A 72089-nucleotide genomic window follows, 5' to 3' on the forward strand; every position below is an offset into this window, starting at 1 on the left:
TATCTGCAGATTTTATCCACATATTTATTGTCCAATCTGTACTCAACACTGCAGTCCTGAGCAGAGCAGATGAAAAGTGCTATCCCTAAGATAATGTCAGAGAACTCTGAGGAGCAGAGAGGGGAAACTGTTTGTTGCATCAAATAACCATAGTGATAACCATTTCACTGTTCAGCTGGCCACATACAACACATATATTTTTAAAAGACAATCTTGTGGCAAGATCTTGATGACAAAAGGTTACCAAAATATACCACCAATCCAAATGTATTTTTCTCCTCATTCGGTGGGTTCCACCTACACTGAAATAAATTATTTTCATTTTCCTTTTTCTTTTCATTTTGGTAAACTGAGGATAGCTCATTTTTAGTTTTCACTGTCTGTGAATTGCTTCTCTTCACCACTTGGTAAGCCCCAAGCACACAGGCACACTTAGTGATTTTACTGCCACTTTTCTTCTGTACCTCTTCAAGGCCTCCTGTAATGTTCCCAGTTCCAGTCTAAGGATGAGCTCCTCAAAGACAAAAAACATGGCATTTAAGCAGGTTCCAATCCATCAGTCTCATGAGCTGTTTGGCATCCATGATGTCTGGCAAAATCAGAGATTATTGCATCCACAGGTAAAACATACAAAAGGAAGCATTCAGCAGAGAATTCACTTAACTTCCAAAAAAAAGCTGCCAGATAGTCTTCAGTAAACTGTCCCAATGTCTCATCAAAGATTTGAATACTGGCAAGCTTAAATACATGAAGCATAGTGTGTGCATTCACATACACACTCATGCATCTCTTCATACAGAGACATGAGAACACTTCCACACAGAAATGTTACTTTTCATTTCATTCTGATTTTTTAATAGACCAGTTCACTTGGTCTATTCAATAACAGACTTTTTGACTGTGTTTCCTTTCAGAAGCAGAAATTAAATGTTAACAGAGAAGAGTCATGGCATGAAAACAAAATTAATTCAGTGTTCCCTAAGTCCAAGGCTGTTCTTTCATGCAGAAATAAAGACATCCTGGTTGTTAAGGGTTAATCAAAATCTGGATGGGAAAGAGAAGAAACTATTTAGTGGGGTTTTCCTCTGCCAACCCATTTCTATTCCCATTGCTCAGCACCAACAGCTGACTCAGCACCAACAGCTTTTACAGTGGTATCCCATGCCTTCTGATGCTCCTTGTATTCTAGCTCTTGGAGTCATAAGATTACCTGAGAATCTCATTTAACGTTACAATATAAGTAGAAACGTAAGAGAAAACATAACATTCTAAAAAGACTATTTTAGTTTGGTAAAGCCACTCTCCTTAAGATTGCTTCAGAGACTTACAGAGATAAAAGACTAATTTTAGCTGCAATAAATTTGGATCAGCAGCACATTTTGGAAACTGTCAGCAAGATATTGCCATAAGTTTGGCACTTCTAGGAGTAATATACCAGACTTTGCCTTACTGGGATGGGATAAAGATGTGCAGATATGGGAAACAGCTGTTCTGTTTGCAATAGGAAAACTTTATCATTTGGGGTTTTTTTCATATGTCTGATGTACAGAACAGACAAAATGGGGGTAAAGGAAAGAAAAGAAAAAAATGCTTTCTATACAATTATCTCCCACAATAAACAACAAATTGTTATTTATTTCTATAGCATTTCTATCAGATGCCAATCACCAAGTATTTAAAATCAGTATCTTATTTTAAAACTCATTATAGTAGCAAACCGTAATTCTTGCAGACATATCTTTCTGTTTAAAAGTAAATAATAATGGCATTTCTGCTTCAACAGTACAATATTTTTAGTGTTTTAGAGACATGTCAACAAGCAAAAGCTGCACTTAAATATTTCAGCTCAATGCCATAACTGGTGCTAGATACATTTGTCACTGCTTCAGAAAAATGCATGTGTATAGAGTGTTCATAAATACATATGTTAGTACTTGCTGTGTGCTACCTAAAAGACACATAATAATTTTTGCTATGGAAAGGGTGAAAAAACCCAAACCAATTACTTTAAATTTTATGTTTTAACTGAAGAGACTAAAAATGAAGACCCAAGCAAAAGCCACAAGGTTTGCAGGAGAAAAAGAAAGATTAACAGCAGGACATAACCTTCAAGTGGAAATTCAGATCTGCAAGTTTTTATGCAATGCCCGTTTCCCTTAACTAGATCTCCTGGGGTCTGTTTTCCATAGTAAATCCCAGGGACTGCCTGGATACCGTGCTGGTAGACACTTTGTAGAGAACCACAGCTCCATAGGCAGATAGGCCTTTTTGCCCACTACACCAGATTCTCAACTCTGCTGAAAACCATAAAACTGATTATAGAGCAGACACAACTCCACCTTATGATGTACATCAAAACCTTTTTACATTGCTTTGTCAGCATAACATACTCATGAAATGGATGTCATTTCCTCTCATTTGATGATTGCATTACTATGCAAGTGGAAGGCAAATGCCACAAGTAAATGAGCATTTGTCTATTAAAAGAGGAAAGGATCTGGATTTATCCATAAAATAGGGCCATTCTGGTCTGAATTAAAGGTGGGAAGCTGACCAAACTCCATTAGGTGACATTTCAGTGACAGTTCTTGTACAGAAAGCAGTCTGCTGTCTAAACAATATTTACAAGGTCATACTGCAAATGGTGTTGTAGATGACAACGAGGTATGAGTCAACAAGGAGAAGAAAAAAGTGTGGGGAAAACAAGTGGAAAATAGCTGTAAGGTAGGACGGATAATGAAAGCAAAATGAGCTTCCAGCAGATCACCAAAACTACCCAGTGCCATCTTTGGAAAACTGAGTAGGAGTGCATAGAGCAGCGTATTACTGAAGCTAGCATCAGTTTGCCTCTGCTGGAATGGCCCGATTTGTAATCACGATTCAAGGAGTGGTTCCCAGAAAAAGGATGAGAACCACTTAAAAGGTGAAAAACACATCTTAAAAGTGAGAATCTCCATCTAAAGGGGGCTTTAATGTGCCTTCCTGAACAAGGTGCAACTCATATGGACTTCAAAAGTAGCAGTGACCAAGCTGCAGGTTTTGTGTGTGAAAATGAAGGGAAAAGGTCTCCTCTGGCAAATTGTCCTTCAGTTATCTGCAGTATTTAAGGGAAAAAAAGTACAAAACTGATGAGTACCAGCACAGGTATTCAGAGAGAGAAAAGGAAAATGCATTTGTTCTTATCCTCCCTAGTACCTTTTTTTAGTTAACAGCACAATTGGATGGCTCCTGTGGGAGCTGCTGAGCCAGGCCATGGGATTTCTGTGGCCAGGCCATGGACACGTGCACACGTGAGGAGAGAATGAGCTTTCTAGCTGAAGACACTGCTGGGTGAGACAGCAGTGGGAGGGGGGGCATATTACAGTCACTTTAGTCTCTTGGCTGGTTGCCAGCAGTACAGAAGTTGAGAAATCATTTGTCACAAGGATAAAAGCCAAATACATTGCTCTGGGTGAGATGTAACCTGACAAACAGTCTCCTGTGACTGATGCATTTGAACTACTAATACACTCTATATAATGACTTTTTTTTCTGACAGCTAGCAGTCATATTTTTTGCTTAGTTTTTCTGCTTGTTCATGCTGAGCTTTCTGAGTTCCTATATATCAGATTTCATGGCAAGGAACACAGGGCAGGAGGATAGTTTTCTGTCATGCTAGTTTCATGCTACAAGTTCAGGAGGAAACAAGCTACAAAATAATTAAAAAACATTTTTTTTTAAATTACTATTTTCTAATAGCTCTCTCTTTTTTTTTTCTTTTTTTTTTTTTTCAAAAAGCCACAAAGTCAGCTGGTCAGCGGGAACTTCATTTATAACTGTCAATTTAACAGTTCATTTATTTCACTGAAGCAGTGAGACACAACAGGGGTGTGGTAACCATGAGATAATCACACCTCTGGGGTCTTATGAGGCAAGGAGAAACAGCCAATTCCTTCTAATCCCACAGTGGTGCGATTAGTGCTCCTGATAGCTACAGCCAAGGAGGTTATGAGATAAATTGAGCATTTCATGTTCCCGGAAAAGAATTAAATGTTTAACCAGCCTCATTCAAGTTCTGCAATTCATCTTGATTATAGATATGTATGCTCATGAACACTGACCCACATACATTTGTCTGCTTTGAAATGTTTGACAGACAACAGGAATAGCCATTTGGTTTGAGAACTATACTATACATAGGAGCTGTAGCCTATTAGCTGCCTGTCTTGTCTACAAGCCCTACAGGCAGGGATCCATCATCATGCTATCCAAAAGCTCCTCTGGGTATGCAATCCTTACCTGCAGAACTATAAAAAATAAAAGGAACTCAGTTGCAAAGAAACTGCCTTTTTTCCTAGTCATTATTGGGATGGCAGCCCTGCTAATCAGTTTCAATACTCCTCTAATATCTCTGTCTGCTATGGGAGGTCCATTCATCTCTTATGATGGTTCCACTAGAAAACATATAATGGGTATTTGGCAGACAGAAAATGACATCATGGAGGGCTGGGGAATGAGAGGCTGGAGAGCAGTGCCATGGAAAGGAACCTGGAGGTCCTGGTCAGTGGCAAGTTGAACATGAGCCAGCAGAGCCCTGGCAGCCAGGAGGGCCAACCCTGTCCTGGGGGGCATCAGGGACAGCATCACCAGCCAGGCAAGGGAGGGGATTGTCCTGCTCTGCTCTGAGCTGGGGAAGCCTCACATCAAGTGCTGGGGGCAATTTTGGGTGCCACAATAAAAGAAAGACACTGAACTGTTAGAGAGTGTCCAAAGGAGGGCACAAAGATGGTGAAGGGCATTGAGGGGAAGGCGTGTGAGGAGCAGCTGAGGTCACTTGGTCTGTTCAGTGCAGAGAAGAGGAGACTGAGGGGACACCTCATTGCAGTTACAGATTCCTCATGAGGTGAAGAGGAGGGGCAGACACTCATCTCTTCTCTGTGGTGACCATTGGCATGAAATTGTGTCAGGGGAGGTTTAGGTTGGATATTAGAAAAAGATTCTTCACCCAAAGGGCGATTGGGCACTGGAACAGGCTCCCCAGGGAAGTGGTCACAACACCAAGCCTGAGAGAGTTCAAGAAGTGTTAGGACAATGCTCTCAGGCATGGGGTGTGGTTCTTGGGGATGGCCCTGTGCCGGGCCGGGAGTTGGACTCAACGATCCTTTTGGGTTCTTTCCAGCTCAGCATATTCTGTGATTCTGTGACAGAAATTACAGAATTAATGATCTCATCTATTAGGTCATATTGCTCATTTTACATTCTTCAGTGTTGTGGTCTGCATTCTAAAATGTTCACAGAAGCACATCAATCTATTTTAAAGAACACTTTTTATGATTGTTCTGAAGACCTAATTCCTTTATTGTAGGCACTGGCATATGCAAGAATGTGTCAATTTATGACTGATTCCTCTCACTGCTTCTTTCTCCTGAAATCTAGACTGAATAAATGATGGCACACCTCTTGCCACTTCTCCAAGAGTATTCATTGCCCTAGGGAGTTGTTGTGGGTTTACCTTGGTTGAATGCCAAGTTCCCAGCAAGCTGCTACATTAGTCCCCTTAATCAGCAGGACAAGGGAGAAAATAAAATAGAGGGGAAATAAAACACACACCAACAAAAAAAAAAAAAAAAAATCCCAAATAAACCAAACCAAAAACAAACAAAAATACAAACATGTCGGTTGAGATAAAGGCAATTCAGAAACAAAAAGCATTTTGGAGATGACTGGACTATCTCTGACATCGGGACAGTTCCTGGTGTCTTCTCACAGTAGTCAGTCATCTCTGTGCCCCCCCACTCCAACACAGAAACCTAATAAAGAGTCTAATAAAGACTTGAGTGCTAGTATCAGCCATGGTACAGGTGTCTGGTACTAGCCCATGCTAGAGCTGACAGTCAAATAGTTCAACTTGCCTTCCTGGGCAGCTAGGATGTGGCAACATCCAACAGGCAGCTCTATCAAAACTTTGAGGATCTTCAAGGTTTGCTATTTCTGTGCAGTGACATAGGTGCTTGCAGGCAGACAGTGTGCATTTCTGACTCAGGCTGTTGTGCTGCAGACGTCCTAAGGATAGGGAAATAGATATGTATTGGGTTTGCATAGCAAGGTAGAGGGTGGGCTACAGGGGTGGCTTCTGTAAGGAGCTGCTTGAAACTTCCTCATGTCCAAAAGAGCCAATTTCAGCTATCTCTAAGTCAGGCCTGGCACTGGCTAAGGCCAAGCCCATCAGCAACAGTGGAAGCATATCTGAAACAAATTTAAGACAAAAAGTTGTTGTGCAGCTGCAGCTGGAGAGAGAAGCAAGGATATGTGAGAGCAACAATTCTGTACACAACAAGGTCAGTGGAGAAGGAAGGGGAAGGAGGTGTTCCAGGCACTGGAGCAGAGATTCCCCTTCAGTCTGTAGTGAAGACCATGGTGAGGCAGGCTGCGTGCCTGCAAGCTCACAGAGGTTCATATTGGAGCAGAGATCCACTGGCAGTCTGTGAAGGACTCCACACCAGAGCAGGTAGATGCACAAAGAAGGCTGTAACCCTATGAGAAGCCCTTGCTGGAGCAGGCTCCTGGCAGGACGTGTGGACCCGTGGAGAGAAGAGCCCGTACTGAGCAGGTTTGATGGCAGGACCTATGACCCCATGGAGCACCTAGACTGGAACAGTCTGTTCCTAAGGACTGTGCCCCATGGGAAGGACCACACTGGAACAATTTGAAGAACTGCAGTCCATGGGAAGGAGTCACATTGGAGAAGGTTGTGGAGGGACCCCACAATGGAGTAGGGGAAAGATGAAGAGGAAGGAGTAGCAGAGACAAGGTGTGATGAACTAACCACAGCCCCAATTCCCCATCCTCCTGCACTGCTGGAGCTAGAAGGTAGAGAATTGTGAGCAAAGTTAAGCCCAGGAAACAGGCAGAGGTGGGAGGAAAGTGTTTTTAAGATTTTGGTTTATTTCTCATTATCCTACTCTGATTTGATTTGTAATAAATTCAATTAACTTCCCCAAGTCGAGTCTGTTTTGCCAATGACAGTAACTGGTGGGTGACTCTCCCTCTCGATCCATGAGCCTTTTGTTATATTTTCTTTCCTATCCAGGTTAGGAGGGGAGTGATAGAGAGTCTTGGGTGGTACCTGGCATCCAGCCAGAGTCAACCCGCCACAAGATATTAAAATTCCTTCAGCAATTTCAGTTGTCAAAGTCTGATATAACATCCTTAAAATCTTTTTAGCAAGTGCACTTGAACAGGAAAGGGGAAGTGTGATCTGTGTACCCTTAGTAATCTTTGAACATTTTGACTAGTTTTTCCTGGTCTTCCTTTTTTATTAATAGACCTACTTGTATAAGAGAGAAGAATGAATAATGGCTTACTTCACAGAATTTTCTTTAACACATACAAAATGCCACATAGGTTTCTCCCAGGGTACTGAACCTAACTCCAGCTACACTCTTGTTTTACAGAACAGCATAAAATCAGAGTTCTACATCAAAAGAAGGCTACAGTCAACTGAGGCATTTCCTAGTTAACCCTCTTTTAGATGCAAGAGGTCTGTTTTCTCTGCTGATGATAGTACAAACTGTGCAATCTCAAAAATAAAAATAACACAACAAAAAAAAAATAAAAAAAAAACCACACACAACCAAATTATCTATTTTAGAATTTATTTTAGTGTCATTATTCACCAAGCAGGAAGTTAGCTATTGTTAAAATTATCCAAAATTATGGTTGTTAGTTTAAGTGACTGCTAAAAGCCCTCAGTAACTGCTTTCAATGGTCTTGGAGTCAGCTTTTCATGGCTGTGAACAAATGGGATGCAGATATATTATTTTCACCATCTCATCATAACTGCAGTCCAGTCCTTGGCCTTCTTGCAAAGGAGATGGTAAGCTAACAGGATGAAATTTCTTAAACCTCAGCGAGAAATACCAAGCACGCCATCCTCGCTGGATCTGCGGTCCTAACTCTGGTTTTCCCCCCACTCAGCTCAACAGTGCTGCCACCTCTTCACAGAGCAGAGCCGCTGCAGAAATGTGAAACAAACAGCAGTCTATGTAAGTCACCTGGAGTGCTATAATGAAAATGTATGTGAAACATGTGGGTCCCCCTTCAAACAGTATTTTGGTGATTATTTGGATACTTCTGGGCTAATCTTAATAGTCAGGCTGAGCCTGACTGGAAGAACATTTGCCTGCTCTAACAATGATGGAAACCCCAGCTGCAGTATTTCTGCAAGAGGGAATGCTTTTGAGCAATGCTGGCGTATTTCTATTGAAGGCAGGTTTGGAAGACCAACACTTTGATACCTGGGGCACTCAGCAAAAAATTAAAAGACTTTTTAAAAAATTATTCTTCTTTTAAAATGCAAGAGAATTATAACCCTTTTGTCCTAATGATAGGGAAAGGGTTTTAAATTCCTGAGTGTTCCCTCCCCCTAGCCCCAAAATTTTTGTAGCTGCGGCACTGAATGCAGTCCCATTATTTTTAATGATATATCAGGACTGCGTAGAAGAATAGCATACCATATATCAAAAGCTACACCCTTGGAAATCACAGAGCTCTTCAAGAAGCCACCAACGGGTTAAATGGTGACCTGACCAATTTGCTATGGTTCATTTGGTCTATGCTAATTGTTTTAAATGCTCACTTTGTGGCATATTCTTTACTGTGCTGATGGGAAGTGAGGCATATTTCTTTAGAGTAGGGATTCAAGTATTCATTTATATTGGAGAGACTTTTTCAGAAAGGTACAGGCACACCTCAGTAGTGCTATGTAAATAGAAATTAGCTTCATCTTTTATCCAGTTTAAAGAAATACATGAAATAAATATTTTTCAAATCCTTTTGCTTTGCTTGATTTTTCAATATCACACTTTTTTTCTCTATTCTTCTGCAATGCTTAAAATCAGATTGTCTCTTTCCCATTACCAGGCTCTTCTGTCTGCTTGTGTGGTGAGTGGTTATTTGGTTTTTTTTATTCCTCTGGACCCTGACCTGGTAGTCATTGTTTTGTCTTTTCATCTTTGGTTTTTTTTTTTTGTTTGTTTTGTTTTGTTTTTTTTGTTTTTTTTTTTATTAGACTAGTCAGCCTTGATATTAGTCTTCCCAAAGCTACTATCCATTACACTGTCAGGAAAGCAAGCTGCCTTACAGTAGGCCAAGTGTCAACAGAAGGTGAGGCAGAAAATCAGCCACAATCTAAAGCTAATTACCCTGCCTAGAAGTTAATTAAATACTTGTTAGGAGCAGCAGGGTAGATCCTAATTAAACTTGTCTAATAACAGTATGCTGACATACTCTGACACTGGGAATTCCTACAGGGTTTAAATAATTGTACAAAGGGCAATAATACCTGTCACATCATGGTGTGCAGGCAAACCCTGAAGATGCACATTTCTCAGTATTTTCTGTATTAATTTGCCACATATTGTGCACTTCACATGTGTTTAATTTACACATGTTTTAATTTTGGTGCCCTGGTTCTTTTTAAATGACTTTGCTGTTGCTGATCTAAGTGTAACCACTGCAAAGGGAGATGGTCATTAGTATTTCATTGTATCATTTAATACACTAAACCTGATAAAATCCTGCTGATTTTGACATCTCCAGGGTTACTTAAATACAGCTGGGGCCCCTTTATTCAGATTTTAAGACAGTAGTGATTTTAGCTGGAAATGAAGAGTAGCGGAGAACACGGCACACCTTGCTAGCCTTCCCACATCTGGGAAGGACCAAACTCTGACCAGCTACAGGCCGGTAATTTTACCAGCTTCAATTTCCACTCACAAGAGTGCCACTGACAGAGACTTTTACCTCCACCGATAAGTGTGTCTTTAAGCAACATCTCTTTAAGCCATCAGATCTTCATTTTCATTCAAAACAAAAGGAAGGGGAAACAGCTAATAGGTGTGACTGCCAGACAAATTTAAGGGAAGAGGAGAGGAGAGGTGAAAGACAGAAGGGGCTGATAACAGAAACGAATCTCTGTCTTCTGATTATTTCCAGACTTTTGACGGGCTGGAAATATTTTTGTTCCCAAACAGAAAAACACAATTTGCCATCATTTAAAATAAATGAGGGTTCCCCACAAACCACAGCAGGGCTTTTGTCTAGTTGTTTTTAAGGGATTGTCTATGCCAGCGGTTTTAATACTGATTTAAAAGCTGCCGTTTGACCAGGTTCTGTTTTTCAACTGATGAGTTGTCACACTGCCTCGCGTGAGGGTTAATCCCCCATTGTGTTGCCAATGCCACCGCAAAGAAGGACTGTGACAGCAATTGCTGATAAAGCTTGTCTCTTCTCGAAAAGCCCGGAGAGGCTGTGTCGCATGCTGATGTTTGTTTACCGCAGCAAAATGCTGAATGCCCATTTTAGGAGAGCGATGTTTCAAAACTTTTTGCCTTTTCTCCCAGTAAATTCAAATTTTCACTGTTCCTTTCCTACCTTTGACTCAAGCATCCCTTTTAATAGGGGGTTAGGGCTCTTGGGTTGTAACCAGCAATGGATACTTGACAGTAGATTTGCTGTTCCCATCATTAGAACCCTACTTGAAATGCCATGTCAGCAAAACTAATGAAATGGAGTGCCATGATGTGAAACTAATCAGACATGATAAAACTTTAGGGAGGGGGGAAATAAGAAACCTGCAAAGAATTAAGCCAATAGTAGTACTCTCATTTTGCACCCTCTCCCTGAACAGCAAGGATTAATGGAAAGATGTAAGAGCTCTGATCTTTTCTGGCAAGACTGTTGTAGAAATAATCAATTAACCTTGGGAGATCAAATTGACAGAGCTTAAGAGTGAAGTTATTTAAAATGCCAGATTATCTAGGCAGATGAATACATTTGTTGCAATACTAAAAGGAAAATGAAAGTCTTTTTCCAAACTTCGTTTTTCCGAACTGATTTAACATTATTTCCCCAGGAGTCAACTCTGCCTTTTTCAGTGTGCACTTTAACACATTAGAACAAAATGAGATTTGATGTACTCTATAAAGAGACTAGTGATTTTTCTCTCTTTTTTTCAAGGAGTGGGAGGGTTATTATAGAAAATAGCTTATAGTAACCTCATGCTTTTAGCTCTTTACTTTTGTTTATTTGACAATTTGATTATTTGGGTTCCTGTCCTCAGTGGTGATTTTGGTTGGTTTGCATTGTGGCTAAATCATCTGCTGCTTCTTCCATGGAGTAAGAATTCCTTCTTGCCTTAAAAATATAAAGAATGTAAAATATTTTATAATATCAGTTATTTTTAAGGAATAAAAGAATCCCATTACATGTTCTTTTAACAATCAATTTAACTTCATTTGGTTTGAAGACATTAATTTTTTTTTTTTTTTTAATGCTTTGGGCTGTGTTATTCAGACTGATAACCTCTCTACGATTTTATTGTATTAAGAAGAGGACAACATAAAGTTATAGCAGTATCAGGTTGTGAATAGACTTAGTGCTGCATGCTGCAGCTGTGTTCCAGCATATAAGAATATGCCCAATGTAAGCATTCAAGCAACAACAATGCTGGTATGCTTGAAGGTAAGCATTCATTCACACAGTCTTAAGTCTTTCCTTCAAAGAGTATTTGTGATCAACTTCATTGATTAAATTGGTACATAATCTATAATTTCAAGAGTAGCACATATTTGCCCTCATGAATTTTAAATCAATTGTTTTGTTAAATTGGAAAAGTTGTCTTCATTTCATTCCTTCATTCATACTTTCATGCATTTAATCTCTGTTACTTTTTCTTTCTTCATTTATTTACTGTGCTGTAGGAGTTTATATCAAATACAGCAATTCAATTTGAGAATATACTAGAACTTAACCTTATTTTTTTTAGCTGAATATATATACTTAACTCCAAACTAGACCAAAAAATACAAATACTTTTAAACCAGTAAAAAACCATTTGCACACAAAAACATCCAGGCTGAATTGTAAAGGTATAATGTGCAAACTAGTTCAGATTGACCAAATTCATCCAGATGCCCTTTGCCAGCAGCCACACCAGTTTCAGAAGCTGCCATCCCCAAAGTTTTGTTTCCACACCAGCACCAGAGGTGACATAGTGAAATCAGGTAAAGTATGTGCATCCTAATCCCAGGCAAACTGAGACAGGTTATTTTAGTCAGCGCTAGCTGACTAGATCTTGAACTAACTACATTCTTTCTGCCTGAGGCAGGGACATCCACTGAGCTCTTCTGAGCTGCAATTCAACTGGCAGACAAGCAGTTGAGAGTGCTGTGATCAATCACTTCAGCTGGCTCCAGAAGAGCATCTCTCCAAGCTCTCCTTCTTCCATTCCTTGACTATGTGGCCTCTCCTAACTCAGTCTTCCTCCAGACCATGATGCTCTCAGACTAAGAAGGGAAGTGAGGAAAGGAAGCTCTTTTGGGGACTGGAACAGAAGACAAAAGGAATGGGGAACAGATAGAAACAAAAACAATGTATGAAGAAGGGGCTAGTTATGAAATAGATGTTTGGGGAAATTATTCTTTGGACTCAGGAGAACTGAGAGAAAAAGTCCTTTGAAAGGTCTTGAGCTTTTACATTTGGACAGAAGGGCTAGAAACTGTCAGAGAAAGGATAGCTTTTATGGACAAGGAGTCATTAAAAAGGATGACTAGACATCGCAGAAGTCCCAAACTATTGGTTAATCCCTCATTAAAGATACTCAAGACTCAGCCAAATGCTTTCTTAATATATTTCACAGTGAATGCAGGTCCTTTCTCAAAGTTCAAGACAGTGCATCAAACATGAATGACACTTTTTGAAGTCTTTCAAATAGCAGGATTCTTTTACAACATAGTCTGGACAGGACAGTTCATGGCAGCATAAAATTAGTGAGTGTCTTAAAATTGTAAACATCTGCCCTGAAGATGAAAATGGGTTAGTAGCAAATGACAGTTCCTCCATAAGATAGAGCTGGAAGATCATTTGAAGATTAGAATTCTCCATACTTGGAAAAACTATCCTGGAAAAGACTTAAGGGTCATGATGGGTAGCAAACTGAACAGAAACTCTCAATCCACTACTAAATTTAAGTACTAGTACATACCTTCAACTCATAAAGAAATTAAAGTAGAAAGTAGGACTGCTGGATTGCTTTTCATGTCCTCTGCTTGGTTGCCATGTCCTCGATTCAAGAAAACTGAGAACAAATTAGAGGGAATTTAAGGAACTACAAGAATATTTTAAAACTTGGAAACATGATTTAGAGTAAGAGAAATTCAACTAGTTTAATCGAAAAAAAGGAGGTTAAGAATTGATTTGATGACAGTTTGAAAGCATAAACACAAGAAGATAAAATATGCTAGTGGAAAACTCTTCCAACTACAATACCAGGGTACAAAGTTAAAGGGTGACAAATAGATTAGGAACAGCATATTTGTCCTCAACAGTAAACATAGCTAGTGCCTCAAACACAAAAAAATGGCTGATTCTCTGGTGCTGGATATTTTTACTTATTTTTACTTACACTTTATGAAATATTATCTATCACACCAAATAAAACTTACTCTATAAAGAATGACCTCCTGTGCTACACCAGCTCTCATAACACCTGATTGCAATAGCTCTTTCTGGGTTTAAAATGTATGATGTTTCTAATCCATGACTGTAGCAAAGGTAAACTTAATAGAACACATTCTAGGAAAAAAAAAAAGCAATGACATGACCTTTTTTTAAAAAAGTCTTATATTGCCATCATTTGCCCCTGATTTTTAAAATTCACTTCTCCACCAGCCACAGCCACTTGTGTATTGAAGCCCCATTGCTTAGCAGTTGGCACTATTACAGGTTTTTTTCTTTTCAAACTCCAGCTTTAAGATAATACAACAGAAACGATGGTTCTTGTGCCTCTTCTGGATAATCTGTATTAAACAATCTCCAGTCACTGCCAATATGGCTGCAGAAGGGAAGAGAACTGCTGCAAATCCACGGGGTGTCAGTAGCACAGAGTGCTCTGGGTGATCTGTCCACTGGTCCTTACTCAGCAAAACAGCTGTTTCACAGCCCACTTTTACATGAATTCTTGGCCTTCACTATTCTTGACAAATAGCCACTAGAGGCAGGTGCCACGGGGTGTCCCAGAAAGGACAGTAATGACTCAGGGCACTCTGCAAATTTTTAAAGCAAGAAGGTACATCTCTAGCATGTACCAGTCTTAGAGAGGGAATTCCAAATAGTATACATAGCAGAGTTTGAAGCCCCACAACCTGAAGGACTGAGTTTCTTCTATGCACATAAGAGGAAAACCAATGTCCAGAAAACATACCCACGATTTGAAAGGGCTGCTTGCTGTTTGCTTCCTTTCTTTTCTGTGCAAAGATGAGACAAGATAGACCATGGAAGCCAAACTGTGTTTTCTGTGCAAGAATCCACTCTCAATGCACCACAGCAGACCTTAAACTGTATGCACAGTTATCTCAGCCTAATGAGTAGTAGCCTTACTAAAACCATCAACATTACATTGCTGCTTCAGTGTATACACTGATTAATTGCAGTCAAATCCTGAGATGCATCCTCAGCTGCCTACCTTTCTTTGACTACTACCATCTACTACAGCCCCAGGGAAGTGCAACCTGCCATCACATTTGCCCAGTGCAAGACTAATGGGTTTTGCCCCAGTAGATTCCTTTGGGATTGTATTAAACAATTTAGTATTTCTAATGATGCAAAGTGGTTATTTTCCCCAAAGTAAATATAGTTTAAGGAGATGGGGAATTATACAGTTGTTCTGTTTTCCCAAGAAAATAACTTTTAGTGTTTTTACCTTTGATTTTCTGTTATGTAACACCAGAGCAGGTGATGTGTAAGAGAGAAAATTCTCATTCTAGAAAAGACAACTAACATAAAAAGCAAAGGAATCAATGGGGAAAAAAACTGCAACAGCATGGTGAAATAGATAGATGCAAACATCTGCCCTCAGACACTGAAGAACAATCTGTACAAGTCCAATCTGTTTAGAAATGACTGCCATTCCAAATTTCAGGTCTAGGGACATCTCCCATAAATCCTCATCTTTAACTCACTTGTGACTGCATTTAAAACCAGTAAAATTACTCAGAAGTACATCAGGATAGGCAGCTGCTACCTGTGGCAGATTTGGTTTTTTTTTTTTTTTTTTAAGACCAGTGTGGGGTCAAACAGTTAGAATAGGAATTTAGGACAGAAAATTTCCTCCTGCTAGGCTCTTATATAATCTGAGTTCTCATGTCAAGAAAGGTAATACTTGTTGCACTTACTTTTATCCATCTACATAAAAATACCTGGGAGAAAAGTATCTTGTAAGTGAAAAATGTTATAATCCTCAGTTTCATTTACAGTTACTAATTTGCTTTACTTTTGTATTATAGGAAGTAAGGAATCAGTCTTCTTGTGGAAGAGAGAACTTTGAAAACTTGCTCACATTAGTTCAGCAGCCGGTTACATTCAGACATTTTGTAAGCAAACATAATGTTTTCTCAAGCAAGAATCTAACAAATAGAGCATACAAGGTAGCATTAATACTTACCTATCAGATTTTTACTACAGGAAATTGGGCTTGGATGATGAGGAAAGAATACAGAAAACTAGAGGATAAGCGAAAGGAATAAAAAAAATGAGGAAAAATTGAGCAGGGGGAGAAAATAGATGGTTAAAATAGGAATTGCAAGGATATAAAATTAAAGTAAGGTAACAGCTACTTATTGAATAAAAGCACAAGAATCCATGTTCTGTAATAAAGAAAGGATGAATTGAAGCAGCAATAGAAAGGATTAGAACAGAGATGCTTTAATATAATGTATCTAGGAAAGAAAGAAAGAACATTATAAAAAACTTTATAAAACAGTGGCAGACAGAAGGGAATTAGGGGAGACAGAAGAGATGAAAACAAAACAAAAAAAACTTGAATGGCATATGTCCATTTACAAGGCAGCTCGGTGAAGGATGGAGGACTGGCCAAGTTTCCTCCATCTATTATTCTGTTTTACTGGAGGTCGAAAAATTATAAAGAGAGAGTTAAAAGGAGGTGAGAAACAAATGGATAGAAGATGGTGCACTTAATAGCCTCAAATTCTCTCTAACTATTAAGCAGATTGGAGCCTGGATTCCTAAAATGAGTAGCCTTATGCATTTTTGCTCTTCAAATATCCATCTCCCTTTCATCTTTACTAGCTTTTGCCAAGTCTAACCAAGAGTGTCTCGGAGATATCTAATTTTTCTTGTTTCAAGGAACGCAGCCACTATGAAGAGGCAAGAAATCCAAATCAATCCCTACCCACCCATGACAGAAGATTGCGGCATATGCACAGATGTTCTCTCTTCAGAAAGCAGTAAATAAACACCGTGAAGTTAATAAGCACAGATGCAGCACAGAAAAACCCACACGATGTGCTGCCTCTTATTCAGCTGGTAGTTGGAGACAGAAGAGGGAACTGCAGAAATTGGTGATCTGTAGAAGGTTTATCAGGGACCTTAAAAAATCTGGGACATTGTGTAGCATTTTAAGAAATGCTAGAGGGAGGTCAATGTACAGTAAAAGTGTGTTTGTGGAGAAGAACTGTATGCAGACAAGGGGAAGGAGATTCCTTGAGGACCTGGGGAGGGGCTAAGGCCACTGTGGAGGGGAACTCACAGGACACAGGAAGGAAAAGCAGACTCCTTACAGCATGGTGCTTTAGGAATATAGGATAGGAATGCATGGGAAGTCAGGTTTTCACCCAGCCACTCCTTCTGAAACTACTTGTTTCCTCAGTATGTATAGTGTCTTCACCTGTGTGCTGATAAAAACTATACAGAATGAAATGTCCTTAGACCATTAAATGCTTACTTAGAACAGTGTTTGAGGAAATTGTTCATGAAGTACAAATTTACAAAGGAAAACAAGCAGAAGCTGTATCAACTCTGAGGTGAAAAGACACTTTTCTAAGCTTAGTTACACTGATATAAATCAGAAATAATACCAGTTTGACATGATGCAAGAAGTTTTATAATCACTGGCAAAAGATAAAACATGCTTTTTCTGTGTAATGATGTCCACATTTTATTATTTTAGCTATGTCAAGAATTCTGGATATTCGTTTATAAAGAATAGCTTCCACTAGCACTGTAAAAAAAACATAACCAGAAGGTCATCAACAAGGGAGCTGAGAGAATAATATATCATGAATAATGTATTAAATTATTTCAGTCTTTATCTATTAATGAATTATTTTCAATCATCTTATAATTTTCTTGAATGTATTTGTAATTCAAAAGTAATCCCCAAGCAATTTCTCCAAAAAATTATTTCTCTAAATTTTTCCTGGTCTTTTTGTAGATAGAAAGTAGCTGAAATTTGAATTAAATTATTTTCACTTTAATCGGACATACAAAGTAGGAGTTTTTGTTTGTGTTCCCTGACAAACATATTTCTAAGAACCAGGTTACCTATACAGCCTTAAAATCTTCACCATGAAATGTCTTCCTCTAGTATTTTCTCCAAACATTACATTTCCACCAGTATCCTAATAAGATGTTCAGTGTGCTAGGGCAGTCACTGAAATTCAGCATCTATAATCTATTGTCTGTTCTCAGCACAATTTTTTCTTCCTAAAAGAACAACTGCTATGGGTTTTCACTTACGTCTTGAAGAATTTAAGTGCTAGAAAGTCATAAAAAGAATGTTGTCTTTCAGAACATATTGAGTGGTAGTGATGTAGTAGCTGATCAGGTATTTTTTTTTCTGTACCAGGTTATAGTTAATTCCTTATACCTTAACAGGAATCTTTGGTGGTCCAAAATAAACAACACAGATTTTCATTCTTCTTTCCAGAACACCAAATAATACCTAGTTCCACTGACAATTTTTAGATATTGTGAGTTGGTTTCATCTTTACTTCTAATATTTTAAGCTATGATAGTGATGACTATATCTGCATTGGAATCCTGCAGTCATAATATAAGTGACTGAAAAAGAAATTATTTTTCATTTTCATAGCATAGCCACAGAAAAAATATATACTGACATGCCAAATAAAAATAACCTATTTGTATAGATACTTAGCTCATACTTATTCCTTCTAGTGTGCAGAAATGTGCAGAGGTCCCTTCTATGTGAAGACTCAGCAGCCTTTTCTGAAATATCTAGGGGTGACAGATTTAGAAAATATTGGCAAAGGCTGTCTTATTTTGAAATTCAATTTTTCATCACTGATTGTGATAAGTGTCTGACAAGTCTGTATTACCTGTCCAAATTCTATGACCTCTAAAGACACACCTGTGTCTTCACCAATAACTTTTTGGCCCTCATTTTGTGGTGTCCAGTTGGCAACTGTTAAGTTTTTAATAATCTCTCAGTGTCCTAGTTTCAACTGGGATAGAGTTCATTTTCTTCCTAGTATCTGTTACAGTGCTGTATTTTGGATTTAGCACAAGAATGATGTTGATAACATGCTGATGTTTTGGTTGTTGCTGAGTAGTTTTCAGTTCCCCGTGCTCTGCACAAGAAGCCAGGAGGAAGCACAGCCCGGACAGCTGACCTGAACTGGCCAAAGGGATATTCCATACCAGAGAATGCCAAGCTCAGTACATAAACTGGACTTAACTGGCTGGGAGCCACTGATCACTGGTTGAAAACAGGCTGGGCATCAGTCAGTGGGTCGTAAGCATTTATATTGTGCATCACTTGTTTGTCTTGAGTTTTAATCCTCTCTTTTTTATCTTCCTTTTCATTACAATTAGTAGTAGTAGTAGTACTAATAGTAGCATATTTTACTTCATTTCAAATTTTAAGCTATTCCTATCTCAACCTATCAGTTTTATGTTTGTTCCAATTCTCTCCTTCCCATCCCACTGCAGGGGGGGCAGTAAACAAGAGGCTGCATGGTACTCAGTTGCCAACTGGTATTAAACCACAACACTCTGGAATGGAAGTGTTTGCCTGCCTGAGGCACTGAGTAAAGAACACTCAAAAATTGTTAATTTCCACACGTATGTCATTGCTCTATGTTTTTAAATGTCATTTAAAGTTGATTTCTAATAGACAAAATTTGTCCATCTGCATCTCTTAATTTACAGCACAAAATTATGTAATTTCCATCAATCTGACAAGAGAACATACCTTCTGAAAGGTAGTGAGTCTGTCCAGGTCTTCTTCAAGTTCCAAGCTATTTTCTTTTGATCAGTCACCCCTCACTCTTTTTTTGGTTGTTTTTTTTTTTTTTTTTTTTGGCACACCCTTTGTTTTTTTCCCACTTCTCCAGCCATATGCAATGCCACTTCCCTGCTGCTGTGCAAGGGAATTCATGAAGCACACTGACAGACTTTGGATCAAGCTCTGACTATGGTACTATATCAGCTGCAAACTCTTTATAACAACTTCAACTGTTGCTAACCTGCTCCTCATGAGAAAAACCCTAGTGGGAGGACACAAACATCTGTAATCAAGGCTGACATCTAAGCACAGTCACTAAAATATTTTGGGTTTCTTGGCATCAGCTCTGGCAGACAGCAGCTCTCAGTGAAAACACAGTATTTCTTGTGATTCTTTCCTGGAAACATCAAACATACTTCAATCCAAGTACTAGTTTCTTGTGAATAGAATCAAAGAATTTAGGAAAGTGCTCAGGGACACAGACTTTCCAGATTCTATTTTAATTAAAGACTATAAATACTCATAAAAAGAGGCTTGCATTCAGCTTTAGGGATCAAGCTGAGTAATCCTCATTGGAAGCCTTCTTGTATTTATATGATCGTGCTAGATCTTCATAAGACAGTGACTTAAGGCAGAAAGTTGTAAAATCTCCATCACATCGTAAGAAAGCACATTCTGCCAGACTTTTTAATTCCAAAACAGGTCAGGCAGGCTCATGTCCAGATGGCTGCCAAACCAACTGGAACCCTCCCTCAGCTCCCAAAGGACACTACTGGAGAATACCAGTGACTTCAAACAGGTGTGAAATCCTGCCTGGCCCCAACTGTATTGAGCACAAAACAGCCATCAGACAAAACCAAATATGCAATTCCTAATCTGGTTGCTGGAACTCAGTCAGTGATCACCCATACTGAGCAATGTGCAAATGCAACAGGACTGACCAAAAAAAAAAAAAAAAGCAAAGGCAGACTGGTCCCTTTGCCCTACTCACACAAATCCCTCCAAATGCAACCAAGGAGTGTGATGTGCAGCAGATACGCTGTATCACACAAACACAGGCTTTGCCTGCATGAATCTGAAAGACTGGATCCTGTGAGTAGTTTCAGCACGTGAGCATTTATGTGACAGCAGAAAACATAAAGGGAGGGAGAGGAGCTAGTGATCATAAAACTTCCTGGCATCAACTGACACAGCAAGGGCAGAAAGGACACATCTAATTTTAATATTTCCTCTACAGGAGTGGTTTTGTCTTCCCCTCAGACAAAGTGAAGAGGCTTTCTCTGACCATAAACTGTTCAGCAGGGACAATGCCTGACTTAGTAAAGGCAATTTATGATCATCTGGCAAAGTTTCCAATTTCCAATCTCCTTTTGCAGGATTAGACACTCTTTGCAGCCTAGCAAACAGGGCACAATGGTGGGAAAAGAAGGATAGACTCCAGTCCATACAAAGAATGCCCCTTCCAGTAACATATCTTTTTCCAGGTAGGTCAGATCCTGAGCCTCGGCCTCCTTATCAGCTTGTGCTATGCTGTTTTAAGCCATTTTGGCTCTGTGCATCAAGCACCCACCTCCACAGCCACCACACAGACCCTCTTTCAGACTGTCTTCTCCAGAGGCTACATAATCCTATTGGGAATGACCTCCAAAACTTGACAGCAATCCCTGTTTTAGATTGCTTTAAAGATCACTTTTCCACAGGAGTATACAAAAGTACAACCAGATCTGTGTTTTATATATATAAATTGTTAGCCTAACCCAAAATGTGTTCACTGGATTTGAAGAGAGAACTCCCATTTTACCTTCACAATGGTGCTGGAATGGTTGAATAAAGTGTTGCCCTGCTGCCCATATGCCATTCAGCTTCTGTCTGTCTTTTTGTTTACACTGGGAATACAATAGGAACTATAGTCCTTCCAATGCATCATTTATAAGTGTATTCTACCTCTGAATGTACAGACAGAACTGGCTCTGTGAATGAGCTCTGTGAATATTGCCAAGACACTGTGCTTTGTTCAGCATTATTCTTCACAATAGATACCACACTTTGGAAGTAATTTTAAAAAGGGAATCAAAATAGTGGTACTTTTAGCCTTTGTTTCTTTTATACCACACTGCATTCTCTGTCTCTCACTCAGCTGCTTCTATTATACTGACAAATTAAATAAACCACTCCATTGCTAAAGAGGCTTGGGCGGGCTGGGCTTCGGTACACTGCCGCACGAGGAAGTCGAAATAAACATTTATACCAGTTTTATTCTTAACAAATTTAAGCTAACTTTAGTCAAGCATCCTTTTTTTGTTGGTTTTTACTTTTTTTTAAAGAATGAACGAAAGAAAGAAAGAAAAAGGGAAAGGGGGAAAAAAAAGGAAGGAGTACTTCAAATTTTTGAGCCGATCTGCAGAATCAAGGGATGTGGCATCTGAAGCAATGAAGTAATGAGGAGCCATGTGTCCAGGTAATGAGCCTGATTTTTTTAGTGCTCCCGTATTTAGAAGCGCTGCAAGTTCATTCCTGCTGTGGGGCCTCTGGGAGAGTGACTTGGTGAGTTATGGGCAAAGTGGTGTGGTACAGACAGGGTCCCTTGCAGAGTCTTGCTGTATGCAGCTCGCAAACTTCCGCAGCAAACTTTCCACTCGATCTGCGATCTACCTCTCCTGCTGCAGGCATAGCTCTGTTTTGGAAGGCGTTTGTTTGCATGCTCTTCAGCACACAGAAATAAGGGCAGGTGGGGGACTGCTGAGGAAAGTGTGTTGGATGGCAAGGGCAGGTTGCGCTGATTACGGGCGTGTATTTGTAGACGGACAGATGGACAGGTAGAAAAAAGTGTTGGTTTGTAATTTGGCTATAGAACTATATTCCCACTGCACCTCTCGTAAAAAAGAGAAATAAGAAAATGCAGAGAGAGTGGCAATGTGGCCTTTACCTGCTTCAAGATGCTTTCTGACTTTTGGCTCTTTTCAGCAGGCAGTAAACAGAGAGGAGAACTGGAGAGCAACTTGTGGTGGTCTGCTTGTGTGTAGATTAAGTGTGAAAGGTCATCTTCCACATTTGCAAGCACTGGTGCAGTGATGGGGATGTACGCTGTTTATAGAGGCTTGTCCGTATAGTCCAGTATTTTTGAAAATACTGTCAAACAAACAGCGTTATTTTCCCAAATGAGATCAGAGTAATGAGCACAATGTTGCCTGGGTTAGGTCTGAAAGCTCCCCCTGTACTCCTGGACTAGCTGTGTGTGAATAATGCAGGACGAGTCTCACTCTGCCAGTGCCTTTCCCCTCCTCTCCTAACAAAGCAGAGAACTTATAGGCAGGAGTCTGAGTTAGAAAGGGAACTCTTTTTTTTTTTTTTTTTTTTTTTTTTTTTTGGCGGGGAGTGTTTGTTTTAAAGGACCTTAGAAGTGGTCAGCTTCCTTCTGAAATCGGCACTAAATGGCAGCCATGGGCTGTGAAAAGCTGAGGTTCCTTTCCGAGGCAGGGAGGCTGCAAAACAAGCTGGGACCGCTCCAGCAGGGATGGCCTTTGGCCGTCAGGTCAGGCAGGGAGCACTTGGCAAGGAGTGATCAGGGCTTATTTTTTATTACTATAGAAAGACTTTTTAAAAGGGGGGAAGGAAAGAAAACCCTTCAGGTGAAATTTCGTTCTATTGTCTAGCAAAATTCCCTTTAATTTGTCCCCAGGGCCATCCAGCCGCCTTGCAATTCCCCACTCCCGCCTCTGTCAACGCCAGCGGCGGGGGGGAGCTCCCTAGAGAAGGGAGCGGGAAAGCTGAAGGTCAGGGTTACCCACTGTGGCATGACTTTTAAGCTAAAGGGGGTTTTATTTCTCTTGTTGCCGTGTCAGGTTTAATTTGGCCTGCATTATTCCAAAAGGGTGGGCCTGCTCATGACAGGAGGGGGTTAAATGGGATTACAAGCTTTAGAGGTTGTCAGCAGCCACTGCTGCCTGGGGATGTAAAATTGCGATTTAATGGTCAGCTCTATCTGTATAGTATCAGTGGAAATCTGCTGTTTTCAGCAACTTAATAGGCACTGTGTTTTCAGGAGGGGCCGGTTTTGGGGGGGAGGGAGGCGGCGGGGAGAGCTGGCGCGGGCAGCCCCTCCAGCGGGCTGCGGTCAGCGGCCGGGCTGCCGGCACACACGAGGGGCTCAGCTTCCCGATGGAAGCGGGCAGCTCCGCGCCTCGGCCCGGGCGAGGGCACACACGGCCAGGGGAGCGCCGGCAGGCGGCTGCGGGGACGGACGGGCCAGGCAGGGAGGGGCGGCGGCCGCCAGAGGAGCCGCGGGCCGGGGGTGTCCGCTTGTGGGTTGTGCGTGTGCCGGGGGCGGGGGGTGAAACATGCCGAGGGCAGGCGGAGGGGCCTGGCCGGCAGACACCGGCATTGTCTGCTCGCGAACGAGGGGTCAGCCCGGAAAGTTCAGGATTAGTAAATCCAATATCCTGTCAAAATTCTCATGGTAATGAGCCCCGGCCGGCGGAGCTGGCGGAGCAGCCCGGCCCGGCGCTCCCCGCCAGCCGTGTGTGAGCGGGAGGTTGTGCTGCGCTGGCCCGGGCCGGGCAGGAGAGCGGTGGGGCCGGCTCCAGGTCCTCTCCGAGGGCTCTTGCTCGTTCCCAAGCCCTCCCTGCAGCAGCTTGGCCGCGGTGACAGGAGTGGTCTGCGTTTGGATTTTCGTCTCCCTTGCAGGATATCCCACTCACTCGGGGTTTTTGGCGTTAAAAGTAAGGGAAGAGAGGGGAAATTATGATTGACCATACACATACTGTGTTATGAGATGCTTTTCGAAGGGCTTTTCTCTCATTTGCAGGGACGGTAAGTTTAAAACGGCAGACAGGAGGAGATGGGAAGAAAAGAAACCACTGTGCAAACCAGTAGGATTGCAATAAATAATAAACTGTGGGCCACAACAGTATTTTTTTGACCTCACAGATAATATAAAAATACAGTTCCTAAGCAAGTAACAAAAAAAGATGGGGGGAGGAGGGAGAGGAGGGGGAAAAAAAGGAGGAGGGGGAGAGAAAGTTCCTGTGCACTTTGTTCAAGGTTCTGCACCTCTCTAAGCAGCTGTCACATCCGTACATTATGGTACATTGAATCTGAATGAGGCTCTCCACATCAAAACCTTGCATCCATTATGATATCATCTCCTGCTCTAAGCTGTAATGCTTATTAATTCTGCACCCATACTCTCCAAGCTTCAGCAAATGTATTCCATCAGCCTAGCATTTAATTTAATTAGTACAGCTGGGCTCTCATTCTCCTTTCTGTGTCAGAGGTATTGTCAGCACGTTCTGCTATAACACAATTACTGATTGCTTTTAGATAGGCAGAAATATGATTAGGGTATTGGGTGACTGTATCATAAGCCTTATTAGATTCATTTGAAATCTGGAGATAAATAGGAAACTTTTATTTGCAGTGTAATGAGATTATGCTTATTAGGCCAAGGCCTCACAACCTTTTGCAAAGAACATAGTGTATCACTAGGATTATACTCTGGAACCACACTTTTTGCTCATAGCATCCAAGCAATTTCTCAGCAGCTTTGAGATTTAACTGTTGTAGTCCTGTACACATTTTAGAATTGTTTTCTGGCTCAGTGGCTTTCTCCCTTCTTAGGTGCATGCACCTTCCACCATGTGTTTTCTTCTGCCTAAACCAAAAAATCAGGACGATGTTTTGCTCAAAAGAGGAAGGGTGTTTCGGTAAGCTTTTAACATGTATGGATAAGTAAACATGCCAATGCACTGGGGAGAAAAGTTTTTGCCAATATCAGTCTTTTCTTTTTTTTTTTTTTTCAACTCCTTTTCCTTCAGTAGAAAGCTACAAAAAACATCTAATGTGCAGCAGTTTTCAGAACGTAAAAAACATTGCTCTTGAGATACTTTGGAGGTTGAATCTTGAGATAGAAATAACGAGTTCATTTTCTTGTGTAAAAACAATGGAAAGGCTGCACATTTCATGTCACTTCCAGAGAGTGCATTTAAATCTTAATGTATACATCACAACCTTTTGTGTTACACTAGCCTGACAAAACATATGACACAGTGTTTGAGAAGCAAGTATTACATTTTTAAAAGTTCATTTATTACATGGATTCAGAATTCTGATCTGGTAATTTCTCTGTAACAATCAAAGGTACAAACAACCTATCACTGACTTGACAGGTTACAGAAAGGAGTCCATCAGTTTTAACATCGGTGTCAAATTTAGGTTTCATTCTCTTTCTGCGTAAGTTTTGCTGCAAACTCCAGTGGGAGCAAGATTAGGCTCTTACTGGATCCCTTTCCTTTCTGAATGGTATTACCCAGCATGGAAGCATTTTGTAACTTGAGTGTCACGAAACCCCGAATCTAGTTTTGTATTCCTTGTTACATCACTTGCTCTGCAATTAAGATAAAATAATTTGTCAGGGCTGTCGGTGTCTCAGGCTAAGATCAGACTTGGAGAGGAAAATGTGGATTTGTGCTATCATGGTATTTTTACTTGCATTTGCCTAGCATTGAAAGCATGTTGCAAAGGCCAGCTTGTTTCTGTCATTAGCAAGTTCCATGTTGCATTGTTTATCCCGAACATTTGTGGTATTGTAAAACTGGCATGGGAATAAGCTTTAAAGAGTCCAGGAGAACGTTCTTAAAGATGACATTTCTGTATTTCTCATCTAGTTACTAAGGGAGCATCCAGAGAGTAGAGCTATTGCCACAGCCCAGTGGACTCCTGAGTGTGATGTTCCCAGCCCTGCCTCCACTAGTACTTCTGCAGGCACATCATTGTGCAGGTCTTTGTGATTCTCTAACTGGAGAATCTCATGCCATAGCTACACTTTTAACTTTCATGGGTAGGAATATGGATCAGTGTGCAATGGCTACTGACTTGCCTCAGGAGCCACAGTATGTGCCTAAGCAACAACAGCAAAAAGTTATTCCAGAGGAATGCTTCTTTAATTGGGAGACCTCAGTGCTTTGCAAAAAGAGAGGGATCATACTCTTCATGTTAGGTACAGGCAAGCTGAGGTACAAAACAGTGAATTGCTTCTAATTACATATCAGCAGCCTTGCTAGTGCCAAGTCTACTAAAAAGTCAAATACTGAAAATCTTGCATTTGCACTACATAGAAGAAACAGTTTTATTATTGTATAGCTCAATAAAGAGAGATGCCACTTTACATCAGGTGTAATTTGGAAAGAGGTCATTTTTCGTGTCATTTTAGAGGACTGAATATCTAGTTTCTTTCTGCCAAACAAAAAAAAAAAAAAAAAAAAACAAAAACAAAACAAAACAAAAAAAAAAAAAAAAAAAAAAAAAAGAATGGCAGCCCTGGTTTATAGTAGCTCCAAAAGGAGCAGAGATGACAAATGCCACAATTTTCCAGTATGTTGCTTCAAGAAAATATTTTAAAGTGTGTTATAATTGCTGTATGTGAGAATGAACTGGTGGTCCTGTTCATTTGTCCCCCGTCACTATCATCCTGATTTGCAGTGAGCAACAAGGTTATTCACATGCTCAGATTACACACATGCTTCGGTGCTCTGCTGGATCAAGGCCTAATTGACACCCTAATTGACAGGCTCAGTTGAGAGACTGAAGACTAAATTGGGCTTGGAAGCTGAAATGTGATGTATGTTTTTACCCTCAGAGGTGGTTTGTCCAGGCTGTGTTTGAGATGTGTTACCAAATAACGTGTTCCACCTTCTGCTGTAGCTTTTGTTGCGTTTCTTTTGTCACCAGATAGAAGACTTCAGCTGCTGGGCAGAAAACCCAAATAAATAAGTTAGACCAAACTAAATGACATGTTGGATGCTAAATCAAAAAAAACAATTTTGTCTTTGGTCTTTCTAAAACAAGTTTGTTAAAAGAAATACTAACAGCTATTTATTTAAAACCAGATGGTTAAATTAGTGTAACTAATTGTTAGATGTTTTTTTCATATAGGCTCAAAGGTAGAATCACAACAGAAGTAATTAGGATAATTATTAAGGTCTTTGTTTTTCAAAGCCTCAGAGAATATTGCATATTCATTCAAGTGATCTATATTTCCTATTTGAAAATATAGCATTTTCTCAAAGCTTTCATTTACAGGTATGTTTTTGGTAGTGCCATTTTATATTGTATCATGTCATCTCGCTCTCTTTCTACTTTGATGGTGTTTGTTATTCACAATGATGGCAATCAAAGGGGAAATGTTACTGGTAATTTCTGTGTGCACTTCTAACCCCCAAATATTTGTAGCAGTCATTTTCCTAAGGCGTTAGAGAATTTGAAGATGGGGCATGAATTTGCCTTGATCTCTTAGCAGAATGAGTTGTGTATGTTGTGTACATTAAGATACCAAAGTTAAGCATATTTATATACTCCTAAAGAAAATGCAGTAAGGCATTATTTATAAGTAACTGAAAAATTGAGGCAGTGCTTGTACCCTTTTAGTGACAAGGAAGGAAGAAAAACCTAGCTCTGTTTCATACTTTTTTCTTTTTAAGAATAGTCTTTATAAAATGCAAAGAAAATCTACAAACAAAATGTGAGCTTTACTGTGGAGAGGTTCTCAAAGGCTGTAAACTGAAAGATGAATTTGTATCAGAGAATTCTGAGGGAAAAAGAAGAACCAGCTTTGTGGACCCAGTTCTTACATGTTACTAATCACACAGGACACAGAGTGGCAGGATGTCTTCCAATATTTGTTGCTGGCACATTACACACACCATCTTTACAGGGCAATTGGACTGGTGTGGTCTCCTCCTGGATGGATTTAATGCTTGGATTTAAATCCAGATTCTTGTCTTGGTAAAGCCAGGTGTTTCTCTTGAATTCCTAAAATGCAAAATTGTGTTGTTCAGACAGAAAATAATGTTGCTTGCTAAATTAGCAAGTACCATTTCTCCTTCTTGTATTTTGATACTGCTGTAGCACTCATAGAATATGCACTGTATGTGTGTTTGATGGAAACAAACATCAATAGGACGAAAATTCTCCCATCCAGATCCCTTACCACTCTAATGATGATCAACTGGAATATTGTTGGTGCCATTGTTTAAATAGATACATTCCACACTAGAATTAAAAATAGCAATTACAACATTTTTTTATTTTCTTCCTTATTACTGCAAAAGTGCACTAGTGATTATAGTAATACCTAATTCTTAATTTACTTGTACAATGGTAGATGCATAATGCATCCAGCTGTTATGGTCTGATGATGGCCTGTCTTTCTAAGTTACAAAAAGTTGGTGCACTATGCAGCTGGCCAAACAACTGAATAGAGAGAAAAAAAAAGTTGATACGGTCATAAAAAATGGAGTGAACACAAGTTATCGCATCACAACTGGAATAATTGCAGCTATGCATTTTAAAGTCACATCTGCATATATGTTGAAATTTACATTTTACCCCCTTGGACATATTTTTTTTCCCCCACAAAATGTTATAGCCCTTCTTATTTTTGACCACTTATTTAAGTGGACATTGATAAAGGAGAAATAATGCAGGCTCATTGCTGAACCACTGGGAGTATTGAGATGATGTAGATGTCTGCTAGAAGACAGAAAACAAAGGGTTACTCGGCTGAAACCTTTTGGCCAAATGACTGCACAAGCACTGTGCTCATGTGTTAGGACTCATCATTTTGTTGCTTGTCCACAATTCCAAAAACTAACTAGAGAAAAGATAAACCTTCCTTTTTTGTCCCTCCTCCAACTGAGTTTGATAAGCCTTGCTCTCTCTGTAGTACTCTTCCATGCTTCTAGCAATGTCCTAGGACAGCTAGGCAGGACTAGCTCTGCTGATGTTGATAGAAATTTTCCTTCTAGATCCTGTTTCTCCCACCCTCCCTTCCAAAAACTGTGCACCTTTTCCACATTTAAAATTACCAGTGGCTTTATGAAAAGGTGCTGTGAGAAGTTGCAATGCAGCAGAATTTAATCCCCTCCTCACCATCTTGCAATACAGTCAGGATCTCATTCAGCTTTAGGGTGGGCATTTCCTAACCTGGTAGTCCATTACTTTACAAATTTGTGTGAAACTGATTTCAGAAGAAAGGGCTCACCTCTTAATAGACTTGGTCTTCTATTACATCATGGCACTGAATTGATATCTTCTGTCACAGAGTCTTAGAGAGTTATCAGATTCATTTCTAAGGGTGAAGGAGTTATTGGTTAGATCCATAATATAAAATGCCTTTGCCTTCAGGCATTTTTGACTTGCATGCACTTTACCATGGGCAAAGAAAATGTGAAAACTTGCATTAAAAATGATGAAATTCTGTAAAATTACTGTTAACACTTACTTGCCTTCAGTTTCTGTTATGTACCAGCTGACATTCAAATAACGCATGACAACTCTTCGTGGGTTTTTTGGTTTTTTTTTTTTTTTCCTTTCAAGATCCTTTTCTAATTATTAGCTTCTCTGCGGTGGTTTTTGGTTTTTTTTGGGTTTTGGTTTTGTTTTTGTTTTTTGGGATGGACTATGCCATTAATATTCTTACAAACCCTCTGCAGGTTAAAGATTAGTATATTTGAGCCCCTACAGATAGACTTTTTTCTTGCCCAATGCAGCAGCAGCAGCCTGAAAATCTATGTTGATGGAGGTTATGTGTTGTGTTACATGCATTTTCTCTGCTCCTTCTCTCCACTTCAGTATTTAAATATATTAATTTCTTTCCTGTTGTCTGCCACAATTTTTTATACTTGCAGAATATTATGGGGGCTGATGGTGAATACTTCTCTTCCCCACTGCTTTCCTGTGTGCTATATGGAAAACAAACAGGAGAGTTAAGACTGTATTTCTCACTTCCAGTAACTGAGTCCTGGATTCTGTTGCTGAGACTGAATAGAATAGGGTACATGGTGAGTTTATTTCTGAGCATAGAGCTGCAGTAACTACATCTTGATTAAGAAATGCCACTAAAAGCCAGACGACTTAGATTTTATTCCAGTCTCTGATTTTTATTTTCCCTTTAACGTGGACAGGAGTTCTGAAATATGACTGCTGATTTGTTTAGAAATCTTATCAACACTTGAATGGGTCTTCTGGGATGGACGTCCTGTCGAGTTGTGTTGCAAAACTACCTGAGTATAGCTGCTGCTTATGTTAGCCAGTGTTCATAAACCAATTCCCCAACAAAGTACACTTTATTAAAGATGGATTTATTGGTATTAATGTGCATGCGCATACTAACAAAATCGTAATCCAGAGCAAAATTTAGTGTCAGCTCTTTACTCTACAATGTCTGGTAGCATCCATCTTCTGGGTAGTCTCTGTCCAATGACCCAATGCAAGCACGTGGGGACCTGTGGGTTTCACTTTGGAAAATGTCAAATGTCTACCACTAAAATACTATCTCTTTCATCAGTCTGTTGCGAGATTAAATTAATTGTTTTTAACATAACATGCAAGTGTTTAAGAGACTCTGTATAGCTACTGGTCAAAATTTCCCCAAATTTACACTTTTCAAAAGTTTGCAATTACAACCCTATTTTTATTACAAACCTTCTAAAATTTGCAATGATAAATACAACGATTTTGTCACACTTGTGATTGGAGAATTTTCATAATGAAAAAGATGGGACACACTGGCATTTTACAAAATAACAAGGTAATAGAAAATTTTCTGTGGCATATTTTTAACATATTTTAGTAATTGTTTTTTCAGGTACCTCATGTTGTTAAATAATATTGTGGCCATTTTTTTTGAATAAAACTGGATTGATGAAAATCAGATTCCAGATAAAATATTAGAAGTTACAGGGAGTCAAATGTTGAGAATAGTGATCAACACGATACATACAGATGTAGGTATGTGGGGCAGTATAGAAGGAATGGATATAGTGAATAGATATGGTAAAAAATTGAACAGATAGAGTAAAAATGTAGAGTTTGGTTGGACTAAAGTCATTGAGAAGAAGAAAATGACTCAGGGAAAGCAAAAAGGGACAGAAAGGATGCTTTGTAAAAATGGTTGGGCAATGGAAAAATGTATGATTGGGACCTGATGGGATGGAAAGAAGATAAAAGATCAGAAAACACTATGCCTTGTGCAAGAGGAAAGAAACAGAAATCTGTATTTCATAGGTTGAATCTCAACCATGTTGCATTTTGTTGTATCACCATAACTCAATCATCTTCATGTAAGTCTGCAACATCAGGAAACTTAATTAATGGAGCATCTGCTGCTTATCTAGGAGGAAAAGTGTTTGACTTGGCATTCCTTGCGGTCTTTTGACACATTAAAAGATGTTGGAGCAAGTCCAGAGGAGGGCCATGAAGATAATTGGAGGGATGGAGCAATTCTTCTGGAGGAAAGGCTGAGTGAATTAGGATTGTTCAGCCTGGAAGAGTGGGTGGCTTCGGAGTGACCTAATTGCAGTCTTCCAGTATCTGAAGGGAGCCTACAAGAAAGATGAAGAGGGACTTTTTATATGGCATGTAGTAACAGGACAAGGGGGAATCAAGTAAAAAATGAAAGAGAACAGATTTAGATTGGATATTAGGAAATAATTCCTTACTGTGAGGGTGGTAAGTCAATGGAACAGGTTGCCCAGAGGAGCTGTGGATACTCCATCCCTGGAAGTGTTCAAGGTCAGGCTGAATGGAGGAACTGAGGAACCTGAAAGGTGTCCCTGCCCATGGCAGGGCTGTTGGAACTGGATGATCTTTAAGTCCCCTTCCAACACAAACCATTTTATGTTCTACAATTTGTAACATAAGGAACTAAAATACAGTTCTCACTGGCATTTGCTTCAGTAGCTGTTCTTGGTCATTGTGAAGAAACCCCAAAAGTCTGAGGAGTTCTTCTGGGACTTCCTGTTGAGACCAAATCTGAATCCTGCTAAGAGGAAGGTAGAACAAGGAAAGGCCATTAAACCTTACAGTGAATTGAGCCATGTCTTCGTTATCAGATTCTGAAGTTTTCTCAAGTTCTTGGATTTCATCTTCATGCTGGCTGTGTCTAGACCCTATCTGGAGGAAAGCCAGGCATGCACCAAACTTAACCTTTACATCTCTGCATCCAGATGTCCATTCATGTATGGAAAACCATAGTCTTTTATAAATGGTAAGACACTGTGATTCCAGGGTTTATGTCAATAGGTCCATCAAATGCAGACTTAAGCAAAGAAAATCAGATCCTTACAACTGTAAGAGCTGCTTAGGTTTTTGTTTTTGTTGGTTTGGGTTTTTTTCTGGCAGGAATCTTAAGTATTAGTGATTTCTAAGAGTTTTCTGATGTCTCTTTGAACATTCTGCTGGTTTCACTGCCATCAGACAATAAATTTAGCTTACTTACATATGTCTAAATTTCAGCTAGTAATGTAGTAGCAAGAGTTTGTGCACTTTTCAAGTTAATATGGACAAGGTCCTGATTTCATTAATTTATGTGAGTACCTTATGACAAAAATTACAGTATGATACCTGTTTTTCCCTGCTTTGTGTATGATTTATATGTAAGACCACTGCAGGGTCTAGGGGTAAACAAATGTAGTTTGGACATTTTTTTAGGTATCAGTAGGACTGGGGTACTGGAACCTTCTGAATGACACCAACCACAAAACCTGTCTAGCAATTGCTGGTTTCATTCTAGTAACATACTGAACCCACTACACACATATTTATATTTGTATTTGTATTTGTATTTCTATTTCTATTTCTATTTCTATTTCTATTTATATTTATATTTATATTTATATTTATATTTATATTTATATTTTTTATGAAGTTACCCAATATTGAATTTCAAACTTCAGACTGTTTCTTAAAGTGAGGTAGCATGTGTAGCATGATCACTGGGTCATATAGTGAATCTCTAACTCAATTACTGATGATAATAATGAGAGTAAATATTATGTTTTATTAGGTGTGTAGGCCTAACAGAAACAAGACCACTCAGCCTCTACTTATGTTTGCCATTTCAGTCCCCAGAAAGAGAAAACGTGAATTAAAACTGATGAGAAATGCATTCACTGGGGTATATGTCACACAGCTGCAATAGGGATAATTGGAAGCTTAAACCCTAATCCTGCAAACATTTAAGTGGTGCTACTTCAGTGCATGCAGGTTGACTCAAATGCAATTACTCATTTTTTCAAAAGTGCACCTGCTAAATCATATGATAGAGAGGGGCAGAAATGCAGCTTTATTTGGCATGAACTGCTGAAACTCTGTGCAAGGAAACAGACCAGTGGAATTACAGTTGACTCATACAACATTTTCACATACCTGTGCATACATTATTCATTTCTCCAATATTCTTCAAGGTGTTGAAATTTTTTGATGGAGTAATATACTTATATTCAAAAAGAACAAAATAAGTAGCAATCCCATCACAAAAATAGGTATGCTTAAATTAATCTATGTGTATCCATGTGTACAGGCATGTGCCTTTGGTATAATGATTTGTCAGTGAAGAATGTTGGATAGATGTAGTTATTAGTGTTTATGCCTGTCATGAACTCACTCTCAGCAAGCTCTGAGGTCTTTAATGTTATGATATTATTTACTTTTTTAATCTGAAAGAGCAGCCTGACACCAGTAAGGGGATGGTTTTATCTTAATCTTCACTCCTTTCTTCATAAACATGCAGATGTTCAGCCTTCTAGTAACACCAGTGATGACTTTTTGATGCATGAGGACAATATAATAAAGTAATTTCACCTTAAACACTATTAAAACTGATAGTCTGGATATATTAATACCAGAAGGAAGTACTGCTTGTGCCTTTTTGGACGTTGGAAAAATATCACAATAGAGTTTGGAGTGAGGTCGCTTTTTCCTCCTTTTACTCCCTAGTGACAGAGTGTGGCATTGACATGTTGCTGGGCTTTTTTAGAGGGATATGTTTGAATTTACTTTTCGTAGCTCAGCTATGATCAATAGAATTGGCAGTTTGAGATATCCTCATTTTGCCTAGTGGGAAGTTCCTAACCAGTACTGCTTCTTCCAGGAAAACACTGATGGAATTTCTTAAGTGTTTATCCTCCATGTATATGAAAGGTTTTCAGTTATGGGTTGCATATGTAATATATGTAAAACATTTTAGTACTCGAAAGACATTCTAATTTAGTAAACTTTTGACTACGCCTGATAGAAAACATGAACCTCTTGGAATATGGGGGAAACTATCTTATATTTGTTTTCTTAATTCTCTTATCTGGGGTGCCAGAGGAGATGAGTATGTCAGCAGTAAGAATAAGCTGCAGAGGAAGCTTGTTGATTGAGGGATGAATAGGTGGCAAAAGCAGTTTTGCCCAGCCTGTATTTGACACATGGAAGAGTTTCTCTGTTTCTGCATCTGGATGCATGTTCTGGCTGTACCTCACTCCTATGGGTAGATGAGAAGGTGCCACGTTTCTTGTCAAGTCACGTGAAATTCTCCTGTTGATCTCAGAGGGCAAAGTGTGACATTGGCAGTAATGTTACAGTTGGTTTGTTTTTTTTTTTTTTAACTGGTATTAACAGAGATTTTTCTTCATCCATATCAGTAACTCATCTCCGTCATGTTCTGGGTTTCACTGGAAGGAAGGACACGCATGCATCTGGCTGGATACCACTGAATAATCTGGCCAGGCCTCCATCTGGGTGATTTGAGGGCACTAAAACTGTATGGTAGAATGTGAGCATACATTCCAACAGCTAGACAAAGCCTGTGCATGCACAGGTGAGACTGCCATTTTAGGATATCCTATACAAAGGCATGTCATTCATTATGTACTGCCATGTAGTCGGGATACAGGCTACCAAAACACTTTCTGAGGTACACATGAGCTAGGCCAAAATAAAGTAATGGCCTTCATAGGCTAAGCAGCATGAAAAAAAGTCACCATTCTTGTCCTTTTTTAATTAAAATGATCCAGACTCTTGTGTTTTGCACTGGCTTCAGCAGTTCTACTGTGCATTGTCTACTATTTCAGACTTACGCAGGTTTTTGACATATCTGTTCCTGCTCCAAAGTCATTCAGAAAGACAGGTAAGAGGTATATGAACCATTTCTAGACCATGAAAGCTTCTCTGTATGTCCAGGGAACTTTGTTGTCCTGAAACACAGGCAGTGCTTGACTTTGCAGTCACCTAGTAGGAGATGTTTGAGGGCAGGCAGAGGGGCAGCATCAGGAATTCTCCTCATCAGTGAGCTCTCCTCATCTCCTCATTCTTTGTACTGCCAGTGGACAGGGATAGGCACGCTTGTAACACACAAGCTGGCCAAACAGATTGAAACATCCAGTCAGGGTCTGAGTATCTCCAAGCAAGTGACAGACTCCATAACTTCTCTGGGCTATCCACCAAGGGTAAGCTAAATTGTGCCCTTAGAAGTATCTGTTCCACTCCAGTGAACATGAAGAAAACCTAGATGATCATTCAGATAGAGGCATCTGATTGAGGTGTAATAAGGCCTGCCCCTATGATCACTTAAACTAAGACTTAGGCAGCATAGAGATGGCATAGATTTGGCTCTCTTTCATCATATTCCTTTCTCTTGCCTGTACTTGTCCTTTATTTGGAGGTAATTTTAAGGATGTGTATAATATTAATTATGCAATTACTGCAATTACATTCTATCCATATGATGCAAAATCAAAAATTGAATTAACCAGTCCAGGTCATCCATGAGCCTTTACCCAAAACACAAAATAACTTCTTTTAAAGTTGAAAATCAGTCTGAACTGCTATTCCTTTTGAGAGAGACTTTTTCAGTTCTTCTATGACAGTATGTGTACAGGTATGCTTTGTTCAGCTTGTTCATCTATGATTGACATATTTGTAAATATTGCATAGAGTAGTTTGAATTACTTGCTGTTTGTGTTGCATTACAAGTAGCTTTGGGCTTCTGAATGATCTTGGCATAGTTTCATGTGATCTAAGATCTAATACCTTTTGTCTTGTAGTTTAAGAGTATAGCAGTGAAATTTGTCATGCTTTTAAATTTAATGGAATAGATTTGTAGCCAAATGGCTAGTAAAGATGTCTGAAAACTTTTAGGAATGTGTGAGCAAAATGTTTGGCACTAGTGTCACTTGTGTGATTTGTATGTGTATACTTTTAAGTATGTATGCACATACACTGTATATGAACACATAGATATCTGCATGACTTGCTGATCTAAAAATCTTTAAGATTAATATAGGGATTTTTTAATCCTGGAATTCTGTCTTGTAGTCAACAGGAAATATGAATACTCTTAACTGGAATTCTTTCCTTGATGAGATTGTATTTGTATCTGAAGGAGTGTATCTAGTACTATTTCAGGTCAAAGCAGACAAAGGTAGTACTCTTATAATTACTTTGTTTTCACTAAAAGGGGGCACAAAGAAGCAAAGATACTTGCCAAACTAATATCAGAAGTCTGTAGAAATTAAATCTGATTCAACCATGAGCACATTATATACTTACCTGATGAAGGAGGGAAATGTTCATACCTGTTGGTCAAGTAGATACATGAGTTTGGGATTTGTTTTCCTTTTTTTTTTTTTTCTATTTTTTACCTAGATTTTAATTTAGATGAAGAGGAATGAGAGTGTCTTTGTGGTGTCTGTGTAGTGTATTGATTTCAATGTTGTAGCTTAAAGGGCTAATTTACCATGTGTATCTTATCTATATGAGTATGTCCTTCATGTCCAGTCTAATAAATGTTAAGTTCCTGGGTGTTTTTAGTGGGACTGGGATAAATCAATCTTTTTTTTATCCCCAGGGCATTCTTCTCTGCATCATAGAGTTGCCCTTTTACCTGTTCAGTGTAATTTAACCTGAGTCAGGAAATCAGTTTAATCTGTGTCTGGAAAACAAACAAATCTAAGAAGTAAATGCTCCTCCAATCCCTGAGGATTTAATATTTTCCATCACAGTCATATAATGCAGTATAATAAAGCTCCAAAAACCAAAGTAAATAAAAGAAGTCATTCTGTCCCAAGTCCTCAGGGACAGCCTAGATTATTAAAATCAGTTTGGTGAAAGTCCGACTGATGAAGTTGACTTTTTTCCTATCTACCTGTGTTTAATCATTCTCCAAAACATTTTTGTTCTCCAGTTACATAAATCCTGGTGAATTTGAGGAGGGAAGTAGAATAAATCCTGAGTTCTCCACTCTCCTGTGAATGAACTCTTAAGCCTCAAAATGTAGCATGGCCAAAGAACAGGCCTTTATCTCTGAACTAGTTTCAGATAAATAAGGAGGAACCTTTGACTCATTCTTCATAGAAGACTTGGTTTCAATCTATGCCAGAAGTCTTCAGAAAAAACACACTTGAAAATGTGATTCTAGCCTTTTATCTTAGCAAATTAGCTGCAAATCCCAATTGCTTTCCTTTAGACTTTAACCTAGTTGTAGTTACTCTTCTGAATTACTCATGCATAATGAAAAAGATGTGTCATCTTAAATCGTCTCCTTGCAAATCATAACCATTGCTAATTTGTAGGGTTAGGAATGGGGAAGAATTACCTATGGATTTCTTTGAATATCAGTCAGGTTTGATATTCAAGTTTATGCTGTTATTTGTAGCAATAGTAACAATAGCAATAAGAGTTCAACAGGTTTCATCCATAGGTGCCACATTTGCATTTCAAGGGCAGTGTGTGGTGAGTGCCTTTAATACAGTCACTCCTCAGTGAAAACAGCAGTGGTGGTGGCAGTATTAAAGTGGTTAGTAAGGATGCCTCAGCCTAGGCCACCACATGGCAACCACTAGGTTTCTAAGGACAAATAGCTCTTGCCTGCCCTAAGCAACTCAGTGAGAACATCAAAACATGCCTTGTAGAGAGACCTCTAATACCCATTAGTGGTAGCAACTGTTACCTCAATCATGAATGACACAGCCCTAATTATTAAGGTAATTAGAAGTTATAACCCGGCAATATTAAAGGGAGAACTTCTAAAGCCCATTAACAATGTTACTTTAAGTGATCTGGCTGTGAACTGTTCAAATCTCTAATTACATTATATGTCTGTCTTAAAGGGTGATGTAATTAAGTGATGGGAGAGGGAATGAATATATAGAGACTACTATACTATACTTTGTAAGTACTATTTTCTCAGAAACAAACCTCAGTAATGTCATTATGTCATTTAGGGGTAGGTTTTTTTGTTTGACTCTATACCACATGTAGCTAAAAAATACTTAGAATATATAAAAATTATATATCATGGTTTGGTATAGTGATATTATCAAAATGAATTTGGATTGGATACATTACTCAGGCATGACAAAACCATCAATGCCGTGGCTTTGTTCATACCACCTCAAACAGCTCTACGTTTCAACATCACCCATGTAAGTGGGCAAATACCCATGTCCTTTATATCCTACACGGAGGAAACCATTTTAAATATTTTAGAAGAAAATACATAAAATGTTATAAAAATGAGTCAAGTTTATTAAAAGTTAACAACAGTTATGCCTGCGTAAGAACTGATGACAGACTTCTGCATTTTGACCTTTAGGTGTTCACAAATTTAAACTGAGGACCAGAGAACAGAGGAAGCTTAGCACCGGTCCCTTCTTTTCAGATTGGAAAGCAAGTTAGGAAAAAAAAGGGAGTATAGTGGAAAACAGAGTTGGATGCATAGAAGATACTGTAATTCTCCAGTTTTTGGTGAGTTTTCAGGTTGCTTTCCATGAATTACATGAAGTAGAGGATTAGTGCTTTCCCATGTTCAGTAAAATATTCATTATCTCAGCAAAGAGAAACAAAATCAAGTAATTCCCTCTTCCTGGTTCCTTTTGTTCAGAAATTGGCTATTTTTTCTGAGCATGAGACCTCCAAGTTCTCAGAAACTGGATCCAAGTGCTTCTGCCTTTGCCAAAAGCTCACCATCTGTATGCATATGCAGTGATAGTAACAAAATTCCATGTTGAGTTAGATGGTTACATTTTTGAAATGTTTCTCTTAAATTCAGTGAAAGTAGAAAAGGTCCGTATACAACAAAGCAAATTAAAATCTATGCTCTTTTATTCTGCTTATCTTTTCGCATTTGATATCCCATCATGAGCTGACAACTCTGATTAATCATCATTTTAGAGATGATTAGCGGATGATCCTTATACCCTTCCTCCAAATTCTATGGGGTGTCTGAAGTGAGGAAAATTTGTCAGCATACTTGGGCATAACATGGTCTGACTGTCACTTTTGTGTGGGGACACTGGCCCACATTCAGCCCTCTGTGAATGCTCCCCTGCTTGTACCACAAGGATCACAGAATACTAGAAGGGTGTGTGTTGAAAGTCCAAGCAGTTTTCGCAAAGACTTGGAACAAGCATTTGTGAACGCGTGATCAAATGTAGTTCCAGGATCTGGCTAGAGTTGGATGTAGAGCCCAATCAGAGCAAGGCAAGTCAAAATCAGGCAATAGAAGGATAAAGATGCACAAGGCAAGCATCTAGGCAAGACCTGGGATCAGAAGCCAAACCAAGGGACAGGAAGCTTGGTACAGTTGTACCAAGTTGAAGGGCAAAACAAGAGAGAGGTCAGAGGCAACAGTCAGAAAGCCAAGGAATTACAATGCAAAGGAGAGCATGGGAAGGAGAGCAAGACAAGAGGAGCCAAAGGCAGATTAAGCAATTAGGATGTGATTATTCCTTTGACACCCTGGGCAAAGAAGCAGCCAGGTTCATCTGGTTGTGTTTATCAGGGCTTCAGGGGTCAACAAAGGCTGGAAAAGAGGGGCCTGGCAGGTCCCTGGAGACAGAACAAGCTAGAAGTTTCTTTCTGCTTTCTAGTACCCAGTCAAACATAAGGTTTAAACATTTCAGCCTGCAAATAGCCATTATTAAACAACTGTTTTGAGATAAGCAAGGAAAGGATTGAAATAAATGTTGTGCATATGTGCCTGATTTAGTCAGGGGCATGTGTGGGGACATGGATATTGAAATAAACAATGACCTGACCTTGGTCCCCAGACTTCACAGGACATGCACTCAAGTTATTTGTGTCACTGGTAAGCATAGGTTAAGTATTTCTATGAAAATATACTACAACAGTCGGGATAAAAGAGAGAAAATGAGGTGTGATACCTTGCTGTGGTTGATTTGATGATTATGAAAGTAGGTTTTTAAGGTTAAAGGAAAGGAGATACCTTCAGCAGATAGTATAACATTACATAGGAAGACGTATATTCATTAAGTCTATTCAAATTTTTCTGTATTTTAGAATACATTTTGAAAGAAAAGTCACTCCATAAAGTTATATTACAGAAATATTATGATGATGCTTAAATTGTACTCAAATTGATGCTGAAAGTCTGGAAATTATATAGTGAAGGATTTTTTCCTTGAGAAAGACATCCAAGCTCCCAGATGTCAGAGGGCAATCAAGCCTTTAATTTTCGGTTGTATCTTAATCCTCACTGTCTTTTCTAATTCTGAGGTGCTGATTCTGAGAGGAGCTCCATGACCTCATAATTTAAGCTTTTTCTTACCTTCCATGCACATTATAGTGCAGCCCTTAACTTCACAATTGCTTACCTAGTCTCAAATCTCATAACATAAACTATATTATTTCTAACACCTTTAATAACAGCTAGAAATGGAAATGTTCCATTTCCATCCTTTTGCTTCCACATGAACATTACTACTGATGTGTGGGGCTTTTTTTAACTGAAGCTTCTCAAAGATTATGAGAACATTGTCTACAAGTTCAAAATGCTCTACTAAAATAAAATACCTACAACACAAGTGATTTTGATCATATGACTAATCAAGAGTTGTGTAATAAATTGAAGTCATACCTCTCTTCTCTTTGAAGAAGAAAGAGGGGAAGAGGGCAGATGAGTGAAGTTCTGGCACAAAGATAAAGCAGAGCTGTTGTTCACCAAATTCCACATTATATGAAGTAGAGGCTACTCAGTGAAAACAGAAGGAAACTGAGTTAAAACAAAAAAGCAGACAATCCTTTTACTTACTGTATAGTGAATTTCCAGAACTTGCTACCACAAGAGATTGCAGATGCGGTCCCTCAGAGGGTCTTCAAAACAGGAATCAGAAAAATTGGTGGACAAGTCCATAAAGTGATTAGAAGGACTAGACGGGGAGGTGCCCTCTGAAATCCCTGGTGTAATTATTTGTGTGCTAAGTGAATACAGAAGAAATGGACTTCAAATAATGACTAGGCTCACATGCTGTCCATGAATGACATCTCCTTTTGCCATTGAGACAAAATACTGGACTACAACACAGTAGCTTCATGTTCTCATGCATTTTGCTTCTTGTGGCTTTGGGTCACCTTGCCAATATACTATCTGCTAATTCATTCCTTTTGAAGCAGTTTCAGCAGCTCTTTTCCATCATACACTAAGATTTTCTCTGTTGACTGGCCATAAGGTATCTCTTGTAAAACAGTTGTTTGGATGTAGGTGATGAGGTGGCTATTTGACTAAGTAATCTGGGAAGACAGAGTGCACATCAAGACTAAATGGTGCTCTGTACAAATTAAGTGTGAACAGCTTGTCAGAGAAATAAAGACATAGAGAGGAAAAGACTATTTACTCCACCTTGGGATAACTACATTAAACCCGATTTTATTCTGTCTTCAAGGGTCTTGATTATTCTTTGTAAATAGAATGTGGTCAAGTTGGAATTTTGTAACAAAAAAAAAAAAAAAAAAAAAAAAAAAAAAAAAAAAAAAAAACTAAAAAAAAGGAAAGAAAATTGTGGTTGTTTCTAGACTAGCCAAACACGCAGTAAGGGTAATATACTGACTAACTGGTACACAGCAAAGCACAACATTCCTAAGGGTGAGATGGTAACAAAAGCTGAAATACTAGAGTATTTCTGAAGTTCCCAGCAATGGGGACCATTTTTTGCACAGGCTGGCTTGAGCACTGATGCTGCCAGCATCTCCCTGACAGAGGCACCTTCCTGAAAATATATTTAGACAGATAAACTCCTTTAGCTGTGGTAGGATAATGGAACTGAGACTTTATGGGGTTTGTAGCAGCAGTGTGCAAAATCAGCACAAGTATGTCAATTCTTAATGTTGCCCTTAACTGACTGCTTGATCCCAGTTCAAATTTTCTCATGTTTTAACATTAATCATACATTCCTAGCTGGGAATTTATATTACATCCATTAACCAAGAGAATTCAGTCACAGGTCTTCTCTAAGCTGAACAAAGTCTATAGGAGTGAGCAGGAAATGCAACTCACTGCAGATGGTGCTTGAGTGGGAATCTGGGACTCTTAATCTTTGTTTTTCTATCAGTCTGGCAAGTCACTTCACTACCCGCTTCAGTCCTGCTTGTTTTCTGCAAACTAGAAGAGGGAGATCATAACATAGGAAGTGTGACTAGATGTTACCTTTTATTCTTTAGAGTTTGGATCAGACCCTTTTCTGATTCAGAATTCAAATTCTTGTGTTAAGATATGTGGTTCACATGCTATGTTTCTGCTTCCTGCTAGGGACAGGGAAGTACTTAGGAAAAGGTGAACTTCTTCTTGCTAAGAACTTATTTTCAGGAATATTTTGCAATATATATTTAATTATATTTTATTTAATTAATTATATTCTTGCTAATAAACTTGATTATTTGGGCATTTTCAGAAGAAAAAGTATATAGGCCTAAAAACATATGAAAAGAAAAGCCACTTAAAATACAAATATTTGTGGGCATCTTCTGTGGCTACAGTGTTTAGTTTTCATTATTATACCATTCCCGGCAAGCATAAAAAATTTGGGGCTACAAATTTCAATATTATAAAACCTTTCCGTTAAAGCTGTGTCTGTAGGGTGGAGCCCATGGTCTAGTGTGCACTAATGGACCAGTTTGGACAATGTATTGTGACCAGTTTCATCTGGTGAGTGAGAATTTTTTTATTTATGTAACAGAGACTCCCATTTTTTGATCCATGTGACTCCAACTCCCATTTTTTTATTAAACAGGCTTCTGCAATAGCAAACACAATATAAACTTAGAGCCATGATAAAAGCAACTTGAACTACTTCATGTAGACGTTGTCCTTGTATGTTTTATTTTATTAGAATTTTAGATAAGTTTATTAAACATTTATCAGAAGACTATAGAGTTTACATAAAAAGTATATCCTCTTACTGAAACCTCGATTCACCTGAAGAGTTCTGATAACACGTATATATTTTTGTTTGGTTATTTAAATATCAGATCCCGAGTTAAACCAATCCTGCTTCTGCATTATCCCATGTTAAATTTTTAAGCTTCCAGCTTAATATTGTTCCTCCTTACTGTTTATCAAGTAGATAACTGGAAAAGTGTTCCCTTTTTTTATTGTGATTTATATGCACTGTAAATACTTCAATCCATTTTCTCTCAAAGTTTCCTGCAATACTAAGTTGAAAAGCCAATTGAAATTCACTCACTGAAGGTGCTCTGTTGAACTGCCTCAGCTTTTTCCCTAAACCATGTGTTGCTTCTCTTTGAAATCACTGCAACAAACTTTTCAGGGCTCATCTGCTGGTGCTACACACAATAAACTGGCAAATCCCAGGAAAGTAAGGGAAGGAATTTCATATCTTCTGATCGGGTATAGCGATTTCTCTTCCTGGTCAGAGATCACCTTAACCATTCTCCTTAGTACTATACATAAAGTGTGGTAGCCTTTGCTCTGGCCATCTGTCCCTCTTTTGCCCTCCCTGATCATGTCAGGTTCTTTGTTGGTTTTTGTTTTTGGGGGTGGGGTTTTTGCCTATAATAAGTAGTTGCAGACATTTTCTGACATCATTCGTTACGTTGCAAAAGTGTGATTTGGTGAAGGGGCATTTGCACAAAAGAGAAAATGGAAGATTGATTTCATTAGTAGGGAGCCAAGTGATTATGAGGCAGAAAGAGTTTATGTTAGTTCCAAAGCAGTGTAAGGTCTACCAAAAAAACCCCAAAATACAGTCTATTATTCCAGGATACTGTCTGTGTAGGAACATAGAGATTTACACAAGCAGTAGCTATTGCAGCATTATAATTTTACAGCCGTAGTTCTGCCGGAGTTAATTTCCTCACATGCACAAACCCTCAAATTTTTACTTGCAAAGTCTCACCAAGAATTCTTATTCAGGATTACCTTCATGAATACCTGGCTTCTTTTTAAAAATGTATTGCTTTTTAAAACATCATTTGTTGTAAGAGCTATGAATTCTCCCCCAGGTATCACAATGTCTTTGAAGCACTGTGCAGATTTTTAAACGCCCAAAATACACTATTCCATTTTGTCATTTAAATGTTATGCAGACATTATAAACCCCTGAGATGAATAGACCTGACAGCATTTAATAATAACAGCAAGTGCAAAAATTAGTATGGCTGCTAATTGCTCTTTCGGCATTAGGCCCATCAGAGTAAGAGAGTAAAGAGTTGCCACACCAAAATGAAGGTGTAAGGTTAAGAATAGGGGTCTGAAGGCTGAAACAATGCTTAGATAGCCAGGCTGGCAGTTCCTTGGAAAAACATCTTAATGACCTGTGTGAGGAATGTTGCATGAATGTCTTTCTTAACCAAAAGCTGTGGAAGGGAAGAAATAGGAGAGCACCACATTGCCACTCTAGCTACACAGGTATCTACTGCTCTTCTAGACTGGGCAGCAGTACATGCTCACACATGAAGGGGTAAGCTCTCTCTCATGCAAACCCCTGGCTACGAAACTAGCATATTTATGTAGTTATCCAAATCAGTTAGTTTGACCTAGGTAGTGGTAGGCTATGACTGGAATTATTGGAAGGGGACGCCTTTGTAGGAGTGTATGCAAACTGCACTGAAGCTCTGCATTCACTTACGCTGTACAGCTGGGGCACCCTCATCCCCTTGTTGTTGTTGGACTTTATTTTTTCTTGCATATGGTGAGTGTTTTGTTCTGTTAGTGATAGGAAGACAGAGTATGGCCTTGCTAAAAGCCAGCATTATTTTGAAATACATAATCTACTATTGAAGACAATTGTTAACAACCTGGAGATAAGAGGGAAAGCCATGAGGTTCTATTGTAAACATCCTAAGTAAACAAGAGTAACTGCCCATATAACCCTGATAGTACAACTGTAAAAAGTGTTTTCACAGTATTCTCAGGCAACTTCACAGGCTCTTCAAAGAGCCTCCCTTTTTTCTGCTTCACTGGATTTTGTTACAGTTCAAGGGCAAATGTGTATTTGCTTCACTTAAAGCTCTGATACATTCTCCTGTTACATTAGGGCCAAATTTTCAAATGGGAACAGCCTTTGTATCAGAGATAACCAGCTTGAGTGCCTTCAGGGATCTTCACTGTCAGAAGGTGAGTTCTCAGGCTCTTTCAGACACCCCACCTACTAGCACCAGCTACCATCATCAGGTGTCACTGCAAATGGAAGCTATTCTTGAGCTTTTAGACTTATTTTTCAGTAATACTTAGCTTTATAAAAACTTCCTGCTTCAAGCCAGCTCCTTTAGTGAGAACATTCATTGTATTAGTAATCGCTTACCCTATCCTGATCCACTAGTTATTATTGTGGATCTGAGCACAGCAGAAAAAATGAGCTATTTCCTTGAAATTGTGTCTCCTTATGTTTATGAATAGGATCATGTGTGTGGAGGCAGCTATACAGAGTAATAAACCTAATGATAAACTAAAAGGTCATTTCAAGTGCTGTTACTACCAAGAGAATAAAAAGATACATCAAGAACCATGCCAGTTTCAATCCATGATCCCCAAAGAAAGGTTGAGGACAAACTAGTCTGTAAGGATAATGATCTGTCTCAATGGCATTGCTTTTATTAGGCTGAAACAAGCTCTGTAAGGTGCACTGACTTCAAAATGTTTTGCACTGTATCTCCTTTGCTGGGTGAACAGAGTGTTTCCCCTCGCTGTTTTATGTCATTCTTCTGGGTAAAATTCAGAACAATTTAAGTTATTTTATAACTTTTCTGTCACAAAATAGAAGCTGGGAATTTGGCAGTGGGAAAAATAATTTTCCATTATAAATTCCTGGACAACAAAGTCAAAGTTACCACTGCTGTTGCTTGGTGCCTTGGAGAAGCAGACTACAGAGTGTCTTGGAATTATTCTATGTGTAATCAACATGCACTCTATTTAAAATTGCCAGTCTCAAACAACCTGTCACAATCTCTTGGCCAGTAAAATACCCTCATCTACTTTACCTCGTTGAAATAAGGAGATCAAAATTTTGTGATTTGTAGACCTGGTAAAAATACATGGGTTTTCCATCTTTAACAGCATTCCTGGGATGGAGGTTGATTTTTCTTTCTTGTGGTTTTATGGCGGAGGAGGGAGATAGGGTTACATAAACTATGCAAATAGGAAACTGCTTATTTTTTAAGTTCTGGTTTCAGATCCACAACTTACTGATGTGGTGGGAGTTGTAGTGCCAGAGCTAAAGTTTGAGTTTGACAGTTCACGTTTATTTCACTCCCAGTGTTCCAGATAAAGACTATTTTACTTGCAGACAGTGTTCCAGATAAAGACTTCTGGGAAGACAACAAAAGTCCCACAGTGTGGTGTAAAGCTGACAAAACAGGAGAAAATGAGAGGAGAGTAATATCAGAGCTCATAGGCCTCTAGTTTTAACAGTTCCACTCCTAATGCTTTCTTCCTTTATTTAAGCTTCCAGTAAAGTCTCCCTGTGTTTACCTCTAATTTAAGAATCTGTCCCTTAATCCCATCCCTTCCTATTCTCTGTCATCCTGTTGTTACTTCCTTCCTCTTATCTTTTAAAAGCTTGCTCACTCGCTCTCCACCCCCACCCTGGCTTATTCCTTCCATATTAATAATAATCTTAGTACTGAGCACTTATATCGCTCTCTACATGTTCAAAGTGCTGTACAAACCTTAGCTAATTAATCCTCACAACACACTCCCCTCCCTCTGTAAGATAGGTAAGTATTATTATCTCAGTTTTACAGATGGGGAAATTGTCGCAATGACTCAGTGGCAGAGACACAAGCACGGTAACCTTGTTCTTGCAATCTCTATTTTGAAAATACCTTCTCCAACCCAGCTTGCCTCTATAAATACATTCCCATCTCCTTTGTCTCCTAAATCATCAAGACAAATCCTCTGCCTACTCCTGCTGCCACAGCTCCCTTAATTGTTGCCATCTTTTGCTCCCTCAGACACCTCCAGCAGGAGCTTTGCCAATGCATTGCTCCAATGCCTCTTTGAATGTCTTCCTATTACATGTGCAGTTTTCATCTCACTTCCACCAGCAAGATGAAAGTAACCCCTTGCCAGCCTCGCTGGTTTATGGTTTTTCTTTGTTTTTGTCCCTGGATTCCATCAAAATCAAGGCGTAAGTGCCTGACTCAATGCTGCACATTAGGGATCTGGATCAAGATGATCTGAATTCCTTCTACATCTTTTCCTAGTACCTTGGCATTTCTGAAGGCATCCTGTACAAGTAGGAAAACAGCAGATCTCAGTTTGTCAGTAGAATTTCTTCCCTCTCTATATGTGCAGCTCCAAAACAGGTCCCAGTGCTCCTGCTCAGGACATTGGTTGAGGTGCAGTCCACTGCTTTGTGGTTCCTCTCAGTGAGCTACAAGGGGTCTGACCCCATAGGCAAAGATCACTTGACCATTGAAGATGCTTGACCTCTCCCAGCTGACAGCTTTGCGTGGCCTGAACCACCTTCCTAGAATCTGGCATTTTGATAATTAAGAAAGCTTCTTGAAGTAGATGTGCTGAATCTGGCCTTGAGGATGGATTCTTAAATTTACAAAAGAGGATATTCTTAAATTTACAAAAGAAGTGTCCACAGTTATAAGTAAGCCCATCCAGGATTTAACTTCCTCTGTACCTGTTGTGATGCTTCCTTGTTCTGGTACGTTGCAAATGGGTTGTAAATGGATGTCATGTTTGTGTGGTCACAGAATATGTGTGACACAGTGGACCTAACTACTAATTACTTAGATATTATCCCTGATTTGCTCTCTCTGTGGTGGTGCTGTTGGTCTTATCTGACCAACGAGTAACAATAAATTCTGATACTGTATTTCACTGAGGATCTTGCTTAGCTGCAACGATAAGTTTTGTCAGTCTCTTGTTTCAGATTAATTAATTAGACATGACTACATGAATTTGCTCTTTACAAGATTCTGCCCTAATGTCATACCCTGTCAGGAACAATCTGTTTAATGGATCAGTGCTCATTTTGTTATTTTGTGTTCATGTGACAAAGTATCATACTTTTGCAGGTGAGCTATCAGTATCTATGGTGCTGTAGTGAAGACTTTTTTTTTTTTCAGATACCTTTGAAGACTTCTAATAAGACTCCACAGCAAGTTCTTACTCGTGCTTATTCTAATGAAAGCCTAATAATGATGAACTGAACATGAAGGCACATCTGGTTTTTTTCATGAGCTATATGCATTAGTGTCATGGAGGTCAGAGACTTCAACAAAGAAATTGCCGGAATTTTGCAGCTAAGTTTTGTTGACCCATACCCGCTTCTACTGCTACCCTTTTTCGCTATTTTATGTCAGCTTAGGTTATACACGTACTATCAGTCCACTACTTTGTCGTGCATTGGCTCCTCACCTTCTGCAAAGAGTGAGCAAGGAAGTTGGCCAGCCTTGGCAAATGTTCTGTGGGAGTTGAGTCTCTGTGTCAAATGTTATTTACTTAGTGTTTGGCTTGGTACCCACAGTTCAGGTGATGGACCAGTGTGGGCTGCTTACGTGTTAGTTCAGGTTTAACGAGGTCTCTGTTATGCTAGGTTTCAAGAACAGAAGATATGACATCACTGAATAATTTGCATAAGTGTTTGTTCTCAAAAACACTTGCAATTTTTGATACCCCCTTCCTGGATTATGCCTTCCATCTTCTGCTAAAAATTTATGCTAGAGGGCATAACCCACAAACCTCCCATCTCTCCAGAGCTCATTCACTTTGGTTAGGGTTGGCATCACTTTCAGACACAAATATTCTTCCCAATTTACCACCTGTACCTCTGTGTCTCACGGTACCTCTAAGACCAAGTGACCTTGAGTACTAGCTCCAACTTCATCTCTTCAGCTCTTCCCCCATCCTAACCTTCTTTCTGATTCTAACTTTTTTTAGGGAAAGTAGAAAACAGCTGCTTAGGTTGCCAAATACCTGGGTTGTTTGCCTGAGGGATGGGAGAGACTGTTTTTCCTAAGGACTAGTATTGGGTCTGCATGGCAGGGTTTTAGTACTGGGGGGGCTACAGCTCCTAAAAAGCTCCTAAAAGCTTCCCCCATGTCTGATAGAGAGAGCAAATGTCAGAAGACTCCAAGTCAAAGCCAGGCAGTGACAGCTGTAGCACCTCTGAGATAAATGTATTTAAGAAGGGGCAAAAGTTACTGCAAATGCAGCTGAGTGAGAATATGTGAGACAAACTGTCCTGCTGGCCCCAAGGTCATTGAAGAAGAAGGAGGAGGAGGAAGTCCAGGTGCTGATGAGATTCCCCTGCAGCCTGTGGTGAAGACCATGGTGAGGTAGGCTGTCACCCTGCAGCCCAAGGAGTTCCAGAGTGGAGAGATATCCACCTAGACAACCCCACACCAGAGCAGCTGGATGACCAAAGGAGGTTGTGACTCTGTGGGAAGCCTACCCTGAAGCAGGCTCCTGACAAGACATGTGGATTCATGGAGAGAGAAGCCCACACTGGAGTAGATGTCAGGACCTATGACCTCATGGAGCAAGCTGTTCCTGAAGAACTGTATCACGTGGAAGGAGCCACACTGGAGCAGTTTGTGAAGAACTGAAGCCTGTTGATGGACTCCATGTTGGAAAAGTTAATGGGGGACTTGATTCCCCTTGGAGGGACCCCATGCTTAATCAGGGAAGCATGTGAGGAGTTCTCTTGAGGAGAAAGGAGCGGCAGAGACAGCATGTGATGAACTGACCGCAGCCCCCTGCATCACTGGGAGGATGATGAAGAGGAACTGTGTGTGAAGCTGAGCCTGGGAAGAAGGGAGAGGAGGGGAGGAGTTGGTTTTAAGATTTGTTTTTATTTCTCATTATTCTATTCTGATTTGATTGGCAATAATTTTTTTTCCCCAAGTCTAGTCTGTTTTGTCCATGACAGTAACTGGTGAATGATCTTTCCCTGCTCTTATCTCTACTCACGAGGCTTTCATTATATTTTTTCTCTCTCCTAACTCCCAGCTTTCTCTCTCTCCCTAACTCCACAGGAGGGTAGTGATAGAGCAGCTTTGGTGGGCATCTGGCAGCCTGCCAGAGTCAATCCACAACAGTTTAGAACCTTTTAAGTCTGCAGCTGGAAAACTGCATTATTTTCTGGGAGCTGGGGCAATCATTTGTGGCTCTGGAAAGTTGTCCTGCCCAGTGGCAAGTGCAAAGATCCTTGGTCTTTACTAATCCTGGTTCCGACCTCAGCATTCAGTATATTCATTGTGCTGTATGACTACTCTGTGGAAAACCTAATTATGAGAAGAGCAGTCAGGAACCAAATGAGCTCAGCACAAGGCCCAGGGAAAGAGAATACTCCAGGCATTTGAATGCTGGTTCAGGCACCAGCCCCCATGCCTTCAGCCATTTCAATGGAATAATTTTTTTCTGCCTTTCTTTCCTACCTAACAGAAAATAATTAATGGAATTGTGGTTTTAGTGGATGTGAATGTGCTTACCCATATCTATTAGCCATGAGTATAACTACTGCTGCCTGGTAGAGTGGGTCCAGGGCCTTCTAGATGCTCATTCAGCAAGGCAGCTGTAAATCCCATTGGAAAACAGCGACTGGGTGAAACCTGTTCATTGCTGGACTTTTTTGATTCTGTTCTCACAGGGAGTTGTATGTGGTATTTCACTGGAAAGCTCTGTCCTCTAGAGTAGAGTTAATGGGAAATATAGATTATCTCTAAAATTTGTCCCTTTTTCTATTTGCAGTGAATATTTTCCTTTTTTATTTAGTTTTTCTAAATTCAAATGTAGTAAGTACATTGCTGAAGCCAAGCTAAATGTTTATTAAAGTCGAATGTGAAGTAACAGAGAGAATCACATGCTTTCAGGGCTACTATAAATACTTTCTTTTGAAGAATAATGACAGTAGCTACATCTCCTTACTCCACCTGTATTCTTCCTGTGTGCTTAAAAGTGCCCTGTGCACTGGTGCTGGTGTTTTTACTGATTTATTTACAGCCAAAAAAATTGGCTGGTGTTTTTACCAATTTCTTACCAGCAGTATTTACCTCTCAAAGTACTGAATGTTTCATTCCAAAAAGGTGCAGTGGTTAAGGATTTTGGTCTTTGCCAGCTTCTTTCACAGCAGAAATAATTTCTTATACTATTTGCTAGCAAAGTAGAGAGTCTCTACATTTTTTAAACAGTAAAAATTTCTCTAAAAGGTTATATATTATGACCAAAACATTAACATTTCATTCAGTTAATTTGTTAGCCTACATAAGCAGTCTTTCAGGCTACAAACTGATATTTAAATATCAAACAAAGTAAAAAACAGTCTAGAGAGGTCAGTGCTTTGTATCTAATATGCTTTTGCAGTTTACTTTTGTTCTGGTAAGCAGATGCTTTAAAAGCTGTTCAGGTGCAGTTCAGGCAGAGGTCAGTCAGGCCAGTCACTATATAATGCAAAGATCCAAATCAATATCCTATGAAAGGAGGCTCAGCACCTCCTACCTAAAAAATATCTAGAATAGACTCATGCTGTCCTGGGGGATTTCCTTCTTGTTCCCACTGGAGGAGCCCATCATCATATTGCAGTAATTGGTAATATTTTAACCACCTAGCCATGTGGCAAATTTCACGATGTAAGGAAGCATATTGATAACCAGCCTTTGCTTTTTAGTACATAAATGTTAGGGTGCCAGGCTTATATTTTCTACATAAAAGTTCAGCAACTATTACCTGCAAAAGGTGGTTATTAGGGACTAAGACTAGAATTCATCATAGTAAGTATGGTTATTTACTTTATACATTTATGCAGTGTATCAGCCACAGCTTTGACAGTGCTCTGCAATTTTTTTTTCACATGAAGGCATTCAAAGCTGAGAAATATATTCATACCTGCTGTCAACAAGTGCAACTCCCTTGGAAAGCTCTGAGCCAATTTCAGCAGTGACGTGAACAGCAGCATAAATTTTAGTTCTAAATTAGTCAGAAAATAAGTGAAAGTGGGCATAATTTGCATGCTGAGGCCTGAAAAGGGAAGAGTAGCTAGCAAAAAAAGTGTGCAATTAAGTGGGGGGGGAGAGGAAATAGAGGATCTACTGGCATGAGCGTAGTGCGTCAAATTTGCTTCTGAATTCAGACAACTACAAGCAAATGTAAATGTTATACTTAATGCAACTAGCCATTTATAGTGGAGTGAGCGCACTTCCTCTACCTGTTAAGCTCATTGCTATGCTAATGGATGGCCTGGAGGATGTCATGCCTAGGCTGGCATTCAGCACATGCCTGTATGTATGTGTTGAATACATTTCTCAGTTCCCCAGTGAGCTCAGTAGTATGATTGCAAATATACTAACTCATTATGGAAGGGAAATATTGTGAAATTAAAACAAATTACCTTGAATCAGGGGTCTTCAGGGGTCCTTTGCTTAAAGCAGCCTTTCCTGTATTCCAGCCTACTGAGATAGATCATGGAAGGTGAGGGAGATACGTCACTGAAGCACCACTTCTTTTGTACCTGCTCAAAGGAAATGGTTAAGAACTGTGTCATGAAGTGAAGGCAGTATTTGAACTATCAACAGGAACTGCTCAGCTTGGGTGCTGTCATGCTTCCAGGCAGCGCCTGGCCCAGCAGGATGATTCAGAGCCTCTAAGACAGACATCTCCATTCCAAATAAAATGGGTGGGGAAAGGTGACCACTTCTGAAATAATTCAAAGCAGCTAGGAACCTTTCTTTCTCCACTGTCTGAGCAGGTCACTGAGACTCCCACCTACCAATCACCTGGGAAACCTCTCAGTTTTGATCTGAACAAGTGTTGAACCTCAATTACCTTCTTCCACTTGAAATGCAGAGCACTGAGTCGTCTCTTGAGAGCAAGCAGCTAAAGCAGCTAATGATGGAGGAGGAAGAGGCAGCAACCACTTCAGAATAACTTCATTGTTTGAACACTCTTACAAGAAGTGGGAAACATGGATTTTAAGCCTTTCTTGGACTGAAGGGGTTTGAACCGCAATTCCCTTTTCCTCAGAGTTTATCCTACCCATCAGGCTAGAGAAGTTCTTCATTCTGCTCGCTGTGTGAGGCTGTGGATCACAGAAAGAATAGGTAAGAGGGAGCTTGATTTTTCAGCCTATTGGTGAGGGCAGGCACGAGAGAGTCCTGAGTCTTGGTCCCAGCTGTCACTGCTGTTTAAGTATTCTTTACTGTTAATTTGTAATACAGGCACTCATACAGTCAAGTAGATATGGTTGACAGATTGTAGAGACTGCAGTGTTTAATCCTGCCTGAATTTGTACTAAGCACCAAAAACATGTGAACATATTTCCTGACTTTTCACACCCAGTGATAAGCACCTGAGACTAGCAGCAGAGTTGCCTAGTTAGGAGCAGAGTTGTTCAAGGCCTTCTGCAAAGGTAGTTGAGAAAGAAAGGAAATTGATGAAGGAAAAGTGAGACCATTCTTCATTCAAATCACATCCTGGTAGTGCCTGCTCTTCTCTGTTGATTACAAAGTGAGCCTAGAATGATAATGTTCCCCAAATAAAACTCTTGGTTGAATTTAATATTCCCAAATCAAGGAATGGGATTTTTTTTTCTCTGTTGTTTTTCAGTTTATTGCTGCTGGTTTCCTTTGTGTTCACCTCAGAATGGTGTACACCTCAGAATAGTGTACACCTTTGGAGAAAGTTACAATTGATTTGTCTAAATGCAACCTAAGTGCCAAGACTGCTATCTAGCACCAACCTGTCAGAGTGAAGTGTGGGAGATTTTAAACCTTCCCTTTGCCCCAGGGAATTTGAGTACAGCAAAGCCTTAACTCACAAAACTGGCACACAAAGAACAGACCCCGTTGGAAAGACACACTCAATACTCAGTCCTGAAATGTTACGTCAGTAAGCAGTTTACCATCTTTAATCTTCTTTACCATCATTAAATGCATCTTCTCCATCAAAACAATGTGCAGTTTCAAAATATAAAATGCATTCATTATGTTGGGATTGTTTTCACCTCAGAACATTTTTCTTATTCTGAGCAGTGGCTCTTCTAAAAAAAGAGAAGCCCTAAAAAGGTAGTGACAAGATATGCAACACTGCTGTACTGCTGCTGTAGTTTGTGGAGGGATCTGTAGTAAAGAATCCAAGAAATCCCATTTGAGGGTCCATCTTATTTATTTTCAGTAGTTCATGATCTATCAGGAACACACCTCTTATTAATGTGCTTCTGTAAGAAAGGTTGTTCACACAAGAGAGGAAGAAACTCATTGCTGTGAGAGTTTAAACTGGAAGAGTACCATTTAGCTAAAGGTTTCTTCAAGTGCAAGTATTTCAAAGGGATCTCTATATTGCAGACTTGGACTCTGTAGGTAATTCTGGGACCATAAGGTCTTTGGTGGCAAGTAGTGCATCTTCTTATATGTTTCCAAGAGGTTCTATTTATGTCTGGGGCCTCATGTTGTAATAGTAATGACAGCAAAATCAAAATTAGGCCACTATAGATTATTTTCATTTTTTTCTGATATACCTCCTAGGAGCTTTGAGTGGAGCAAGAATGTTTTGTAACTGTAATCCAGAATATACACAATTAGACCCTGTCCCAAACAAATGATTTTTCTAAATCAGATGTCTTCACCAGTGGTCTGAATGGCCTGTCATTCCAGCAGTGGAACTGAGGGGAAAAGATGGCTCTGTAGGGATGTTTTTCTAAATAACAGTGATAACAATTGCAGGGAAAATGGTGGCTGGTGATGAAGACTGTATTAACTTTGGGTTAGCCAGTTTCAGCAAACTAGCAGAGAAAGTGCAAACACTTGTCACTTTTGTTTGGAAAAGGCTTTAGTAATAATGTCACCGAAATGACTCACCAGCCTTTATATCTCTCTGTGCCGTGTTTTTCACCTTTTTCATTCTAAGGGGATGTTAACTTGTTAGTGAAAATCAGATAAAGGTCACATAACATGAGTTCTCTGATGGTCTTCACATATTCATCACCATCCTTCATAGCCATAATGATCCCAAGTAAATTATACACACTTTAATTGGCCCAGGGAAGCTTCTGGAGGAGCAGGTTACAACTCAGCTACCATCTCCCTGCAGGTAGTCTGCCATGTACCAGCATTTCTACTACAGTCTGAAAACAAAATTTGAGGCTTTTTCAACTCTAGTGCCTTTAGGATTTAGGAGTTGTGCTTTCAACAAATTTTCCTAGGATGATATATATCTTTGTAACATTTAAACTGACTGCGTATTTTCCCCAAAACCATTCGAATCCTTGAAGTATCTTTTTTTGCTGATCAGTTCAAAAGACATGGTAAGGGTGTTTCCCTGCTCATTTCACTGTATTAGTTGACTTTAGTCCAAAAATGAGTAGCACTGACTGGAGAGGAAGTACTAGGGAAGAAGCAAGAATGTACTTATTTGATCTATAACATAGCTCTGGTTATGAATGAAGAAAACACAGATGCTCTCTTTGATTTACCATCTCCTTCTGTGTTACCTTTGAAAACCTTCAAGACCATGAGGATAAAAAACTAGGGCTAATATTTTCCCTCCTGCACTATCTAATTTAAATGTGATTTTGAACAATTATTTACATTAATAACTCCAGGTTAAATCTACCAGGCTTGCCAGAAAAGTCCGAGAAACAGCAAAGGCACCAGCTGAACACAATTCTAAATAGGCAACTTCTCCCACAGCTTTCCTCTCATTTGAGATCTCTTTCATACTGGTAGGAATAATTTAGCCTACAGATTCTGGCAGCTTCCCTTCTGTTGGTTTTTTGGGGTTTTTTTTTGTTTTTTGGGTTTTTTGGGGTTTTTTGTGCCAGTGTGTTACAGAATTTTTTTATTTCATTTAGCAGGTCTTGTGTCCTGTTTCCTGTACAGTAACTAACATATCACCTTCTGTGCAGAGTGTTGAAAAGTTTACATTTTAACTGCTAGGATCAAATCAGAAAGAGACTTTCTCTCTCTGAGAATAGCTATTGCAAAAAGGTACACTTAAGTTATCAATAATTTAGTAGCTTGTTTGCTAATTCAGACTGTGCTTTCATCTCTATTATGATTGCTGTCACTGTTATTAAACACTACGGTTGCTTTCTGCTGCTTTCTTTGTGGTACTTAGGTGTCATAACCTCTGGCATCTCTGTGAATAAGCTTTACTCTCCCAATCCCATAAAATTCGATGTCTCTTCCTACTCTGTCCTAAACTGTCCTGGCACTGGACCTCCTGCCAGAGTTCCATCCCTACAGCTGCTCCACTCACTTCCTGGGGACACAGCAGGGCTGTGCCTGGCTGGACACGCTCAGGCAAGGAGGATGCTGTGAAGAACCCAGAGCCAGCTCCTGCTGCAACGAGGGCTGTTCTTGCAGGTTCACAAGTCAGGGAGCAGGCAGGGTTATGCCAGCAGTCTCAGGGTCACTGCAAATGCAGTAAAATCCTAAAGCAAATCATGTGCTCGTTGGTGTCAGGATTTAATCCAAAGACTTCTCTGGCTGGCTTCCACACAGTGGTTCTGAAGCAGAGGTCTGAAGCAGAGGCAAGATCTGACATGTGATCTTTCCCATTCAGAAAGTTTGTGTTAATGAAATCTATGGGTTTTTTCCAGGTGCAAGGTCACTCCTACACCACTTCTGTTGGTTTGATCGCTCCATATGGCTATGTGTCTCACAAAAAATGTCCCATTCTTTCGTGATGCCATCGTGCAATACAGATTATAGGTTCTCCACTGCCTGGCAAATTGGTTTTGATTTTAGGCCTCCCAGTGCATGGACATTTACATGAATTTTATCTTTATCTACATACCAGTGTTTATTTAGCATTTTTATTTGATATTACTATTTTTTTACAACCTTGCTCCTATTATCTTATCCACATCACATGCTCTTTAGTTCTTGTATGAGCTTTAAAGGGTTACTTTTGTATTCCTCAGTGTGTCTGTAATTGTTACAGCTTTTATCCTTGGATGTTACCCATTCTAAAAAACGCTGCTAACTTTGAATGTCAAACAGATGTCCTAATAGAACCTCAGTACTTCTCAGAAACTGCTTCTTCCCACTCCTTGTTTAAGTAAGCACACTTAATACTTAGTCTTCCAAGCCAGTAATCTGGTTTCATTTTTCTTAGGCAAAAATCTAACCTCGCTGTACAGGTGTTCTCTCTTAATGAGAAGCCCAAATGCCTTACAATATAGTTCTGTTCTCTTTCTACCACATTCACTCTTTAAATGAGGATTTTGACATCTGTCCTTATCATCCCATTATATGGTCCTTTGCAGAGAACTGTTGGAGAAAACTGCCTGAAGGCCTGCAGCATCACTGTATGATAATATGAGCTTAACTCCTAGATCCCTGAATTCCTGTCTGTCATTAGCATCAATCTATATCTAAAAGCAGATACCTGCTCTGTCTATAAATCTAGACATTAACTGAGATCCATAGCCTGCATAGTCACAGAAGTACTGGTATTTCTAGTAAAATCCCTATTTTAAAAACTCATCTTTAGCAGGACACGGTCTTGGAAAGTCCATTTTAAGATAGAAGTACACTTGCTTTCTTTTCTCTGTCCTTTGAAGTGGGCTTGTTTCTTGTGTATGCCTATGGCCCACTTTAACCATGGAGAAAAGGGGATCTTTGCAATCAGCAAATTGAGAGCCCTGGTTTTACAAGCATCAAGCAAAAACCTTTCAGGGACTATTTACAAAGCCAAGACTTTTTAGACCATGTGGGAATAAATGAGTGTGAAGATTCAGTAAATTAAAAAGTAAATTCAGTATATCAAGAGACATAAACCAGTAGTTTTTACACAGAAGACTTTTTTAAAGCTTCTTTAGCCCAAAGAGAGTGTCAAATCAGTCCAAATTTCTTAGACTTGATTGGAAGAATTTCAATGCCTGTATCAACAGTATTTTCCCAATCCAGTTAAATTTGTAACAGCATTATAACCATTCTGTGACATTTGATCATGTCACAGCATTAGTATGTGGTAAAGGTAATAAATTAACTGAGTTAGACAGTAAACAAGCTAGATGAAGCAAATAATCAAAAACTGGGCTGCAATTCTTAGGTATCTTCAACAATGACATATAATTAAGATACTATAGCACAGATGAGACATATGCCAGAATCTGTGTGCTTAAGTGGAAGCAAAAGGGGGAACTTTACCTACATAAATTGACACAAGTGCCAGCATATGAAATTGTGACATTTGTAGGCATTTGTTCACTAGAGAAAATAAAGAATAAGAAGTATTCTTGCCCCAAGATAGCCCCAGAGAACTGATAGAGAAAAGGTAAGAGTTGGGTTTTACTGCAGAGTGGAGAACGAGTCTTTGTGCATGTTGGTGGTTTGATGGGGAACAAGATGCTGAAGGGAGGAGAATATGTTGTTCAGCTGAACAGAGGCCTAACCTTCTATTTTGTACTTGTGAAAGAGCCTTTTCAATTTCATGATCACAGTATAAATACATGAATATTTATCTGAACACTTGCACTCTCACCTACCTGTTTGCTCATGGCCGTGGCCTGGGAAAGCAGGCTGGTGCTCAAGAGTGAATTGTGAGTGCAAAGCATTAACATTTCAAATACCCAAAGAGCTGAAAATCACAGTGGAAAAATATTTTGGTAATACTGCAGATTACAAAGCACAGTGTTACAGCTCATTCCCCAGGTCAAAAGAAGTGCAATAAAATCAGCAGGACATATCAACTTCTAAATAAACACCTCCAAAGCCTAACTTGAAAACAGCTGAAGGTGTTTGGGAGTCTGTGAAGTAGATTTGTCTTCAAGAAAACTTATGACCAGCCCTATCTACAAACAATGGCTTCATCTTAGCATATATTTTTGAGTCAACGATAAAAGCAAGACTAAGGCTTCTTAGAGCTAAAGGTTTGTGGTCCTACTCCAACTGCTTCATGCAACACTTGCATTGCTTCCTCAGGATTTCTCCTTTCAAGACTACTTTGATGCAGACTGTCAATTTAGTACTTCATACAGGAAGTTTGATCTAGAAATAGAATCATGAAACAAGGGTCTTCTTTCTAACTTCAGAACCAGAGTATATAGTCTGTATATATTCTATAAAACCAAGGACTGGAACAATTGCTAAGTTTATGTAGCGTCACTGGACAGTCTTGAAGTTCCCTGCTGAAGATCTAGTGTGGCAGCAGTTGGTAGGTGTCCAAGGCTATTACTCCCTGGTCTTCCCTTGTCCCACCTACATTGCTAATGGTTTTCCAGCATCAGACATGCCTTTGGTAGGATTTCTGTCCTCTAGTTTTAAATGTTCATATCCTGAACTTGTTACCTCCAGGTCTCTTCATTTCCAGTGAAGAAAAATGTGTGTACTTCTAGAGAACTAAGTTTTAAACTATGTTTCTTTAGTAAGAAACCATTTGTTTCCACTGATTTTAGAGGATGTTCAGATGACCAGCTCAGGTGCAGACTTGGAGAGCACAGGCTTCTGGCACTCATTTTTTCTGTATGAATTGTCAATCATAGAACCATCTGCAATTTCAATTACCTGAAAATAAGAAAATGGTATGCCATTTTTCCTTTTCTTCAATGCAGGTCACCCATATGTCCATTCTTTGGCAGCTATTTCACTTCCAAGCGTTGCTTGCCATGGTACTGTTAAATTGAGCACAATCCTTTCTCTTCATTGACCTTCTAGCAATTAACTGGCTCTCTTTATTACACCCTATTTTAATGTCAACAGTTTTATACTAGAGTTCAATCACTTGGATACTCAAATGACTTCACAGGCGACTAAGAATGATAAAGAAGTCCCTTTAATATATTTAGATTAGAATTATAGTAGATAATTAACTTTGAAACACATTTGTATAAGTGAGATTTACTGAGTACAAATAAACCAAACACAATTGAAGTTATCCCATTCATTACTTGAACTGTGTTTTTACTTTCTGTGTTGTCTAAGATATGCAATTGAATTTAATAAGATAACTTTTTAGCTTTTATTTCCAAGCCAAGCCAACAGGAAAAACAAAGGCATGGAGTTTGAGGGTCTTTCAATTCCTAAAGATTCTCCATATCTTTAGGAAATACCTGGTTTCACTTTGAGGATCAGAGCTTAACACATAAACTATCTTTGGAAGTGTAGAGAGAAATGGAGGTTAGGTATTACCCTATTTTGAATAAGATTCCCTTCTCATTACTGGATATCAGCCACTTCTGGCTGCTCAAAGTAATCACAAACTTTTTGTTATCATGAGGGTTTAGATAAATAAAATGCAAAGATCCTTCTCACTTATTTTGGTGTCTTCAAATAAATACCATGAAAATTATGAACAAGCACAGTGTTCCCTGTAATTAACCTAGTGTCCTTGCATGTTTTTGTATTTTTTCTGGTATTTGTTGGACATAGATGGAATGAATTTATAATTTTCTTCATGGACTTTGCCTGAAATACAGTACCCAAAGAGAAGTGTATTAAAACAAAACAAACAAAAACCATCTTAAAATCTTCTTGTGGAACAATAGTATATTATACTATCTCTAGTACTGGCTTTCACCTTCTCCTCAAGCAAATATTAACTTAATTCTAGATGTATTTTAGTATACTCCATCCACTCATGCCATTGTTTTCTCCCATTGAACTCTCTTGTGCATCCAACAGGAGTTCTGAGGGAAAAAAGACTGATAAATCAGGACCATAAAAGCCATTTTATGATTTGGGAAATATCTTTTCTTCTGAGATGTCCATCTCAGTTCCTGTCCACAGACATTTATTTGGGCTTAAATTGTGTTTTTCTTTTCCCCCTGGACAAATGACACTGTCCAGGTAACACTGGCAGCAGCATTTTACAGGTACAGCCAGGGGTGGTATTTAATGCAGAGGTAGTCTAGGACATGAATACCTCTTGGTCTTGCTGGAAGTTCAGTTAACAGAGCACCTGTGTAGCAGCTTTCATTGCTAAACTTCAGAAAGAAGTAGGCTTTTCTTAACTGACAGATTAACAGCATAAAAGCTTTGGTGAGTTTGTTTGTAATCTTGGCTCAGAAAACAATGTCTATTTTGATACAAATTTATGTTGATGCTTCCTTTTATTACTAAGCCATAGTACATTCACAAAACAGACTTCCTTATAAAAATCAAGCATGCAATAATATATCTGTTCTTCTACCACTGACAAGAGATAGAATATTGCCCCTTGTTGTTCCTGAACAATGCCAGTGTGGCTTTTTGTAACTTTATGCTGGTCACAGAAAGAAACCCTTTGGTTTTAAGACAAACCCAGTGCAAGCTATTTTCTTTTAAAATCATATGTACCATGTCACTCAGATCTGTACATTCTATCATCCAATAAATATTTCAATAAATAGAAATATGTACCCTCCCTTTAAAAAAATTTAAAGTAGTTATTAAAATGCACAGAAAGCTGCACAACGGATGTTCTAGACTTTTGTAATAAAATATATTCTGGGGGAGATAAGATAAAACATAATTCATTTTCTTTATGGTAGTTTTGGGTTTGTTTTTTTTAAGAGACGAACTGAGCTGAGCTAATAAAATCATTAAAATCTTATTTAATCACATAGAATTTTTTATCATGTTCATTTCTACATTTTGAAACATTTAAAGGTTATTTTTATGTAAATTTTTATTTGTCTGAGTAAATGCACGTAAGTTCTATACCAGTGCTCATGCCCCTGTTGAGCAACTGGCAAGTTGTTTTTCTCACATGATGTAGCAGTTAAGCATCTTAAAATACATATCCTAATGTGGCAAAGCAAACACTTAAAGCTCTACCCTTTCATATGAATGCTAAACAAAATACTCGTTGAGCATTAGGACCCAAATAAGAAAGCAGCAGTGAGATGCCAGTGCTGTCTCTTGCTTCTCATAACCTCAATTAAAACAGCAGGGTTGTGTGGAGAGGGAAAAAAAAAGCACAGGAAAAATAAAGGTTACCAGTAGGTAGGCAGGGTAGAACTGTCACTGTTTGTGACTCCAAAAATCTTAAATGATGAGAATTTAATTAATGTGATTTGTGTTGCACACAGGTATGTGAGTAGCTTGTTAGCCACCATAATTAGCAGGACTGGAGAGCTGGTTGCTTTGTGGCAAAGAGCAGTGTGAGGCAGCAGCAGTGGGGAGCAGGAGCAGTGGCAGAACCTCGCTGTACCTTGGGGCCCAGCACTCAGACAGGTGGGCTGCAAACTCCACACCTAGCCTCCCTTCCCCTCCCATAGATCTGCCTCCAGGGGAAAGCTGGCCAAGTCAGCCCATTGCACAGAAAGGGTTAGCTGCAGACAGCTGTTCAGAGAATTCCAGAACCTTTGATTTACTGTGATCAATTGCATGATTAGGCTGCATGTCATTGAGGGTGGTGATTATCTAATGGGGACACTGTGATCTCTGTTGCAAAGAAGCTCTGCTGGGGAGGAAAAATTTGCAGAAGACATCAATATGCATTTATACAAAATATCTTGGGGCATCTTTGCAACCAACAGACTATAAATTAAAAGAGCCTTTTCTCTGTTAAGCCAGTGAAGGAGTCATGCTTGCATTAGATTTATGTCAGAAAGTGAATCTTAGTGGTTTTCTTTCAGCTAATGCATTTAGCCACACTAAGGTATGAATTCAATCACTGAGCTATTTGGGAGGTATCAAGCACAGAAATTAAATAGGATTATGCAACAGCCGTCTGCAGTTGCTAATTAAAATGTGGAAAACAGCCAGTATCAAATTATTTTGTTTAGACAATTCATGGCTGGGTTAAGTAGTTCAGCTTGTATGCAGTGGTTTTGCTCTTTGTTAAGACTTCTACAATTTCACAATGACCTGTATCATTCTAATATACAGACTCTAAGTACAGCCAATGTCATTGTGCCCAAAAAGAAACTTTAAACTTTTGTACTGAAGTAGTATTTTTAATAAATGTCATTTTATTTGTGTAGTTTGGGAAATATATTGAACACAATTTATAGCGTCTGCACACTATAAATTATGTTCACCAGTAGCTTCAGGTACCAATTTCACCTACATTTCAACTAAATTAGGGTCAATTCTTGCTTTTAGACTATTTTCCTTTAGTTTAAAAGAAAAATAATGAGCTATGATTTTGCCTTTAAATGGGCTCACATGAATCCTAGAGAATTTGCTTTCTAATGGTACCTTATTGCAGCAAAATTTCCTTTTGACTGAGTTCTAGTCACAAGTTGCACCGATGTGCTTTGCATGTATCCAGCAAGCAAGATCCAGAAAAATATTAATTCAATCCTGCAGCCTATTCCCTGTGACCCACTATCTTGCCCCAGCAGGGGAGCTATAGTCTAGATGAGTTGTTCTGGCAGTCTGTGTCCTCTAGCTCTTTTCCCAGTGCACCAGTGCACACTCCTGCTGCCCTGATAACACCAAAAATTCATCCCCTGCACACTCACGCTGCCTGCAGCCCCTGCTAAATGCCACATACATGTGGGAATGCAACATGCTACAGGCACCACCTTCCTTTTTGTTTTTTTGTTGCACATTCTCCCACATCCTCATGTGGCTGGAGCTGTAGGATGTTGTAGGATGCCCAAAAGCCATGAATCTCAGTGTTTTAGATGAGGGGACTCACTGCCATACATGCCACAGCTCTTTGCCAGTACATCTGAAAAAAAAAAAAAGCTGAACACAGGGATTGGATGGTGTGTACATCAATCTACCCCTATCATGGAGCTAGGCCATGTCTGAGTTGTCTCGCCAAAGCAAAAGGGTAGGAGAGCACCCCTACATTCTTCGGTGTGACACAGCTTATGTGGCCCACTGTAGCCAAAATGTCAGGCCCTCCCTTATTAGAGCTTGAAAGGTCAGTATGTGCCATCTCTCCATCTTGTCAGTTGAGTGAAACCCCAAAGGAGCCCTAGTGCAAGAGCACATGTGACCATAGGGAGGGTTATGATGACCCCTGTAGTTGCTTCAGTGACCAGTATAGGAGGTCTGGCTCATCTGTTCTTCTCACAGTTGTTTTGTTGGGTCCCAAATTCCTTGTTCCTCCAAAGAAATTATCTATTGCAACTAGTTTTCTTCTCAAGCCACCCTTTGTCCAACTCAGAATTCAAGCAAGATTAGTGGGTTTGTGCATTCATTAGAAACACCACTGAAATGATCAGCATAGGAGCACGGATTAAAAAAATACATTTATATTGTCACCATTATAGTTTAGAGCCAACACCTTCTACAGACGAAAAGAACTTCTCCCTTACTAGACTTCCATCTGCACTTCCCTTGCACTATAATGAACAGATGGTTTTGCATCCTTCTAACATTTTGACAGTTTCCATTAACAACACTAGTGTTAAAAACTTTTTGAACTAAACCTTGAATTTCACTTCATTGTTTTGTGGCAAAGTCAATTCAGTGACAAAATTGCAGCCCCTGCAAAGGACTAAAAGGAAGCTGGAGTTCTTCAAACTTATGAGTTAGAAGAAAAGATGGTTTGAATAACTCTTCTGACAAAACAATCTGAGTTTTAAGCAACACAGATTCAAAAGGGAATCTTAAAATCAATGAGCAGCATGCTTTAAGAACTTCCCCAGCCACTGTTTTTTGCCTTGCATGAAAATGACTCATTAAAAGGACACATCAAATTGCTTTCCATGTCTGTGAAAGCAAACACCAACACAATTGGAGAATTTGCTAAACTGTTATATTGAATGTGATATATAACAAGAGGGTTAGGAAGCTGCTCCATTTACATGTGGGAGATGATAAGAGAAAAACATAAATGTCGATGTAAGAATAGGCAGGAAATTCCAATTTGCAATTATGCTTTAGTTTTTCTTAGCAGACATTGCAGTTTGTAAAACAGAAAGAAGCCTAGTTTTGTAGTTCATGCTCCCAATTTTCAATATAATTTTAATGTAAGTGTACAAAATGTTTGGTTTCATGCTTTAGGTTTGTTTAGGTTTTGTTGTAGTATTTTTGCCCTGCATCCTACACAGAGTACTCATGACATTCATCTGTCTCAGCTGGAAACAGAACCACATTTTTAGGCCCACATATAGACACAAAGTGAGAGTTTATGTTTATACTTAGTGATTATAGACTGCTAAATGTAGAGACTTCATAGTAAAGAAGTCTTTTAAATGAAGTGTCATATTAATCAAAGAAAATAACTTCTACCCATCCTTCTGTAGGTAAACCCCTAATAGAACCAAGTGTCAGAAAACTGGACTGTAAAAAGAAGAAAACAAAAAAATCTGCCTGTCTCTCCTAAAATCACAAAGTCCCAAAGGGACAAGGGTTTTTTTTTTTGGCTGAAAAAGAAATCGTACTGTGCTTGGATTTGGGACATGGGCAGGAGCATGGCAAGCACATCGAAGTATGCCATTGCTTGATAGTCAAACACTGTCGGAGAATGCACATCAGCTGCACTCATGAAGCTTCTCTGTCCTTCAAAAAGTGCCATCTAAATCATCTAGCTGAGGATCAAGCTGAGGTTTCACTTTTCCCAAGCCCTTCAAGCATGCAGAATTAATATAAAATACAGTGTGATTTTTTTTAAAAAGCCACAAAATATTCATATAGCTCCAAAGACTAATAGGATGAACGCCCCTTGGGGTCTTGACCCACAGACTGTGGAAGGAGACTTCTCCAGACCTTCCTCTCACCACTAGTCCACTTGGCAACTTTTGTTTCAGTCTGTTGGTCAGTAAAAAGGGAGTGAGCTCACAAGGACTTGAAGACAAATGGAATCAATAGGAAGTCCTGGAAGGGTGCCACCCCTTGAAAACATTGAAAGCGTGTATTTATGGACATGATTTCACACTCTGTTTGGAAGGTGTAAACCTTGTGAGACTCGGGGCAGTTGTTCCTTATTATTATGTCTAGCTGAAAGCAGCAGTTGAATCAATGTTTTAGCAGAAAAGGCTGTTCACTCTGGTAATTAAGGGGACTTGAACAGTTAACCTATCAATAAAAGCTGTGCCAGTCAATTCAATAGATCTCATTTTCATAAGGAATTCAGATAGAATACTCTGCATGCTATTCTGCTCCAGAAAATAATCTAGTAATACTGCATTAAAAATACATATGTCTTGAAGAAAATATTTCATTATAATGACCTATCTGACCACATTTGTGATAATATTTTTCATAACACAATAATACCAGTGAATTTTACAACTTGCCAAGGGAGATAGGTTACTATCAGGATGCATCCCAAATGTGTTCAGCTAGTTCAGCTCAGAGGAAACAATGGAGCTTATAGACATGGTAGGCTACCATTCAAGCTGGCAAGGTTCCCATTACAAATTTTCCTTCTTTTCAATATCTCTTGCCATCCAAGTCCTACATGATGCATATACTTTAAGCATTATCCTTAATGAATGACAAATGAAGAGCAATGTCTACAAGGGAGTTTCAGGGGAGGTGTGAGTAGGATCCTGTCTTACACTGAGTGAGCATCTTCAGAGCAGGCAGTGAGAGTAGAGGCCCCAATCCAGAGATTCTTGGTGGGAATATGACCAAAGAAAGTTTTGGATCTAGCCCAAACAGGGCACAACACCTCTCCAGAGGTGTTTAACTGTCAGCAGGATAAAACCTCAGATAAGTGTAGATAAAACTAGAGAACTTTATGCATTTTTTGACATTTAAGGATAGTACTGTAGAGCTTGGTAAAACAAACTTTGTCTGATTAAAAAGAATGGCATGGCACCCTAAATTACCAAAAATAAAATATGTATTGTTATATATTGCTACTATATGTTTTCTAGAGTTTGTATATGAGAAAGTATGATTAAAAGTCGATGAGAGACTGTTTATAAATTTTGATTGCTTCATAATTTTAACTCTGAGCAACATTTTTATCATAATTATAGGCTTTCTTAAAGCATTTATGCAGATTGTTTTATTCAAAAGGGGTTTATTCCATATAAACTCCACTCTTTTATCTCTCCATAAAATCAGTGTGTGAATTCCCAGCAACCACAACTCCACTAGACAGTCATCACATTAGTAGCAGAGATATTTTCAAATAAGACAATATTTCTCAGATTTTTCTAAACATTATCTCCCACTTTCCCAGCCAGTGAGTGTCATGGTGATAAATAACAATGATAATCCTGAGCACATTTGTTACCCCTTTGTCTCTTTAAAAGTATTAGCAAGTTTGTTCTCATAATTCCCCTGAGATGATCCTGTGTGCTATAGTAGCCAGTGTACCTATGGTTCAGTGGAGGCTTGGGTAGATTAAGCCAGAGATCTCATGTCTTCAGATCAAGGATATATAAGTCTAGGGAATTAGATGCAAAGCTTATTTCATTTCAGTGACAATTTTGTGTCTAAATATCCTGGAGCCCTACAAATACTGAAATCTAAAGGACTTACCAGGGACCTTAGGCTGTTTCTTATTATTAATAGCCAGTTGATTGCCCTGTTTCAATGCATGTGAACAGCTTTTGAGAGCTGAAGCAGGGTCCGAGTCCATGACTCCCATCTCAGATTGGCTCATGTCCATATTTTGCCTTTGAGAAGAGGCTCCAGAGAAAACCATCCTCTCTCCTTCCTCCAGGTTTTCTCACAAAGGATATGAGATGTCCATCCTAGCCAAAAGCCCAGGATTTCTGCAGTAGCAACAACCAGAGCATCGGGACACTTTGGTGGAACATAAGGCAACAAAGTGATGGCACAGTTGGATCTAATGCAACAGAAAAGCAATCTAACACCCTGGGTAACCCAGGGGCAGTCCTGGTAAAGCAGCAAAAGTGAATCATCCTCACTGGAAGAGGAGCTGAAAGGTTTGGATAGTTTCATAGCAGTCACTCTCTCAGCAAGCTATGCCTCATTGTGATCTACTCATCCCAAAGATATGAGAAGGAACTTCTCCAGCACTGGAACATCTAAAAAGTAAACAGAAGAAAATATATACCCCCATTTTGCATATACTGCTGGGGCAAAATATGTGAAAACATTTCTGCCATTGCCATAAAAATATGATCTTTTGGTACATGTGCTTAGATACTCAGAAAGAAGCTGATTTCTTAAAGCTCTAACATGCTTTGGTGGGTTCATGACAATGATGACAGTCTCTAAACACTTCAATGAGGAGTGTTAGATTGCCTCAGTCTCTTTGAAGTTAAGCCTGATGCTAAGCCATGCTCCATTTTAAAGCACTACCTTCAACTTTGATGATTTCACCAAATGACTGGATTGCATTGCAGAGGGATAACCTAATCTTCACTCCATACTTTCTACTCATAAGCCACTTGAAAAACTGTTTTGCACTTTGGTCTTGGAATATATATTCTGCACTTGAATGGTGAGGTTTCTACTTCAGGCCCTATTGAAAGGGGAAACAAATCTAAGACCTAACCACCTCCACACCACCTCAAAAAAAAAAAAAAAAAAAAAAAAAAAAAAAAAAAAAAAAAAACCAAAAAAAACCACACTGAGAAAACAAAGAAAACAATTCCATTACTGTCTACTGCTTTAAAATTAAATGACAGAAGCTACACAAACAAGCAATTAGATTTCCCCTGTTGATTTTTATAGCTTGCATGTTACAGAAGTTGTAGCTTCCCTCTGATTTCACTCCAGTGTGGATCAGGCATCATTCCACAGCAATCACAGGAACCAAACCCACGGGAGACACAATTTTTGTGAACTTTGTTTTTCCTGTCTACCACACAAACCCCACTTAATCCTTAAACACTAAAATTAGAATAATCTTTGTTTACATTTTCAGTGTCGTTTTAGTAATTTTCCAACTCTATCATTTGAATTTGTTCAATGATACTTCCACCAAAACATGCTAATATTAACATTTGAAGTAATGGAATAAATACAAGTTGAGTGCCTGGATTTCCCATGACACTGGAGAGGGTGCTGATCTGTATTCCAGAGCAATTGTAGGACAGGCAGGTTGTCACTGGACTTAATTTCAAGACTTGATAAAACTGCTGCATTTAGGAAAAAATATTTAGCTATGTCAATTATATTTTGACTTCTGAGGCTTGCAACTGTTTCATGGCAGAATGCTGAAGAAGAGACAGCTATGTCTATGATGGAAAGCACTCATATAAGTATATTGGTAAAAAAAGCAGATACAGTAGAGGTAACAGAATGTCCATTTTTAAGCAGCAAAAGAAGATTTTTAATATCTATCAAGGATGTCAATATTTTTTTCCCGATTTGTTGGTCACTTACTTGTTTGAAAATAAGGGTCACGTTCTGCCATAGCCTTTCTTTGCAGGCAAATGGGCTGGATAACAGATACAGGCATTTTTCTGCATGAGGAAATTGAATAAAGACAGTCCAGGCTCCTCTCTAGAGCCAGGGACCAGCGGCAGAGCCAGCCACACTGCCCATCAAAGTTGCAGCTACAATTGATTTAAAATAACTCAGTGGCAATTATTCCAGAATAAAACCTTATTTCTTTGACAAAGTGATCCGATGCTAGGCTGTAGTTAGTGTTGTCAAGTGTTAGTGCAAGAGACCTTACCTCGGGGCTGGTGCTGGGAACCCGAGGAGTCCCCAGTGCCCTCGGCGTGGGGCACTCCAGGAGAAACACTGGGGTTTTTTTAATATATTTTTTTAAATCTGGGATTTCTGAAGCGGCAACTTTCAGGTTAGACCCAGCAACAGAGTGTCTACTGTACTGACCCAAGAGCCCTGGTAAGGGCTGGGGAAGGCTCCGAGCCCCTCTCCGACAGCCCGCGAGTGCGAACTGCAGCCCCGCAGTTGCGGCCGGGGGCCGCTGCCCGCCACCCACAGAGCGGGGACACCTCCCGCCGGGCGCGGGGCTGCGGACATCCCCTTCTCCCCGTGCTGCCCGAGCACCTGCGGCAGGATTAGCCAGTCTCAGGCATTCATCGCCGTTCTGCAAACTAAGTGTCGAAAGCTCCCGCAAAGCAACAAAAACCTGCAACGGGAAAGACTGTAATCAAGCAGCAGAGCTTTGGGGATTTGGAGACGAGCTGGAGTTCGGATCAAATGGGATTTAAATGTAAACAGCAGTGACTGCATATGATCAATAATCACCCCGTGGGCATTCCTCTACTCATTTAACATCAGCTAGGACAGTGCAAATATTGCAAGTGAGTACTCGACAAGGAAATCAGCTGAGTATGTGTTTAAACTGTAGTTAATTATTAATATGAACAATTCTTTTCAATTAAATGTTTCGTTTAATCCCCTCATATCAACTTGTCTAAGGAAGCTACATGTCTAGCTTCCAAAACGATAATGTGGGTGCAGACTTATTCTGAGGAATTTTATCTAATCCACATAATATCATTCGTGCAATGAATTATCATCTTTACTCTTCTTGCTTTGTCCTAACCAACTGAGGCAACGAACAATTTTTTGTGTAAATACTTATGACAGTTTTTAGATGCTAAAAGGAATTTTGTCAGGAAGGTCGTTCAAAGTACAGGGGAAAACTACATCTCGGTGAAGATATGAGTCTTGGAAATGTGAGTTCAAAAGGAAAAGCAGCTCATGTTTCTAATAGTAACTTTCAAATAAATTAATTGTGACTAATATTTTCCTGCTACCGCTCATAATATCTTGCCATGTCCTGGGCAGGTGCCCTCCACCCTCTGCAGTGGATCTGGCCACCTCATTGCATGGTCCGTCGTTCACCCTACGGAGTCTGTGCTTCTGCAGCTGCCTCCTCCCTACATCTGCGGTCTTTCCTTCCCCTGCCGCCTTCTCCGAAATCAAATCCCTCGGGTCCCGCTGTAGAAAACAGTCCCTGAAACCTCTGAACCTGCAAAGCCCTTTCCTTCCTTCCTTCCTTCCTTCCTTCCTTCCTTCCTTCCTTCCTTCCTTCCTTCCTTCCTTCCTTCCTTCCTTCCTTCCTTCCTTCCTTCCTTCCTTCCTTCCTTCCTTCCTTCTCTTCAGATTTGGAGGAGTGACGACAAGTTTAATGAATTAAGAGCCTTGGTTTCTCTGTACACACGGCAATCAGACCCTTTCAACAAGCCATCATATTTGTCCTTAATTTCGACTTTCCCAAGCACTGTTCTCATATTCCACTGTTTGAAATGTAGGAAAATTTAGCGTAATTTGGAGGTCAGATTTCTAAATAAGCCTGCTTTAAGTAACAAGCCCACACGGGAGATTGTCAGTATCTTTATTTTGTATACAGTTTACACACTAGCACCGCTTTTTAAAACCCTATATGTGGGTTAAAACTCAATTTTACAACCCCCATTTATATGAGATGTAGGTTTGACATCTGTTTGCCAGAGTGTTTTGCACTTAGCCTAACACCCACTATTAAATGACAAAATTGTGGCAGGCTGTCAAAGCCAGCTGACTGACAGCTGCTCTACTTTACAAAAAAAGCCCCATTCAAATATTTGCAGGGTTGAAGCTTTCTGTAACGGTGTCGCCATTCTCCCCGTTATTTAGCATATAAAATATAAGTCAAAGTTTTAAAGCTGCTTTCCAAAATGTTGCCATTTTTCCATATAAAAAGAGCGAGCGGTGGCTGCTGGCAGGGATCCAGCACCAAACGCATTGGGTGGATATTTCGCCGGGTCCCCGCGTTCCTCCTATCTGCACAAACCCGATAAAACTGTCATTTAGCAGCGTTTCTTAATATTGCAGCTAATTAGAGCCGGCGTGTTATTGAAGTGAGAGCAAAAATCCACTTAAAAGAGAGGGGAGGGAGTGGGGTGGAAAAAGAAGGGAGGGGAATTTTCCGTGCAGGCAGAGGTACGCAGCCGGGCACGGCTCACAGCGAGACCCCCCCGGGAAAAGGGACGGGCTCTGGGGAGGGGACACCGAGGGCATCCCGGCACTCCCGCAGCAGTCGTCCCCCGCTTTTTGCCCTCACCTCCAGGGGTCCCTCTGGGCAGCTCTGGAAGGACGTGCAAGGATCGGCTCTAGCGGAGGGCGAGCGCTGAGCCTTGGCCGAGATGTCTCCCACTTCTAGCGCCACGGATGAGAATGTAACATTTAATTCAGGTCGTTAATACACGCCCGTCCGTTGCCCTGTCCCCCCTCTGAGCGTCAATACGAGTCTATAAAGGGC

General features: G+C 39.5%; 1 long non-coding RNA gene across 1 annotated transcript; it reads right to left on the bottom strand.

Annotated features, from left to right (window-relative positions):
• Positions 1–11096: 11096 nt before the first annotated feature.
• LOC128804357 (uncharacterized) lies at positions 11097–22386 on the bottom strand. Its single transcript, XR_008436035.1, has 3 exons — positions 22011–22386; positions 13025–13117; positions 11097–11175 (listed from the first exon to the last, which is right to left on the bottom strand). It is a non-coding gene; the product is annotated as an uncharacterized LOC128804357 (long non-coding RNA).
• Positions 22387–72089: the final 49703 nt, after the last annotated feature.

The sequence above is a fragment of the Vidua macroura genome, chromosome 2 (assembly GCF_024509145.1).
Source record: "Vidua macroura isolate BioBank_ID:100142 chromosome 2, ASM2450914v1, whole genome shotgun sequence".
In the NCBI taxonomy this organism is placed as follows: domain Eukaryota; kingdom Metazoa; phylum Chordata; class Aves; order Passeriformes; family Viduidae; genus Vidua; species Vidua macroura.